The following is a 72,089-nucleotide window of genomic DNA, read 5'->3' as shown; positions in this document are numbered from 1 at the left end:
TGGGATGGCGTGCGACCATTAAAAGTTAGATTAGCAGAGCCAGCTGTCCCATCACTTCATTTAGGACGTATGGTATTGGCCTGAGTTTTGGAACAAACCTTTTTTCGCGGACATTGCGTGTTGCCTTGCAATTCTGACAATCGTCGGCTCTTTTCACAAGTATGAATATTTAATGAAGCAATAATTGCGTGTGGAGAAAGTGCCAAGTGCGAGTCGGAGTACAAATTAAATAGCGAGCATAAAAATACGAAACATAAGTTTTTTAAGCATCTAAAATTGTTTTTAGTCAACAAATGTTATTATAGTTTAACTGAGTACTTTAATGATGTCAGTAAGTAGAAACCTAAGTATGTAAAATAATTAGGTATTAAGCTACTATATATGTTTATCCTTTTTATTTTGTCTAGGTATTTAGTAAATAAGAATTTATATCAGATAATTGTAACCATAGATTTATTTTATGTAAAACAATTTATAAAATGAAATACTTAATTTGCCCTCTAATATTGCTATGTGCTAACAGGGCGTCACATGTATACCTGCCTATTTATAATTCCATCTATGTTTGTAATGTGCTATGCAATAAATGAATGCAATGAAATGAACTGTACTAAAATGGAATGAGATGGAAATACCAGAAACAAATTCATAGGTGCACATTGCACAATCCATATTTAATATTATAAATGTGAAAGTGTGTGTGTTTGTATGTTTGTCCGTCTTTCACGTCGAAAAGGAGCGACGGATCGACGTGATTTTTGGCATTGAGATAGTTTATGGGCCAGAGAGTGACATAAGCTACTTTTTATCCCGAAAAAATGCACTGTTCCCGAGGGAACAGCGCGCGATAACCGAAATAAAAGCTAGTAGTAATAAAACAAATTGATACGTACTAATTTCAACTTAATTCCTTCATGGCTTCCTAAAGAAAGGATTCTGTCAGACAGAGACAAACAATGATGTGATCTTATCTTATGTTGGTTTCTCTTTTCCGTAAGTATGGAACGTTAGAAACGTAAACGTTTTCAAATCTTTCCCTACATAATTTGGTTACCAAAAAAAAAATAAAAATTATTTTCGGATAACTGAGTAGATCCAAGTATTGTTAGTTTATACAATATTCTTATGAGACTATGGTAGTAAGCTGATAAGATATAGGTACTATTATTACATTACATTAAATCAAATTACCTACATTAATTTCCATGACATTCATGTACGCTGCCTAATTAATTAATTAACTTCTGTTTCATTTCAAATTAACACATCACATCCAATTAAATTAAACTGTCTATCTATGTCAAACCAAATAAATTCAAATGAATTAAATCAAAGTCACATTTCATTACATTATAAATTACACAATAATATTACTAACTGAACGTTTATTTCAGGATCTGGTCCCATGTATATCATGTCAGTTACATTCTTATAATAATATTACTCATCTAATAGAAATATTAAAATCGAATTGCATACATTTACATAACATAATAATACGATTTAACACATCATATTTCACCACCACCATGATGCTATAAACAGGCTAACATAAAACGAATACCATCCCCTTTTTGCGTCAAGGATTACCTCTATAAAACGTCTGTTCATTCTTTCATTTGTTCTCTATTTTATTAGGTAATAATACTCCTTTATTAAAGCCGATCGATACCTCACCCATTAACTAGATTTAAACTGAAGTCAGCCATTTTGTATTCGAGGACAAAGAATCTGTGACAAAGAGGTATAATGATATCCTGATTTTTAAGATATTTTTTTGCTCCTAAGCTCGACAATTTCTCTCTTTGAAGTCGTAGTTCTTGAAAGGAATGTTTATTTCCTCAATTTAATAAAAAGCGTATTATATTACAACTAAAGCTTTGTTTTTCATCTTGGAGAATAAAGCAATGTTTCAGGTTTGCCGTTTTATAGTTACACTAGAGTTACACTGACGACTCGCGGCGGCTTCGCACGGATGTAACTAAAATAACTAAGAAACTTTGAAAACCCTCCGAAATTGTCATTTAAAGTTCATTATTTTGAAAAACGGCTGAACCGATTTTATTAAAACATAGCTAAGAACTATTGCAAATAAAGTTGCTTTCACGTAAAAAAAACATCGAACTCGGTCCATCCGTTTGAGAGCTACGATGCCACAGACAGACAGACTGATATTATCATCAAAGTTATAGTAGTAGGTACACAGGATGGCCCATTTAGTTCGGTCAGTATGGGAAAGTCTGAAACTATAAGACATACAAAGATCTGTTCTTAGGAACCATGCCATCGATTTTAATAACAAGAAAAACTGTATTCATACTTTAAAAAAAACTGCACGCGCTCGGGAATCGAACCCGGACGTTTAGAAAAATAAAACTTACATTATTAAAGAATATGAAATACGATGCGTTTTATTCAATATACTTAAATATAATGGGTCCCAATTAATGGGTCCCACTGAAAAACAGCGTTGTGGCTTGCCGCAACATTATGCTGAGTGGGTCCCAATTTATAGGTACTATTCGATGTTTTTTTTTAATTATTATTTCATCCTAACGTGTTTTATCTGTGTATCGATTATGTGTAAATAAATGTCTCTCTCTCTCATATACCTTGTTTCATAGTACCTAACATTATGACCTACACTACCTACCGATATCCAAATAGAAATTATGTAAGTTTTATTTTTCAAAACGACCGGGTTCGATTCCCGAACTGGGTACAAGTGTTTTTTTAATGTATGAATGCAGTTTTCTCTCTAATGAAAATCGATGACATGATTCCTAAGAACAGATCATCTTGTGTCTTTTAGTTTCAGACTTTCCCATAGTGACCGATCTAAATGACCCAACCTGTATAGTTATTACAAAATGTCGTAAAACATCAAGTAGGGTATTTAAATTCAACCTATAACTAAATTCAAAATTATACATAGGTTTTCCTAGAACTAAAATCAGTAATACGACATCTAATAGTGTGGGGATCTGTGGTTCTCTCGGAGGAGTGCTTTTAAAATAGTTTCCTATTATTAAGGGCTCGCCGCTGCGGGTAGTTTCGCATTAAAAGTTAGATTACAGCGGTAAGCGACATCTATTGAACTGCGGGTGTAACTAATGACTTAGAGTTGATTTTTGGGCCACGCCTGTTGAAATAAATAATTTTCTATGTGAAAAAATGCATTTATTATTTAGATTAATATTTCATGTACACACTTTTGGAGCACCAAAGTTCGCATACTCTTCGCCAGTCATACCGTATTTTTTGTCCGAATCATCGTTTGTCATACTTTTTTTTCCGCTAAAAAATGAAAAATTAAATTTTTAAAATGGTCATCCTAAATAAAACTATAGGTTAGGTTAGGTTTGTTTTATAACAATTCTGAACAATTGTTGGATTCAGCGAAAAAAGAGTTATGACAAACGATCATTCTGACAAATATTACATTCGGACTTTTAATAAGGAAGCGAGCCGATATGGACCTCCAATTAATTAATTCTTTACTCCTTTATTCTATTCTATTCATAATTTTGGGAGTATACGTTAAGTGTTTGCGTAAATTTGGTACGTAAATAGTTACACGGCTGGATTTGGAATAACGTAATATTGACTACATTTTACCTCGATTTTCCCACGGGATCCGTACACAATCTTAACCTAAATAGGTTCAGAGGCTTTAAGCGGAAACTTTTTCCCACGCACAATAATAAAGAGCCAGCTTCCTGGGACAGCATTCCCTGGGCGATACAGCTTAAGGATCAGTCGTTTAAAGGGCTGGCATTGCACCTGTGATAGCCCTCGTGTTGCGAGTGTCCATGGGCGGCGCTGATAGCTACTCATCAGGATCTTATGTCAAAAAAAAAACTTGAGATAGTTAAACAAATAAATCCAGCAGTCGCAGGCCTCATAACACTGTAGGTTTCCATGGACGGTGGTGATCACTTACCATCACGACCCGCCTGCTCGTTTGCCAGCTGTTGGATAAAAAAACCGGCCAAGAGCGTGTCGGACACACCCGAAATAGGGTTCCGTAGCCATTACGAAAAAATCAAGTAATAATTTTTCTAAGGATTTAGTATTTTATACGGAATCTTAGGTATATTTTATACCATAGGCTGCTATTTACTCTTAAACTACTAATAATTCTCAAGCAAACTTAACCGCTATAGTTTTCCTTGAAAGTTTTATATACTTACTACCATCCTGAATATTTCAAATTTTTTCACCCACCGGTTTAGATTTTAGAAGGGGGGACGCTCGATGTTAATGAAAATTTGCACTTTAAAGTTGAATATTTCGCAAACGAATTACTAAATAGAAAAATCGTTTTAGTAGATCCCTAAGGATTTCAAAAGACCTATCCAATGATACCCCACACTATAAAGTTTGATGAGAAAAATAAAATCACCCCCACTTTACGTCTATGGGAGGAACCGTAAAAAAAAATATTTTTTATTTTTTATTATACCATTTTGTCAACATAGTTTACATATATATTCGTGCAAAATTACAGCTTTCTAGCATTGATAGTATCTGAGCAAAGCCGCGGACGGACGGACAGACAGACAGACAGACATGGCGAAACTATAAGGGCTCCGTTTTTGCCGTAGGAATTGAGACTTTTAAGAGCGCCGATATCTTCGATTGAACTGTACCTATTCGAATTCATTAAAAAGGGGAGCCGACGGCAAACTTTGCCCACAAACAGGCAGTTTCTTCCAATCACCGCCCTTTATTGCTGTTTTATTGTATTTTGTGCTAATAAAGACGCTTCGGCTGAAATAAATACGTACCGTACTCGTACATGCTTGCGCTTCATGTGGCGATAGAAACACATTGGAAACGATACTGCCTCAGCCTTGACTTATATGTTGTACAGTCAACGCCTTTTATATTCATCATCATCATCATCATGTCAGCCGAAAGACGTCCACTGCTGGACAGCCCCAAGGCCTCCCCCAAGGCTCTCCACTCAGATCGGTCTTGTGCTTTTCGCATCCACCGCGATCCCGCGATCTTAATCAGGTCGTCGCTCCATCTTGTTGTACGCCAACCGACAGCTCGTCTCCCGGTCCGCGGACGCCATTTCAGAACCTTTTGACCCCATCGACCATCAGTCCTGCGAGCAATGTGCCCCGCCCATTATATTCATAGTGGTGGTTGATAGAGAGATTTATTTAGTTCTCAATAAATCAATTTTTTGGTAAAAAAAAAAACATTTTGGATACAAGCTTCTTTTGCTGACTTGACTGTTTGACGACTTTACTTGCATTCTCACCCAAATTGAAGTCAATGCTATTAATCATTGAAGAGTTCCGTTTTGCGGAGACAATCTTTGTCAAACTACCAGGATGTCACTACCAGATTATTATTTTGTCATGCAATTTACATAAGTATGCTAAATTTCAAGCCAATCTGACTACTGGAAATTGGTCAAATTCGGCGGAAAGACGTCGTGTTTCGGTTCCGGGGCACCATGCCGCAGATGCACCGTGTGGTGTCGGTCAAGAATTGCACCACCCCCTCTCTTCCCGTGGGTGTCGTAAGAGGCGACTAAGGGATAAACCGGAGGATGGGCAGCAGCGTTCTCCGCGAACTATCGGATATAACTGCGGTCGCCAACCCGCCTGCCAAGCGTGGCGGGCGACTAAGGCATTTTCCCCCCAAGCTACAGATATATAACTAATGGACATACGGCTCTGAGACGTGGGCGCTGTCGATGGGCCTCATGAGAAAACTCAAAGTCACTCAGAGGGCTATGGAGAGGGCTATGCTCGGGGTTTCTCTGCGGGATAGAATTAGAAATGATGATATCCGCAGTAGAACTAAGGTTACCGACATAGCCCGAAGAATTGCGAAACTAAAGTGGCAGTGGGCGGGGCACATTGCTCGCAGGACTGATGGCCGATGGGGTCGGAAGGTTCTCGAATGGCGTCCGCGGACCGGGAGACGAGTTGTCGGTAGGCCTCCAACAAGATGGAGCGACGACCTGATTAAGAAAGATCGCGGGATCGCGGTGGATGCGAAAAGCACAAGACCGGTCTGAGTGGAGAGCCTTGGGGGAGGCCTATGTCCAGCAGTGGACGTCTTTCGGCTGACATGATGTTGCCGCAGATGAAAGCGACGTCGGGGACGGTGACTCAGTTATTCTATGGACCAAGTTGCCCGAAATAAATGGATGTATTATTATTAAGTACATATGGAAAATATAAGGGATTCACAAAAAGATCGTCAATATTAAAATGTATTACTCTTGCGGCTCATTGTTGTTGCACAAAATGCTAGATTTCTGCATTTTTACAAGACACAGACACACATTTAACAGATTAATAACAATAATAATAAGCCTTTTTATTTCCACATCAAACATTTTACAATTCAAGTATTATTAGTAGTCGTGTTATTACTTTTTACTTATTAATCTAATGTTAGTAGGGTTAGTTATCTTTCTGTGATGCGGATCCCGTTTGGGTGAAGGCCTCCTCTTTCTCTTTCCACAATTCTCTATTTCTGGCGAGGGTCATTTAACAGATTACAGACATGTAATCAAATCTTCCAAGGTCAATTCGACCAACTTAGTTCGATTAACTTGATATTTGCTATACGTATGTAAATTGCGTGACAATACAATATTCTGGTAGTGACATCCTGGTAATCCGGCCGGGATCGTCTCCACAGCACGGAACTCTTTGACAGTTAATGGCATCGACTTGAAATTTTGTATGCAAATGTAGTTTTGGGTGACAATACAATTACAGTGAACAAAAAGTACAGTCAGCAAAAAGTTTGTATTTTTTTTTTACTAAAAGCTTTTTGAGTATTTTTGTGTAAATGCTATTACAGCGCTCTGTTAAAAGATGCTGTCAAAATGAGCATTCTTATAATGAGTGTTCTAGTGAATGTCAGTAGCGTTTTAGCGATCATTCTAGCAAGATAGTGAGCATTTAAGTGAAGCGCCGGTTTTGCTTGGAGCTTTCATATTAAATGATATTGTACCGGTCCATTGTACTCACGTCTTAAATCGAGTTTTGCTGGACATGTTTCGGGCTAATTCGTAGCCTTTCTTCCCGGTAGCAACGCAACTCGGCGGCTGCTGCAACACGCGCACAATTGAGCTTTCTGAGAGAGTCCGATATCATCGTTACTTACATTTTTGTCGAGCATTTTATAGAGCGTTTCCCACAATGATCGTGCAATGTTTGTAGCAATGGGTTCCCTACCGTTTGCCCGAATTTCATATGCCATAATGTATCGTTTTCCCTAATTTTCATTTGCCATAAAGTAATTTATTTCTGAAATAGCATGTGGTAATTGCAGGTGGTAAGACCTTGTGCAAGGTCCGCCCGGATTGCTACCACCATCTTGCTCGCTAATCCTCCCGTGAAGCAGCAGTGCTTCCACTGTTGTGTTTCGGCGTGGAGAGTAAGACAGCCGGTGAAATTACTGGCACTTGAGGTATCCCATCTTAGGCCTCTAGGTTGGCAACGCATCTGCAATACCTTTGGTGTTGCAGATGTTTATGGGCGGTGGTGATCTCTTACCATCAGGAGACCCACTTGCTCGTTTGCCATCCAGTCAAATAAAAAAAAGCATTTTCTTCAGAGTTGATATTAAATTAGCCTAACCTAACCTACTGCACTCTATAAGATGGCTTTAAAAAATTCTGAAAACAGCAAGTTTCTATATATTTTATGGCAAACGTTGGTATGGCAAGTGAAATTCGGGCAAGTAAAGGTCTACGGTAGCAATGTCTTGGTCTATGAGTTGTTCATTTACACAAATTTAAAACGGCAAATGCTCGATGTTCTACAACCTCAAATTAATAAGCATCTTTAAGGTAGCAAAACTTAATACGGCACACCTAAAACACAAACGGCGACAGCTCCAACATTTTATCTATAGATAATCGATCTGTACGTACAACCACACATCTTCCAGCCCATGTAACCCGCCATTTCCTTTTATCCGCCATTACAACGTATAAACATCTGACTATTACCCCGCAAACTTGTTTTACCGTTGACAGGGGCGCTTTCTCTTGAAATCTGCAGAAAAAACGGGAGTTTCCAAATTGTCCACTGGTAAAGTTAAGTTGGTCGTGGCACGGGCATAAACATTTGCTGGCTGTGGCGTGACCTGCCTCCGAATGTCTCCTTCACCCGCCGTATAATATTCCTTTTTATTACTGCACGCTTTATCACTGGTCAGTTTAGGGTATATTGTTTTTTTTGGGATGCCAGCGGCATTGCGTAAGTTGAGAGAGAGAAAGAGAGAGAGAGAAACATTTATTTACACATATTCGATACACATAAAAATACATTAAAAATAAAATAAAATAAATAAACAAATATCACGGGACAATTCACACCAATTGACCTAGTCCCAAAGTAAGCTTAGCAAAGCTTGTGTTATGGGTACTAAGCAACGGAGCAACGGGTAAATATAATTATATAGATAGATACATACTTAAATACATATTAAACACCCGAGACCCGAGAACAAACATTCGTATTTTTCATACAAATATCTGCCCCGACACGGGAATCGAACCCGGGACCTCAAGCTTCGTAGTCAGGTTCTCTAACCACTAGGCCATCTGGTCGTCATTAGATGAAAAGAATAAAAATAACATCGAACAGCCCCACTCAGCATAATGTTACGGCAAGCCGCAACGCTGTTTTTCAGTGGGACCCATCAAAAGTTAATCAAAGTTATCGTGTCTATCGTGGTATCTGCCAAGCTTCCCTCATGCTTGCCTGTCTTAGCAATAAGGGTCTTTCTCACTCATCATAATACCTACTAATATTATAAATGCGAAAGTTTTGTGAGTTTCTGTAGTGATTTTAATTGAAATGAAGGGATGGAGTATGAGAAATCACATAGGCTACTTTTTATCCCGATATTCCCACCGGAACGAGATTACAATTTAGAAATCTCATCCGCTGGATACACGAGTAGTGTTGCATAGAGCCAGGATTTTTGTGGCAATGACGTCAGGGTAGTTTGGGGAGTAAATAGAACGGTGTTAATTAATACGGCTGTGTGATGATGATGATGATGATGATGATGTGTGTGTGAGAATGGTCCCAAAGACCATCTCACCGTCTCAAAATATCTACGAGCAGAAAACACAAAAAACAAGCGAGTGGACCCAAAAGCCAAAACGGGTTTAACTTAAACCTAATGAAATTTTTGATTTGTTGTAATTACTTGTAATATATTTTTTATATAAGTAGGTAATCAATTTTAATTAAAAGAAAAGTAAATCATTTATTTGTGACAACATGGGAGGATGGGTAAAAATGAAAATAAAAACAAAATACAATAAACATCCCATGATCCCAAATCAACAATCTGCCGGTCTTCGGAACGGAAACCCTACTTGTAATTTGTTTTCACACGCATCATCATCATCATTTACACATACATATTAATTAACACCGTTCCATTTACTCCCCAAACTACCCTATTGTGACGACATGCCACAAAAATCCGGGGTTTAATGATAACATATAATTTCGCGTTAGGGTTGTACTACAACAATGAAAATACCATATTTTAATATCGATGGTTGAAAGGCTAAATTATCTAAGCGACATTTTTTGAGAAATTGATGTACATGTTCGGAATCACTAATTTTTCTTTATCATATGAGCTATGATTTAATTTTCACAAAAATGACGCTTAGATCAATTAGCCTTCCAACCGTCTATACATTAGATCGAGTCGATACACATACCTGTGTAGACGTGTGGATCGTTATGCTAGATATATCGCAAAAACTATGACAAAAAAATATATTCTTACAACGCATAGGTGCCGTAAAAACATAATACCACCTAGAAAAATTCAAATACGGAACGTAAGTTTGGTTCGGTAAAAACGATGACGCCACATCAATCACTAGCGCTATCTATCACGCGGACAATGCGGTCATCTCGTGTTGGACGTACGTTGCCACAAAGAATACGGGAGTTTTGAAAGAAAAGAGAGATTTAGATGTTTCCGCGCAATCAGCTTTGGGCATGGTTTTTAGTAGTTTTGTGAGCGATGAATATGGGGAATGGTTACTGAGTTTTGCTAATAAATAATAATAGCCGTGTACCGTAATAGTACGGTAAGGTAGTTCGACTCAGGTAACTGAAGGATTCTTAATTTTAATTAGGGATGGCGATCTCAGATCGACTAATCGTAGAATCGAATATGTCAACGAAGAAAATCGATTCTTAACTTTGATTCAGAGTACTGAATCGATCTAGTGAATCGATATTTTGACATTGAAAATCGAGAATCCCGAATCGAGATTCGGTTTTAACTATTTTTTGTCGAAATTCGTAATTAGAACTTCCTATCGTGCCGCCCCGCTTACGCTATTAGTATTTGATAGGAAAGTAAGAGGTACGATACGAACTGCGAATTTCGATTACTAAGGTAATTTCTTCCATAATTGGAGTTATGTATTGAAAATATGAGCTAGAAAAGCAAATCAAAAAAAGAACGATCTTTTTGACTTCGATTTTTTTGTCAATCGATTTTTCAGACCTCGATTCGGATCGATTCGAGAATCGATCTTCTTTGGAAAGAATCGCCATCCCTAATTGGAATTACTTATCGCACATTATTACAACGTATATAATTTGAATTCCTAATAGTCATCCTGTAATTTAGCCAATTTTTTGTTACAAATGACTAGTTTCGTAATTATTGTTTTATTAGGACAAATGCATTGTGTTCTGAAACTGTGAAATATTCAGGACTTATTTGAAGGCAATTAAGTCAAAGCCAAGGATTACTAGGTTAGATAAAGTTAGTTAGGTTAGTTTAGGTAATTCTGAAACATTTACAGAGTCAGAATTAAATGCATTTCACCAATTACAATGTGAAACGAATCAATTGTAAAAATAATGTTTTGGTTGGACTTCAGGGAATGTAGAAAGGCGATGAAAATTAAGTTTAAAGGTTACATTCATAGATACGTATATAGGTAATTAGTAATCAGAAACTTTATTTGCTAGAACATAGGTAGGTACAATAGTGGATGGTGGTATTTTACATTTAGGTCGCTATGTCTTACCCGCAAATGCATGTGTACAAATATTATATCTATTTATCCTAAGTAATATTATCATCCCAATTAAATAAAAAACAATATTAAAATTATAGTTAGAATTATTATTAGGTGAAGGTAAAGAAAGGTTGTCGGTTGGAATAATTATTAGTATATACCTAATTCGTGTTGTACATATCAGAAAAACGCAACACAGTACATTTTTAAAAGTAGTATAAAATGTTTGTCAGACTTTACTCATATGAGTAGGTAAGGTAAGCATGAAGAGAATGCCCGCAGCCGCAAGTCCGCCGCATTCCTCACATACGCGGGTAACTTCAACGTTGCTACAAAATATGTTAAGAACAGAAGCTTAACACTATTTTATAAAACCAGCAGCTAAGTGCGAGTCGGCAAGCCTCTCCTGTCGCGGGAGGCTATAAGTTCTAGTGATCACTTACCATCTAAGTGACCCACTTCCTCGTTTGCCGTTCCTTTGAGCTCCGTACACAAAAGGAGACCGCGTGGAGACCGCGGATCGGCAAGCACAACGTAGGACGTCCACCAACGAGATGGATGGATGACCTGGTTAAAGTCGCGGGTTCACAGTGGCTGCAGGCCGCTTTGATCCGAGGCAACTGGAGGTCTATGGGTGAGGCCTATGTCCAACAGTGGACGTCCTATGGCTGATATGATGATGATGACACAAAAGGAGAAAACGGAACCGTTATAAGATCACTTTGTTATGCGTATATCCACATGTCTGTCTGGTCCGTCTGTCAAAACTCTTTCTCAAGAACACGTGAAGGCTTGAAGCTGAAATTAATATCAAATGGTCTGCTACATTTTAAAGCAGTAAAATAAAAAAAAATCTACGTGAACGCAATCAGTTATTAAAAATGTGTCTCCACACAAAATGCGTAACGGAAAACTTATAAGGCACTTCCAGGTAGCCTAGAAATTCGAAAGATGGCAGTGACTAAATAAATATCATAGCCCCCCACCAAAAGTCTGAAATCTTATTTTACTTCTGTCTGTGTTCATGTCAAGATGCCACACACTGCGTACATTTTGCTTAGAAGAAGTGTTGCCAGTTGCCAGTCCGACTCGCTATTGCCCGATTTTTTTTTCATAATAATGTCGAATCCAAAACACATTAAAAAACTCGAAAACTTTATAGGATCGAACCCATTTCCAGAAATAAATAAAAAATATCGGTATCCGTTTATCTCGCAACTAACTTTTGGAAAATTGTTTAATTTCGCAACTTTTTATTTGAAAGAAAGAAAAAAGGAAAAATGATTTATTAACGGTCCCAACAGTACCAACACCAACACAACAAACAATATATAATTACTATACAAGCAAAATTACAATACATTGTATGGTGATGACACCAATTGTTACCGAAAAAGGGTCTCCACTCAGCATGTGTTGCTACACAGTGGGTGCAGCAACGCTGATTTTCCCAATTGTTTATAATTTCTGAAATTGTAAATATTTCAGGATTTATTTCAGGGGCATCGTGTAGAACCCTTTAGGTTAGGTTAGTTTAGTTTTATAAAAATACTGAAAAATTTACAGTTTCAGAAATTTTTTAACAGTTGGGAAATAAAAAGTTGCGAAATGAAACAATTTGCCAAACGTTATTCGCCGAAACATATTAGTAAACCAAAAAAATCAGACAGTAAAATAACCAAATTGTAAACTAACCTTCTGCTTCATTTGTTTTTTTTTCTCATACTTGAAAGATGCTTTGACAACTTTTTTAATCAATGGCACGTTTTCTTCAAGTTTGTTATAATGTCATTTTTATATAATTGGACGATTACCTGACTACAATGCTTCAGATGCCGGTGCCATTTGGAGCAGATATTATCTAGGTATATAAAAATAGAAATGTTTACTGTCCAGTTTTTTGTGATTTATGAGTTTTTAAATATAACTAAAATTCAAACAATCCCTAAGTCCGAAACAAGAGACGTGTCATTTCAGTCATTTTTAAGGTTCCGTAGTCAACTAGGAACCCTTACAGTTTCACCATGTCTGTCCATCTGTCTGTCTGTCTGTCAGTCTGTCTGTGTGTTTGTCTGTCTGTCTGTCCGCGACTATGCACAGAGACCGTTAGTACTAGAAAGCTGTAATTTGACATGAATATACATATCAGTTACACCGACAACGTGGTAAAATAAAACACAATAAAAAAATTTTTAGGGTACCTCCCGTAAACGTAAAGTGGGGGTGTTTTATTCTTGACTACCCCTATAGTGTGGGGTATCATTATATAGTTATTTTAAAACCATTGAGGGGGTTGCCGTAACTATTTTTTGATTCAGTGATCTGTTTGCGAAATATTTTACTTTAAAGTGCAAATTTTTTATTAAAGTCGAGCGTCCTCCCGCTTCCTCTAAAATCTAAACTGTTGGGTGGAAAAATTAAAAAAAAAATCAGAATGGTAGTAAGTATATCAAATTAACCTACAAGGAAAATTATAACGGATAAGATTGCTTGAGAATTAGTAATAGTTTAAGAGTAAATAGCAGCCAAAGGTATAAAATATACGTAAACTTGGAAGATTCCGTACACAATCTGAAATCCTTAGAAAAATATTACTTGATTTTTTGTAATGGCTACGAAACCCTATCTTGGGCGTGTCTGATACGCTCTTGGCCAGTTTTTTCCTTGATCTTAATAAAAACTACAGATGGCTGTTGGTCCCGAAAAGTTCTCGAATGGAGACCGTGAATTGGCAAGCGTAGCGTAGTTAGGACGTCCACCAACGAGATGGACGGATGACCTGGTTAAAGCCGCGGCTAGCCGTGGTCTCACGACAGATGCAAGCCGTCTGAAACCAAAGCTCAGTGGACTTTTTACTGGTAGTGATAATGAATAAGGGACATATAATCGTTTTGAGTTTGACCGCGTTTTAAAATAATAAACACTTTTTACAAGATGTCCAAGCCACAAGTTGAATTTTTAAGCGTCATTACAGCCATTTTAGCTGCTTAAAGTCAATCACCTCGCGAGCAGTAGCCAGAGCCGGGGTTTTGCATAAGTGCCGTTTATTCCCGCCCGGGGCATCGGACGACGTAATTTCCCATTGAAAATGTAAATTCCCGGGAACTTTGCCGAGTACTTAAAGTTCTTCCTGAGTGGCTGTGGGCAGGGAGCCGATGTTGGAAAATTGAAATGATATTGCGTACGTATTTTATAGTGCCAACCTTTTCCGAGTACTGCCTTTTCGCAACGTAACGTTTGGCAATCTGTTTCATTTCGCAACTTTTCATTTCGGAAACTCTAAAACTGTAAATATTTCAGGATTTATTTCAGGGCCATCGCGTAGAACCCTTTAGGTTAGGTTAGGTTAGTTTTATAAAAATCCTGAAATATTTACAGTTTCAGAAATATTAAACAGTTGGGAAATGAAAAGTTGCGAAATGAAACAGGTTGCCAAACGTTATTCGCCGAAACATTAGTAAACCAAAGTTTTCATTACATAACCCTAATTAAGCATAACAAATATAAATTTCATAATATTCATGCCGATTAATGCCATTTTATGAATTGATCTGAATGTATAATAACATTTGATATAACGATCAGACTCGCGATATGTGTATTAGTTAGTTAAGTTAAAAACGCATCACGCTTCAGGTACTAGCATGATTATATGCATGCCTATATGCATGCTAGTACCTGAAGTACAAGTATATACTTATACTTACTTTGGCATATGCCACTAAACAAGCATGCTTAATAGTAGCACGTGTCCTATACAAACATGCTAGTAGGTAGCATTTGCTCAATAGTAGCATGCTTTCGCGCTAGTTACTATCATGTGTAAGCCACTTGTCCCACCGCCAACGATGAGCGAGAAGCGAGTAGAGCGAGTAACTAGAAACGAGTGGGTGAGCAGCGAGAAGCGAGCGTAGTTTTGTCGTAAGCGAGTATTCGAGTGCGACGGGCGATTACTCGCTCCACTCGACTCGCTCGTGTTGGGCGGCCGCCAAGCTGACATCTTCTCTGAGTTTTATAGCTCTTGTCGATGCAACAAAAGATGTAAGAGCGAGTTCTCGCCGACAGTGTGAACAGCCAGCGATCAACTATTAATGTATGTGTCTCTTTTACTCACACAGGATCTTATATCTTTTGTTCGCTTCTCGAACGAGAAAATAGTCGATAGCCAATCGTTTCCTCGCTGGCGGTGAGACAACTGCCTAACAGTAGCCTAAAGTCGATCAATCCCCTAACAAGGCAAACACGTCGTCGGGTCATTACTATTATTACCATTACGCCGTTGCTACCTGCAATACCGCGTAACTAGCTTTTTCCATCCACTTTGTGCCATAAGCATGGCCTACCAATCCCTACAAGCTATATTTAATACAAAAAAACAGCAATAGATGGCACTACTATTAACATTTGTGAATTATAAAATGTGAATAAGCCGAATTAAGTAGAAATATTGAGATTAAAATAAAGACTAGCATATTTTATACGCACAACTTTACATCAACCTTAATTCAACTCCTTAATTTGAAGATAAGAAACACCATAAAAATAATAAATTGAGAATACGAAAGTATAGGCTACATGTGGCTACATTTCAGCTATGAGGCTTTCGTAGTGTTTTGCAATTGTGACGCTAGATGGCGAATAACCAGAATGCGCTTGCTGGGCTTGCCCCGCGCTGGCATACATTCGTCGAAACTATTTGAGAGAAACATGCCATTCTCTTCTAACGACGTAAATAAGACAGAGACATCATGCATGCGTATCTCTAGTCGTCAAGGCTCAGTTGGTGAGCTTGTTGGTTGTTGTCAGTGTACCGTATCCTTAGTGTCTCACTAGATGGCAATACGTATCGTGTTATTTGTGTTCTCACTGGTGCCATCTATTGGAAAATCGAAGGAAAGAAAAATAGCCAGTATTAGGGTGATACCATTTGCTTGTACTAGGTGGTGTCTGTGTTATATTATCTACTTTGTGCCATAAGGTATAATTTTGACTGTCAGAACAGTACTAACATTGTACTTTTCTGACAATGAAAATTGAACCTTATGGAAAATGCTAGTTACGCGGTATTGCAGTAGCAACGACGATTACTATTTACTAGACATTTATTATGTAATAACAAATTATTACGTCAACCGTGTACAGTCACCAGCACCAATATCTGATACAACAAGCGTGCATAAATATCTGATACGACTATTTCTAGGGTCAGAAGGACGTGTCAGATATTTTTGTACGCTCCGCTGTGGCAGATATTAATGCTGGTGACTGTACTATGTTTTCAGTAATTATGCAGTTTGTTATTGCAGTGTGTTTGCATTTTGTTTATGCTTATGCATAAAGAAAATTATCAAAATTGTTGTTGTACAGATTATTACACACTTGTATAAATGAACAGGAAGCCGTGGTGACCTAGTGGTTTGACCTATCGCCTCTCAAGCAGAGGGTCGTGGGTTCGAACCCCGGCTCGCACCTCTGAGTTTTTCGAAATTCATGTGCGGAATTACATTTGAAATTTACCACGAGCTTTGCGTTGAAGGAAAAACATCGTGAGGAAACCTGCACAAACCTGCGAAGCGATTCAATGGTGCGTGCGAAGTTCCCAATCCGCACTGGGCCCGCATGGGAACTATGGCCCAAGCCCTCTTGATCTGAGAGGAGGCCTGTGCCCAGCAGTGGGACGTATATAGGCTGGGATGATGATGTAAATGAACATCATATGTTACTTTGTGGGTAAATCTCCCGCGCTAGAGCAAGAAAATATCGTTATTTGTTGAAAAGTTGTCGGCCATGTTTATAGTGTCACGCTTGGAGCTTTTGACGATTTATCTTGCCGTTTATGTAAGAATAAGAATAAGAATAAGAATAAGAATAAGAATAAGAATAAGAATAAGAATAAGAATAAGAATAAGAATAAGAATAAGAATAGTTTATTTGTCAAACATAGGTACAGATGTAGAGATGATAAAATAAAAAATATAGAACCCTGTATGTTTTGCCACATGGCGTACAAAATTTCAGTTTTTTTTTTCTTTTATAATTGCATACATATCAAAGAAAAAAAGAAAAAAAAAATTAAAAAAAAAAATATAAATATGTTATATAAAAAAATAATAATCAAAACACTATAAAAATAAATTAAAAACAGTCCATCAAAATTCAAAATCACAACATTAAAACAATATTAATAATTATAAATTGTCATCACTTAAAAATTCATTGACGCTGTAAGAAAATGTAAGAAAATATATTCATATCCTAATCACAGGAGATCACACAGTCACATAATAGTTTTTATCCCTGTAATCTTGAATTTCTAAGCTTTATAACTCTGTTAAATGTAGCTTAAAAATTGTTTTCCCGGGTTTACTTATGTTTCGGCGAAAATTATTTAGCAAATTATTAGTTCCCAACCTACTTTCCAAAGATGTGCAAGTTGCGAAAAGTTTCCAAAAAGCTGGAAATGTTCTCGCAAATTACTGAAAATTTTCACAAGAAATAAAGGAAAATCGAAGAAACTGAAATTTTCAACCCCCATACAAAATTGTGAGTTTTCGAAATTTTCGTACAAAACCAACAAAAACATAACCCTCCTTCGAGCAGCCGGGTAAAAAGTTGTAAAATCTCCGACTTTGTCACTTCAAAGTTCAATATCTCAAAAATGGCTAAACCGATTTTGATAAAACATATCTAAGAACCATCGCTAGAAAACCTGCTTTAAAATAAAATAAAACCACATTCAAATCGGTCCACTCGTTTAAGAGCTACGGTGCCACAGACAGACAGACAGACACACATAGTGTTCAAACTTATAACACCCCTCTTTTTGCGTCGGGGGTTAAAAATTCCGAAAGTTTCCTTTGGCATATCAGTAGTGCAAACAAAGTCACAGGCAAGAGTAAGTCGTGAACAAAGTCAAATAATATCGATGCCGGTCTCTCCGCTTAATAACTGAAAATGTTTCGAGAGGCTGAAAATCAATTTGGTTGGAAACCCAAGAGATAAAGAAGCCTCCGGTTTTTAAATTAAAATTAAGCGGGAATATTTCTTATTTTATAGCACAAGTAACTGTTATGAGGTCGGAGGTTTCGCTAAGGTTTCGTTTGATTGGCTACGGGTACTAGATATAGGTTTTACGGGTGGCTTTGGTCGCATCTATTATTATTTTAAACCTAGACGCAAAAAGAGGGGTGTTATAAGTTTGACTGCTGTGTGTCTGTTTGTCTGTGGTTCCGTAGCTCTTAAACAGGTGGGTTAGAATGCGGTTTTTTTTATTTGAAAGCGGTTTTTCTAGCAATGGTTTTGAGATATGTTTTATCAAAATCGGTTTAGCCGTTTTTGAGGTATTGTACTTTGAAGTGACGATTTCGGGGGTTTTCCAACTATTGGTTGCTTAGGTTATTTAATTGAATATATTTTTTTAATACTTTTTTTTACACAGAAATAGGCTGGCGTTTGGTGGTAAGCGAAGATGTAGACAATGATGGAGCACGCTAACCCAATAAATGTCTATTCACGCTAGATTTGAAGACGGCCAGAAGCAGAGAGTAGAGACGGCATAGGAGTAAGAACTAAAAAGTCGCAGACGTTGTGTCTCTGGCACCGGAATGTATTACGTCTGTGACACGTATACGTACTCGCGCAACAGCAGGGCTCCTACGGAACTCGAAACTCTAAGTTCGTGTCGTGCGATCTCTCTGACACTTATACTATAATACGAGAGCGAGAGGGACCGCACGACACGAACTTCGAGTTTCGTAATACCCCTTAGTGTGGTGGTTTCCCCTTTCCTTTCACAGCACAGTCCGGAGTCCAGATCCAGTGACGTCCAGAGTTCATAGTTGGCAGTAGAAGGAAGATCTTTGAAAGTTGTATTTACACCTCCAAGTTGAAAACTTCGATAGTGCGTTGCAAGATGCTACAGTTGTCCTCTGTGACGACTAGATGTCGCTAAGAGTCGGTACACTATAATTCCACTCTTTTGGATAATTCCTCTATACTTTAGAGGCACGGACTCTTGATGTACAACTTTGGAGCTTCAGAGTCTTGTCAACTGATTTGATTTACGACCTACTTAAGATAAGATTCGAAAACGCTTTCTGAATACTAAATTGGGATACAGTTTGAATTTGGTCTAGAGCAAATTTTTACTTTAGAAGTTAATAGGCCTCGACGGGCTTTTTCCAAATAGAATGTGTCGCAAGAAACTTGGCAGAAAGTATTTTTCGAAACAAAATATTATATAATTACAATACACTTGACTGAAAGCTAACGTAAATTAAAAAAATATGTCGATTAAAAATAAAAATTACATAAAAAATACAGGGATGTCATCATCATCGTGGTAGTTTTTTTTTAACATTTATAAGTGCTTGTTATAGCCTAAATTGAATAAAGATACTTTGACTTTGACTTTGACATCAGCTGGAAGACGTCACTTCTGAACAAAAGCCACCCCCCTACAACGCCACAATTGACGACAACTCGCCACTTGCACCCACCGGTTTCCCGCAACTCTCACGATGTCATGTGTTATGTTCAGTGGACTCTTCAACTGCTAATGGCGTTGACTGGAAACATAGTTTGAATGAAATGCAATTACAGATAACAAAACGTAAAGACCGCAATAAAAGCTTGAATTTTTTAAAACAAAATTTTTAATGACAATGTATTTAATACTATCTTCATTTCGACGCAGTCCGATGAAAAACCGCGAGCGCCAGTTTCCCAAAAAAATAAATTACAGAGCGAGCTCTACAGATAATTTAACGTTCTTATGTAACCGACGTGGGGGCCATTGGAACCCATGCATGTATCGAGATGATTTATTGTTTAATTTGCATAGCCACTGTTCTGGCGCTGAGATATATAGCTATGTGAGGTTTCGTGAAAATCTGGAGCGAAGAAGCAAGGGCGTTTGGAAAAAAGCGGCAAAGTGCGAGTCGGACTCGCCCATGAAGGGTTCCGTAGCAGCAAGTAACATAATATAAATGTTTCCTTTACTTTAAGATTTATGACGTATTAAAGAAATAAACTTCTTACTAGATCTCGTTCAACCAATTTTCGGTGGAAGTTTGCATGGTCATTACCATATTTTTTTTTTACATCATATATTTTTTTTAGTTTTATCATTCTCTTATTTTAGAAATTACAGGGGGGACATACATTTTACCACTTTGGAAGTGTCTCTCGCGCAAACTATTCATTTTAGAAGAAAATGATATTGGAAACCTCAATATTATTTTTGAAAACCTATTCATAGATACCCCCACACGTATGGGTTTGATGATAAAAAAAATCAGTTCTGAATATGGGGAACCCCCAAAATGTATTGATTTTTTTTTTCTATTTAGTGTGAAAATCTTAATGCGGTTCACAGAATACTTACCAAGTTTGAACAGTATAGTTCTTATAGTTTCGGAAAAGTGGCTGTGACATACGGACAGACAGACAGACATGACGAATCCATAAGGGTTCCGTTTTTTTCCATTTGGCTGCGGAACCCTAAAAACTGTTTCTAAAATAAAGGGAGATAATATGTAAATTCAATTCAGCTCATCACTGTCCCAAGGTTGCCATCTGTAATCTTATGTCATAGCAATATAGATAATAATAATAATAATAAATAATAAATATCATGGGACACTTGACACCAATTGACCTAGTCCCAAACTAAGCAAAGCTTGTACTATGGACACTAGGCAACATACTTATATAGATAAATACATACTTAAATACATATTAAACATCCAAGGCCCGAGAGCAAATATTCATATTATCCATACAAATATCTGCCCTGGCCGGGATTCGAACCCGGGACCTTAAGCTTCGTAGTCAGGTTCTCTAACCACTTGGCCATCCGGTCGTCCAGATGACAGCAGGGTGTCGTCTATTGGGCATTAGCGTGTCTAGCAATCGGACGTTAACCTATATTTCTATAGAGAAATATATTGCGGCGGCTGGAACGCCTATCCTGCCACCTGCGTACAATAACCCTCTGATTCGATCCACAACAATATTCGAGCTCGTCTAGACGCAGTCGCTCTCTGGGGCTACCAGTAATTTTGTTTCCTTCCTTTGACACAGCCTGCGAAAATTGACGACCACAAACATGCTGTGAGGTAAGTAGGTGTAAGACAAGTTTTTGGCAAAAAAAACATTTTTATTACAAGTTTTTCTTGCTGACTGTACTAGTATTGTCACCCAAACTAATTTGCATACCAAATTTCAAGTCGATGCCATTAACCATTGAACAGTTCCGTCCTGTGGAGACGATCTTGGCCGGACTATCAGTATGTGACAACCAGATTATTGTATTATTACGCAATTTACATAAGTTTACCAAATTTCAAGTCAACCCAACTACTGGAAGTGGGTCGAATTTAACTTGCAAGATTTGATTACACACACAGACAACGGGACAGGTGAAATTAAAAAAAAGCTTGTAATAATAGAACAAATCAGATGTAACGGTCGAGAATAAAATCAATGGGGATGGACTAAAAAACCCTAGCACCCCGCAGAGCCTAAAGACCTGGCCACATCAACACGGCGGAGTGTCGTAACGCGAAACGGCGCGGCACCGGATTGTGGCACGTTACCACACAGTGCAGATACACGATGCCCCGCCACTTGACAGACCCTATAATTTTGCTCTTGCAGCGCACCGTTACGGCAACGTACTGTACTCCGGCGCCGCGCCGTTTCACGTTACGACGCCGTGCCGTGGTGATGTGGCCGGCTGTCCACCATATGGCTGAAGCAATCTTGTCAATAGGATGTTAATGACATCAGGAGCACAAAGGTTCCACCCTGGTACGCAATTCAGTTTCTTTGACTGGACATTGGCAAAAATTACGAAAAAACAGAGGAACACGAACGAACACTTTGTTGTCCGTATCTATCAATTTCTCAGTTCGTCCATCCATTTCTTAAAAGTTCTATAGGTAGATAAGAAACTAATTACCCTCTCCTACCCATAGTGAGCTCCTAATAAGTATTCTAGAGAACACGTTAGTTAGAAAGAAATAATAATAAAAAAAATATCGAATAGTATAAATTGCTAGTGCATAAAGTTAAATCATCCTCTAAGAACAAGGTAATCAGGTGTCAACAGCTACGAAAGTACGAAACGTTGTAATTTTTTTTTTATCATTTTTAATTTACCTACGTTAAAATAAAAATAAATTAATAAAAACAATCAAAATTAATCAATAAAACTTAAATACTTATTTTAGAAATGCATAAAAAATAAAAGGTAGGTACATAGTTATTGAACAAGTATTTCCACTGTTGGTATTTCATTTCCTCGCAATCTAAGTGAAAAGCAGAGTCTATAACTCGAGCATTAAACCCATTTTCCGCTCGACGTGTCTATCCACCCTCGCCGTGTACAGCTCGGGTGGCTATATGAACGTCTTGGGTAAAATGGCTCGTTTTATGCTCTTGTTGTACAATCTACATTATACAATTTGCTTTTTCTATATTGCCAGAACTTTTACCAATAAGACAGTTACCTACAACATCCACACCGCGTGTCGTACCGGCACGTCCCTGCAAATTGTGAGTCGACGCGACACGACCACCCGACCACCCGACCACCCGACCAGAGCGCCCGACGCCCGACCGTACCCAAGGGCCCGGTGCGAATGCGAATTTTATATTTTGTTGCGAAATGTTTTAGCTGGATTTTACGGTACGCTATTCGGAGTAATGTTAGTTTTTTTAGGAATTGTTTTGGACTAGGGTTAGTTTAGGAGCCGTGGTGGCCTGGTTTGACCTATGGCCTCTCTAACAGAGGATCGTGGGTTCAAATCGCCCAGATTTCGGATGCAGGGAATTACATTTAAAATTTGCAACGAGCTGCCTTTACTTGAAGAAACTAGAATAACCTAACCAACAAAAAGTTGGAAAACCCCCGACCTTGTCACTTCAAAGTACAATAGCTCAAAAACAGCTGAACCGATTTTGATCAAACATGTCTAAGAACCATTGCTAAAAAACCTGCTTTCAAATTCAAATCGGTTTACTCGTTTAAGAGCTACGGTGCGACAGACAGACAGACCATAGCGGTCAAACTAATAACACCCCTTTTATTGCATCAGGGTTAAAAATGCAATGGTGTGTATGTGTGGAAAGCACCCAGTCCGCATTGGATCTGCGTGCCGAGCCCTCTAATTCTGAGAGGAGGCCCGTATTCAGTAATACATACATACATGCATATAATCACGCCTCTTTCCCGTAGGGGTAGGCAAATTCAAATTCAAATTCAAATCTATTTATTCACTTGAGAAGCGGTTACATCAGTTGTTTATACAGTAATAGAAGAATTCGTACAGCGCTCTCGCCGGCATCACCAGCATGCAAATGTTTATGTAAAATTTATATAATAATATAATAACACCTCAATTCAATTGTATAATTCAATTAACAAATGTCATGCCTAAAAAACTCAAAAAAAAAGTACAAAATCAAATTATCAAATGTCATACATTGAAAATTAAAAAAATAAAAAACAAACTATCAAATACAATTATAAAATGTCATGCCTTATTATTCTTAAAGAAAAAATACATCACTTAATTGTTCATTATCATATTTCACAGACAGAAATTCCTTAACACAATAAAAACGTTTTTGTAATAACCATTTATATAGCACACTCACAAATCTTTTATATGGCAATTTTTTTATATCTTTCGGAATGTTGTTAAAGATTTTTGTAGCCATACAATAGCAATTCCTGTTGCGCAACTCTGACATTATTTTAGGCTGTATCAGTTTTTTGGGATATCTAGTGTTGAATTTACACACACAGCACCAGAGAGCAGAGCCAGAGCAGAGAGCAGAGACAGAGAGCAGAGGCAGAGACCACTTCTTTCCACTTGCTACGATCCTTACAAACTTGTTTCGCTTCGTCCACTTTCATTATTCCCTTCATACATGCTCTTCGGTTTAGGGTACTCTTGACCTGGCCTTTTTTCAAGACGTCCCTGATTTGGTCTCGAAACGTCCGCCTAGGTCTACCCCGTCCAACACTTTCATTCACACTCGCCTCATACACTTTTTTCGTCAATCGTTCTTCATTCATTCTCTCGACATGGCCAAACCATCTCAGCATACCTTTCTCAATTTTTGTCACTACATCTTCTTTCAGACCACAACGTTTCCTTATCTCACTATTTATTATCCTGTCACTCAGTTTAACTCCTATCATACTTCTTAACGCTCTCATCTCAACTGCATTTATTCTGCTTTCATGTTTCTTCTGCCATACCCAACTTTCACTTCCGTACATGAGGTATTCAGTAATGGAACATGTATAGGCTGGGATGATTATTATTTATATATTTATCAATAAAAAATTACAGCATTACAGTTAGAAAACTAATGCACTGTAAAATTCAAATAATATACAATGATGAATGAGTTAAGTGAGTGATTTTGCTGTGTATGTGTGTCTTCTGTGTAAGTGAATAAATGTCTTCTTTCTTCTTTCTTTCTTTCTTTAAGTAGGTCTCCGGATCTCCCACTCACCGTACGAAACACAGTAGCAAAACTACTATTTCACGCCGGTATACGGTATTTGACAACTCCTGATTTTGCCATATCTTAATATTATTATGAAAACTAGCTGGCCCCGCAAACTTCGTTCTGCCTTAAAATCAATTTATATTGTGTTACCTTATTAGCCATGTACTTTTTTTTATAGTGAGGAATCAATGCGAGCACGCAAGCGAGGGAGCAAGCATGCATGCAAGCCAGTATGCAAGTAACCATGCACGCAAGCGAGCATGCAAGCAAGCATGCAACCAAGTATGCAAGCAAGTATGTATGCAAGTAACAATGCATGCAAGCGAGCACGCAAGGAAGCATGTATTCAAGCAAGCATGCAAGCAAGCATGCAAGCAAGCACGCAAGCAAGCATGCAAGCAAGCATGCAAGCAAGCATGCAAGCAAGCATGCACGCTAGCGAACATGTAGGCATGTTACCAAGCATGCATGCAAGCAAGCATGCAAGCAAGCATGTACGCTAGCGAACATGGAAGCATGTAACCAATCATGCAAGCAGGCATGCAAGAATGCAAGCAAGCATGCAAGCATGCACGCTAGCGAACATGGAGGCATGTTACCAAGCATGCATGCAAGCAAGCATGCAAGAAAGCATGCACGCTAGCAAACATGGAAGCATGTAACCAAGCATGCAAGCAGGCATGCAAGAATGCAAGCAAGCATGCAAGCAAGCTTGGAAGCAGGCATGCAAGCTTGGAAGCAGGCATGCAAGCATGCAAGCAAGCATGCAAGAAGCATGCACGCTAGCGAATATGGAAGCATGTAACCAAGCATGCATGCAAGCAAGCATGCAAGCAAGCATGCACGCTAGCGAACATGGAAGCATGTAACCAAGCATGCATGCAAGCAAGCATGCACGCTAGCGAACATGGAAGCATGTAACCAAGCATGCATGCAAGCAAGCATGCACGCTAGCGAACATGGAAGCATGTAACCAATCATGCAAGCAGGCATGCAAGAATGCAAGCAAGCATGCAAGCAAGCATGCACGCTAGCGAACATGGAGGCATGTTACCAAGCATGCATGCAAGCAAGCATGCAAGAAAGCATGCACGCTAGCGAACATGGAAGCATGTAACCAAGCATGCAAGCAGGCATGCAAGAATGCAAGCAAGCATGCACGCTAGCGAACATGGAAGCGTGTAACCAAGCTTGCATGCTAGCAAGCATGCAAGCTAGCATGCAAGAAAGCAAGCAAGCGAGTATGCAAGCAAGCAAGCAAGCATGCAAGCTGGCATGCAAGCAAGCATGCAAGAAAGCAAGCAAGCGAGTATGCAAGCAAGCAAGCAAGCATGCAAGCGAGCATGGAAGCAAGCAAGTCTACAGAAATCTAGGCTATCTACACTAAATATAATGATGTAGAAAACTTATCTGTTATAATTAAATTCTGGTGATGATGCCGCATATGATGAAATTATTAATTTTCACTACCTAATATATCAGAACAGATTTTTTGGGTACTTTAAATATATATAATATATATATTAATTTCACCAATGGTATTAATTTCACTTTGCCATTTGCGCAACACAATCCAGCGGCTTAATTTTTGTACTTCAATGCCTTACAATATGGGCAAACTGAGTTCATAGATCCAATAGCAACGCATTGGTAGGCACTGTAGTCAATTGTAACATTGTAATTGAAAGCAGCTCGATTAAAACTTATAACATTATTAGCTGCACTCAGCTCACGCACGCGCTCTGCACGGGTTTGTGCTATCCGAATCCTTTCAATTTCATTTCGCTCTTGACGTTGCTGGGCTGTTCGATTACTCTGATAATTAGCTTGGTTTGTAGCATTTCGAGTTCTTCGACCCAAATTGCTTCGCCTCGTCTTATAGGTGGCATGAGTATAAATAGATTAAATCAAAACACAAAATAAATCAATCAGTCAATGTAAATTGAGGAACGTAAACAAATTTGTTTTTAAATAATTTATTGAATCAGGCGTTACTTTGCGGAGGTCCATATCAATGAACTAAAATAATTTCCTTGCTCACCCGCGACCTTACGATAGCTAAGCTTATGCAAAATATGCGTGTTCATGCAGTTCCTCCACCTCCACACTGTAAGAACACACACAAATCACACAAACCCATCCATCACCACCACCACACTACACTCGTAAGGTCGCGGGTGAGCAAGGAAATTATTTTAGTTCATTTAAATTTGTTTTTGTTATTATTTAGTAGGTAGTATTAAGGTACCTACTCATGTCATAAAACTCATTTACTCGGCAATCTTCGTTCCACTTTAAACGAAAAAAGTAGTGTACGAAAAAAAAATGGAAGAAAACGTCCCTATTTCACACACTATAGGTCCAAACATCTTCCAGCCAAGCAAGCAAGCATGCAAATGCAAAATAAGGGGGATTAATAAAACAAAACGCCTAAATAAAATTGAGTAGCAAACATTCACATCACTCCGCATTTTACTAAAACCCACAGGTGATGCATTAATTACCGCACTTCCATACTCGCATTTTCTTTTTCCCAGCAATTTTTCCAGTTTTTCTCTTCATAAAAACCTTCCCTGGACTTTAGCGATGATATGAAAAAAAAAATAGCTGAATTGGTCCAGCCGTTCTCGAGTTTTGCGCTTAGCAACACATTTTACGATTCATTTTTATTTATATAGATATAGATAAACAGATAGTGTTTAGCGAAGAGAGAATTTAAATCGGTTGAAAATTAGATTTATAGTGATTTTTTGAAAAGTCTATATACCTGTCTCTTTCTCAAACGCTTTTCTCTATGCAGCAAGTATGGCGGTACTGGCGTGTGACGTCACATGCCAGTATGTCTTTCTCTGCCTGATCTTGAATTTCAAACCTTTATAACTTTGTTATTTGTAAAGGTAGCTTAAAAATTGATTTTCTATTCGAAAACAGGCATTGTGTAGTTTTAATTTATAAAACATATACAAAATAGTCAAATACCGTACAGTCGTAGGTACTAACCCGGTCGAGCCGGCCCATTCGTACTGCAGCCAGTAAGTGGTTACAGTGACTCTACCACATAAAAATCGTGTGTTTTAGCGTGACAAGTCTTGTTTGTGGTAATTTTGACTAAGAATTCAATGGTGTAATGTGAAGCGACAAAGAACGAAAGTCACTGACATTGCTCAGAGAATTAGTTCGTTGAAGTGGCGTTGGGCTGGCCACGTCTGTCGCAGGACCGATGAACGGTGGAGCAGACGAGTCCTCGAATGGAGACCACGGACGGGAAAACGTAGCGTAGGGCGTCCTGAGGCACGGTGGACGGATGATCTTAAGAGGATCGCTGGCGGCGGATGGATGCGAGGGGCTGAAGACAGAGTGTTGTGGTGCGCCATGGAAGAGGCCTACGTCCAGCAGTGGACTGCTGTAGGCTGATGATGATGATGATGATGATGTGAAGCTACCAACCAGTGCCCACTCATTGTGATATGAGGCCTGTGCTCTGATGGTGATTAATTGTAGCACCACATTCAAATTGTTCGCGAAGCAGACAACACAGATAAATGATTTATTCAACAAACAAAGTTTGAACAATATTTAGAAGTTTATATGCAATTTGTATGCACGCGTGATTTTGTTAAGTTAATTGGTTTGTGGTTGTGGGCTATGGTCTCGCTTCGGTCTGATTCAGACCCATTTCCGTATTGTCTAACGCTCTGACACTCGCAATTGTATTCACTAGGTATCTCTTTTTAACAAAAAGAGGGATGTTATAAGTCTGACCGCTATGTGTGTCTGTATGTCTGTCTGTGGCGATTCACTAATGTTTCGCAACTAACGTTTGGCAACTTGATTCATTTCCCAACTGTTTAATATTTCTGAAACTGTAAATATTTCAGAATTTTAATAAAACTAACCTAACCTAACCTAAAGGGTTGTACACGATATGGCCGTGAAATAAATCCTGAAATATTTTCAGTTTTAGAGTTTGCGAAATGAAAAGTTGCGAAATGAAGCAGGTTGCCAAACGTTAGTTCCGAAAAAAACGGATACCTATAGCACCGTAGCTCTTAAACGGGTTAATCGATTTGAATGCGGTTTTTTTTATTTTGAAAGCAGGCTTTCTACCTACGCCGCTAGGTGGCGCACTTGCGTTTCGCTTAGTGTCCATTCCATACTAATGAATAGCTACAACATGTGTACAGTCAATCAATTTGATTCCTAGGCCTCCACAGAACCTTATCTTTTGTAACATTTACATCATACAAAAAGCATTGCTTTAGAAATTATTTACTATGGCAAGGTTCTATAGTAGCCTAAAAATCACATTGGTTGACTGTATTATGTAGGTATAGTTAGAATCATCACTTTTTACCCGCAAAGACCCATATCTATTCAAAGCAAGCAAAGATAAGAATTTTTGGTTTAAATGTATACAAGTGACAAATAAAATTCCAAAATCGTTTAGGCAGGCAATCCGTAGTATATTCAAAAAAATTAAGAACATTCCTAATTGACAAAATATGTTATTACTTAAATTACGGATCATAGGTACAACTAACCACTGATAAACATTTCACTAAACTTGGTGACCTAAATGTAATGTAAATAATAATCAATACACCTCTTTATAATTTTATTAACTTTAAGCATATTGCGTGGCTTTGCAGAGCGTTTTAGACTCACACACAACTTCACAATACGAGTTATACATCGAAATAATAAAACATGATTCTGCAATAAAATAAAATATATTATACCCAACTGTGATCATTATTTAAAAAAGATGAGGTAGTTTTTTTAACCTACGGTCTCTCAAGCGGGAACGTTATCTTCTTTATCTTTACTCCAACTAATATTTTAAATGCGGAAGTTTGTATGTGTATATGTACGAGAATATGCGACAACAAATCTATTCTGTTATTGTTTACTAGCTTTTGCCCGCGGCTCCGCCCGCGTGGTAACTGTGCATTCTTCCGTTATAAAAAGTAGCCTGTGTCACTCTCGGGCCCATAAAACAAACTATGCCAAAACTCACGTTGATCCGTCGCTCCGTAGCGTGAAAGGCGGACAAACACACAAACATACAAACACACTTTCGCATTTATAATATTTGTATGGATTACTTTCGTATTCATCACATTTTCATGAATTCATAACAGTTTCATAGATGCTTTATCGAGCCCAATGTCAGTTTAGTTTCTGGGAACGAAATCGAGGCACAGTGGCGCCCCCGGTAAGAGGAAGAGCCCTTTGGTCTCAAATTCTACTTTGTCTGGAGTCGGGAAGCCAGGTTTCGGTTTTAGTTGAAGGTTTAACACGATTTCGGAGATGACTGTCCGCATGGTCATCTGTGCAAAACGCATACCTGAAACAATTTTTTTTAAATAAACTTCTCATCCTTCTTAGACTTAAAGTGAATATTGTAATAATTGTTGTGATGTGTTTATAAATAAATAAATCATTAGTTCAAATATTATCTACGGTTTAAACACACAGGAGTGTCCATTTAAGGGTAAGGCCGCGAATTTTGACCAATTTGGACGTTTCAAATTTGGAAGGCTGATAAAAAAAAACTGATAACACCTAGAGGTTTAATTTTTTTTTATTATATGACACGATATAAACTCTCAAGGTCGCAAATGAGATAATTGATTTAAACCCTTTTAAAAAAATAATAAAAATATATTACCGTCAAAAACGTAACGAAAATTGACTATTTTTTTTGACCACGAGTACTTAATACCTTATTATTTTCATGCTATTTAACTTCTCATGATCATGATTTTGTTTAAACGAAATTTTATGATATAACGATAGTCCTACCGATTGCGGAATCATGATAATCAAATAATTTTCATGTTTTATATTTATTTCTTTTCACGTGCCAAAAAACCACGTTTTCGTTACGAATACTTAGGTGACGCTTTTTTAAGCTACCTTTAACGCCAATTTCGGTAGAAATTAGTTTTTGTACACTGGCAACTAATACTCTAATAGGGCAACATCGATGAGATAAATAAATCTCATCAGTTTGTTGACAAACAGCCATCAAAAGTGACGCGGAGGTTTTTTTTCGAAAAAACGTCGAAAGTGCTTGTTCGATTTTAAGGGTAAGTAGTGATTATTTTTAACTGGTTGTTTTTTCATACGATAGGGTAATCTTTTCCATGTAAGTGGCATGTGTTATTATGTTCAAAATGTCGTTATTCACCATGATAAACGATTTTTTGTATAAAATACGTTACACTTTCGTTACGATTACGTTACATTTTTACAAAATGCTACGTATTTTGTACATAACGTAACGAAAAAATGTGGTAAAGGAAGTTCACACAGAAAAATTCTAACTTACACCAGTTTATTATTAGGTTTCCAATGACTGCACGCACAGTAAGTTAGTTAGATGGATATTTTGAAGTTAAATAAATTTTAATCTGTAGGTGCAGGGATCGGCACAAGAGAATTGTGGCGAGTTCTGTGTTCACGCCCTGCTACATGCATAGCGTATTTAAAGTGAGAGACAAACGGAGAGATTCACTTACCTACTTAGTTCATTTGTTACCTAAACTTAATAATCATAATAATTTATTTCCAAAAACATCTTTTTACATTGTCCACTTAACTAAGATACTACTTCCTAAATTGGTAAAACCTGTGATTTAGGGTTTTGGCCATTTCTTTGAGGTATTTAATAGCTTGTACAGTCGAAGTCACAAGCATGCTCACAACTAGGTGGTAGGACCTTGTGCAAGGTCCGCCCGGATTGCTACCACCATCTTCCTCGCTAATCCTGCCGTGAAGCAGCAATGCTTGCACTGTTGTGTTTCGGCGTGGTGAGTAAGACAGCCGGTGAAATTACTGGCACGAGGTATCCCATCATAGGCCTCTAGGTTGGCAACGCGTCTGCAATACCCCTGGTGTTGCAGATTTTTATGGGCGGTGGTGATCTCTTACTCATTTGATCGTTTGCCATCCAGTTGAATAAAAAAAAACCACATCCAAATTCGTTATGCTTATAAATGTGCACCTTATTGTCAGTGTTAGAGAGGCATGTAAAGATACACTTTTGGAAAGATGTTCGTCAACTAGAGGGTACTTCTACTTCCACATTCTCATGTTTAGCTCTATAGATCTCATATAGGACAGATTTAAGATCAGTATCGTCAGAAAGTTCTAGTAAAAATTAAAACTTCACTTTATTATATGAGATGTATTTTTTTTTCATACATACGTTATCTAATGGGAATTTTTACCAGTTTGATCTAGGCTTTATGAAAATTTGCGTTACGTTTTATGGTAACGTCACGTATTTTTTTTATGTTATTTCTATGTCACATTGGTCAAAATTCGCGGCCTTACCCTTAAATGGATAAAGTATGGGTAACCCTGAAACTAAAGCACAGAAAAATCTAATCTGAGAAACCATGTTCTCGACTTTAATCAATATAGAAACTGTTTAAATACAGGCGGATTTTCAAAAAAAATCACACTCGGTTCAGAAATCAAATAAGTACTTACATTCCAATCAACATACTTTCATAATGTCTTTTAGAAAGAATAAGATTTCAATAATACGGTAGTAATAGTGCCTAAGTTTATCAAACACTAGATGTCGATACAGACCACTTGGTCTATCAATGATTTAAACTTACCAATGCACATTCTAGGTCCATCTCCAAACGGCATGTATGAGAACGGAACGACGCTGCTTTCATTCTCTGGCAAGAATCTATCAGGGTTGAAGACATGTGGATCAGGGAAGTACTGAGGGTCATAGTGCATCCCGATGGCGTTGACGTAGACCGGAGTGCCGCGGGGGAGGGTGAGCTTGGCATTGATGGGATAGTCGGTAGCAGCGACGCGGTCCAGCCAGCCCATTGGAGGGTACTTCCTCAGGACCTCTGACAATTCAAATAAAAAACAATTAATATTCACCACGAAATAATTAAGAAACCAGACATTACAGAAAAAAATACTAGTAACCAAAAACGAAATGAAATAAGTAATTTGACTTGAATTGAAATTGAAAGCACTCTGCTCAATAATAGCGATCTGGGTGATATTTTTAAATTAAGGTTGCAAACCTAGTGCTGGAATTGAAGATTTAAGAATTGAAAGACTGAATTAGTTAAAAGTATTGCCAAAATTGTTTATAGATCAACAAAACATAATTAAATAATAATAATAATCATTTATTACGGAAAGATGTTTATGCAACGGGTATAAATTGCATGCATTTTATCTTATTTTATGGGTTAGGTTATTACAACATTATTTACCTTTTATGACACAATTGAGGTAAGTAAGTTTTTCTAAATCATTGAAGCCTAAATCTTCGTTGTTTTTCTGTTCTTTAGCTTCAACCAGCTCGTTGTAAAGCCTCTCCTGTAAAACGATAGACACAGACCTTGCAAGGTAATGTTTCATGGCCGGATAAAGTATCAAAACAAATAATTATTTGTCTGTAAAAAAAAATGTTTTGGTCAAGTATCGTTCAACGTGTTCTTCTTGGAACTTAACTAACATGGTATATCCGAAAACGATGGAAGAATCAAAAGAACTATCTAAAAGGGTCTCACATTGCCTATTTTTCTTCATTGCTAAAAACAGATATAAAAAGAGCAGTATCAGAAACAGCGAGCAAAATATTTACAAATTATAAATAAAATAAGTGCACAAAACACTTTTGAGGCAGTAGTTTCCAGTCTCATCAATGCTGGACAAGCAGTCCAGCGTTGGTTTTCAAATTTAGATTTTGGTATTTGATTACCTGAATATCAGGGTAGTGAGCAAGTTCATTCATGGTGAATGTTAGAGTGCCAGCTGTTGTATCGAACCCGCCCTGCAGCATAATGGTTGCCTGGGCAGCCAAAAGATTGTCATCGAATTCTGGAACCAATCATTTTATCATCATCACGTCTACTGTTTAATTATTTTAAATAGTTTGAGCAATTAAAATTTTATGTTCACTTTACACTACTTTCTTTTTTTTTGTTATTCACCGCTGCTCAATTTATTCCACTTGCTAAAGGTAAGTAATATTAAGGAAAAAAAATTTGAAAGTTTCTTCTTACGCTTCCACTACACTTATGTAAGCTCTCCGAATTTATCTATATAAGAAACGCTAGTTCATAAATTTAGTTGGAAAGAAATTAATCTGGATAGCGTCTTCCAACTACTATACTTCCTACTCAGTATATTTAAGTAGCTGTTGCCCGTGACACAGAATATATAATAGTACTGGCATACAGAATGGACACGCTCCGCCCCGCACCGGTTCGAGTTACCCCCACCCCTCAAGCGCAGATTGTAGGAAAACCGTAGGAAAGCAGTCGGGCGCGCAACGCGATGTATGTCGGCCGCACCGTCGCACGGCACTAAGTTCGGGAGCAATAACTTTGCGAAATGATGATAAACTGTTCATTGTATGGGTGTTTGTCAACAGCCAAAGATAAGAAAAGGAGTTTTTTTCGATTTCCAAAGGACGAAAAAAGGTAGGTAATGTACCTAACCAACTTTAATTAGCAACATGTACAATGTAGGTATTAGGTAACTGGGGGAAAAAGCCAATACCTAGGTTTAAAATTTTGTACCTATAATGTATAAATAGACGTCTTATATTAGTCGGTAGGTATTTGTAAAAATGATTTATTAATTCTTTCCTATCAATAGTTCAATATCTTATCTACAATCACTATACTAATTATATAACAAATTGTCTTTACAAAATAAACTAGGTATACACTCACTTGTTTTTAAACACTTAATTTAGACAAACGATACCTAAGTACTTTCCGCAGCTATCTCTTTCTATGCCGCCATACAGTCGTGCAGTCGCGAGTCGCCACTCACATGATCTTCCGAACGCTGTAACTTTGTTTTCGTCCGCGCGGTCGTAATAATTATTTTGATCACTTAGAGAGTATTTTACTATTTTAAAATAGCTCTTTTCTTACTACGCTATTTTCTTATTACGCTATTATAATACGCGATTAGGCTCTTCGAGTAGGTACCTACGGATTAAATTTTATTATCATTTACTTTTTTTTTTAATTTCAGGTGCAAACTATGGGTCGTAGCGTCCGTTCGTTCAGATTTAAACAATAAAACTGTGGAAAATTTAAACGTCAATTACTTTACTACATTTGTGATTTACACTTTAAAAATACAGATCGTCTGGAAAAAAAATTAAAACGTGATGCAGTTCCGACTCAAAATTTGCCACAAGATATTCGTCTAGATCGAACAAAATATACTCAAACTGAATATAGTATTTCTCAGCGCATATCAACAATAGAAGATGCTTCACAAACTTCAATTCCGAGTGTTTCAGATTGTTCAACACAGACTACGAAAGATTTGTCTGCCAACACACCACGTAAAAAAAAAATTGCTTAGGGAATGTAAAACTATTTCCGAAAATTATTTCCTAAAAACCCGAAAATTAGTCATATTCTAATAATTTGTCGCTCGTACAAAGTCACATAATTTTCCGTGAAATCCGCGCGCCGGCAGTGATAGATATTGTATATTTTAGGTAAAACAAGCTTTAAACTGAAGAAAATAAAATGTATTCAAAAATAACGTGCTACGCAACAAGCAAAAGAATAATGAGTGACTTTGTCACAACCAGAAGAAACAAAGCTTTATAACTAGGTTTACAAAACACCAAAAAGTTCCAACACTGGCCCTTAAACTAGTTATAAAACTATATTATAAATAAACAAATCCACTTGCATAAATAACTTAACACTTTACAAACCACTATCAAATAAACAAAACAATTAACTAAGTAATAAACAATTGACATGCAAACTTGTCATGTTTATCTTTGGTCAGTGGTTTAGTTAACAAGTCAGCCACCATCTGATCAGTAGACAGATAGCTTATGACTACTGTACCCTTATTTACGATTTCTCGTATAAAGTGATGTCGTACATCGATGTGTTTAGTTCTGCTGTGGAACATTGCATTTAAACACAACTTCTGTGCAGATTGACTATCATTATAAATAGAAATTTTAAATTGCTTACCAATCACTTCAAATAAGAATTGCCGTAGAAACAGGGCCTCCTTACACGTGTCAGACAGCGCCATGTATTCCGCCTCAGTGCTCGAAAGAGCAACAGTCTTCTGTTTTCTGCTTTCCCAAGAGACTACAGAGCTTCCTATTTTAAAAACAAAACCCGTGTAAGAACGACGATCAGTCTCGTTCGCCGCCCAATCAGCATCCGCATATGCGTTGATAGTCAACCCAGTCTTTTGAAAAGTTAAGCAAAAATCAATCGTGCCTTTAAGGTAACGAAGTATCCTTTTTGCTGCCTTCCAGTGTGACTCGTCGTAAGCCTCGTTGAACTGGCTCAGCGAGCTTACAGCGTGAGCGATGTCAGGCCGCGTACATACCGCAATGTACATCAAACAGCCTATTAAGCCACGATAGTCATTAGTACATTTTCCTTGCGTAGACCTCACAAGTTTTACACCAGTTTCCATCGGTGTTCGAGCAGGTTTGCAATCTGACATATTAAACCTGTCAAGAACCTTCTTGATGTAATTAGATTGGTCTAACTTGATTTTCGCATCTTGTCTCCGAAGTCTCATGCCAAGGATATGACTAGCTGGCCCTAAATCTTTTATTTCAAACTCTCTATTGAGTTTTTCTTTAATTTCCGACTTTTGACATCCAGCTGATGAGAACAAAATTATATCATCTACATACAGGGCGATGATCATCAATGAATTGTTACTCGATTTCACATACACACAAGGTTCAGAATGTACGTGCTTAAACTTCAGAACATTAATTAATACGCCATTTATCTTTTCATACCAAGATTTTGAAGCCTGTTTGAGACCGTATACTGCCTTGTTCAGTTTATATACTTTATCTTCTTTTCCTTTTATTTTAAAGCCTTCTGGCTGTTCCATGTAAACGGTTTCTCGTAGGTCTCCATTTAAAAAGGCTGTTTTAACATCTAAATGTTCGATGTCCATATCGAATTCCGCTGCTAGCGCCAATAATGTACGGATCGTAGAGTACCTGACTACCGGGGAAAACGTCTCTTGGTAATCTACACCATATTTTTGCGTATATCCCTTTGCGACTAAGCGAGCTTTGTATCTCAGTATTTCACCGTCAAGACCGAGTTTCTTCTTGAAAATCCACTTACATTTTACCGGTCTTTGCTCGTTTCTTCTGTCAGTCAAGGTCCAGCATTTATTGTCTATGAAAGATTTATACTCATCTTCCATCGCAGCTTTCCAGTTCTCAGCTTCAGCACCAGTCAATGCCTCCTGCACAGTTTCAGGATCCTTTGCTTCACTACGCAAATTGTGAACTAAACAGGACTCCTCTGCAGCTTCCTCATACTCGTCAGTCGAGATTCCAGAGTAGTTTTCTAACGTGGAATCACCTGGGGAGTAAGTTAAATCGGCAGGATCATCTGGAGTATCGCTACTCTCGCTTACAGAATCATCTACTGTGATGGTACTAATTCTCTGAGCGTTTGTAGGAATTTCACTAACTTCAGACGTATCAGAGCTCACATTAGAATTATTAAAATTCTCAACACGACGTTCAACATTGTTACACGTCAATTCATGTGTACAATGTAAACCAGGAACCTTATTTTCGCCGTCCCAAAAAACATTTTCTAAAAACGTCACGTTTCTTGCTTTGAAACATTTGGTTGGACATGCAGGATCCATCAATCTGTAACCTTTTGTTTGATCACAGTATCCCACAAATATGTACTTCTTAGCTTTCGGATCTAATTTATCCCGTTTTTGCTGAAGAGCATAAGCTTGACAACCAAAAATACGTAAATGAGAAACATTTGCCCGTGTACCTGACCAGCGTTCCTCAGGAGTACACCCCATCACTGCTTTAGTGGGCGAGCGGTTCTTGAGGTAGACAGCTGTATTAACAGCTTCTGCCCAAAACTCCTTCTTCAGACCAGCATCTCGAAGCATGCAGCGTGCTTTCTCCATGGCCGTGCGGTTTCCTCTCTCCGCGACGCCGTTCTGCTGTGCTGAATATGGAACCGTAGTCTGGTGTTGAATCCCATGTGTCTTCAGAAAGTTCTGAAAATTTGAATTAACATATTCACCACCATTGTCACTACGAAGTATTTTGATCTTTTTATCAGTCTGGTTTTCAACCAAGGCTTTAAATTCTTTAAAATAATCAAAAACTTCATCTTTACATCTAAGAAAATATACAAACGTCTTCCTAGAAAAATCATCAATAAATGTCAAAAAATATTTTGATCCACCAAACGATGCACACGGCATCGGACCACATAGATCACTATGCACCAAGCCTAGAAGTTCACTGGCCCTACTTTCAGATTTCTTTGGGAAAGGCAATCTAGTTTGTTTTCCCTCAATACAAGAAATACAATTACGAAAGTCACTACTATCATATGATATTCCAGTTGCCATACCTTTTTTCAACAGCTCCATACTCCTGCTGTTCAAATGGCCTAGGCGACGATGCCAAAGTTCTTGAGTCTGCGAAGCGGTAGACGGCGCACGCACAGCCTGCTCAACAGCAGCCACACCCTTCTCCTGCCGCAGCACCTCGCTGTCACCTGTATCTAAACATAAAGATACGGACGCAACCTTCGAGGCTGCCACACTACACAAAGCAGACCCTGCTTCTATGGCGTCGAGTTGATAAACACCATCTCTCAGTGTAGCGGAGGCTAGGACTTCCTCACCGTCACTTACAATGCACCCATCAGAACTAAACACAACATCGTAACCTTTCTTTACCATAGCGCTGACAGATAACAAGTTTACAGACAATTCAGGAACTAAATATACATTACTTATCGTCCTTACACAATTATCTTTCAACGTAACTTGCACCGATCCACGACCAGCTGTCATCAAGACATCTCCGTTGGCTATATTCACTTCTTTAGGCTTCTCCTTTTTAAAATCAAACATCTCACAGCGATCATTGCACATGTGACTTGTTGCTCCGCTATCTATGTACCAGACGTCTCGCTTGATTCCCACAGACAGAGCTGTTATCAATGCCTTTGACGGGGACTTGACACCGCTAGAACTCGAACCCGGACTACGTTGCTTACCGCCTTGTGTTTTGGTGCCGGACTTTTCTGGGCAATCCTTAAAATAATGTCCTGTTTTCTTACATTTAAAACACTTCGGCTTAAACGGTTTTCGCACAGCAAGCGCGGTCCCGCCGTCACATTTATTCCGTCGTTGGTCTTCTTGCAGAAGTTTTCCTTTTACGGTTTCTGTTGACAGCGTCACATTTGAGTTTTCTAACGCCATTATTAACGGTTCATACTCAATTGTCAATCCACTCAACATAATGACAGCGACAAAGTCATCATCTAATGCTGAACCAATATCACTCAGCAATTGCGATGTTTCCATGATTTTATTGATGTAGGAATCCATGCTGTCACATTCGCATAATTTTGTAGCGAATAGCGTTCGAAGTAACGCTAATCTTCGACATAGACCCTTATCCTCGTATGCCTTTTCTAGGTTTTGCCATGCTTGTCTCGCCGTCGTAGCGTTTCTTATGTTCGGGAACGCTACCGGTTGAACCGACAAAGCAATCTTCGCAAGCGCTTTTTGAACCTTTTTAGAATCTTCATCTTTCGCTTCTTTTTCTCCAACATAGTCCCACAATTCCTCATGAATCAGTATCATCTTCATCATATATTTCCAGGTATTATAATTACTTACGCCAGATAATTTTTCTATTGAAGAAACTGAAGAAATGTTTGACGCCATTTTTACGACGTATCTTGGACTACAAGAGATAATATTTTTCCGCGAAATGATTAAAACTTGCTATAAAACGTGCGTAGGTCCCATAACCTGATAGATATTGTATATTTTAGGTAAAACAAGCTTTAAACTGAAGAAAATAAAATGTATTCAAAAATAACGTGCTACGCGACAAGCAAAAGAATAACGAGTGACTTTGTCACAACCAGAAGAAACAAAGCTTTATAACTAGGTTTACAAAACACCAAAAAGTTCCAACAGGCAGTTCATTGCTCGGCTCGGTGGCCGTGACTCCGCGAGCAAGCGCCAACTTGTCAGTGGGCGCGCGAGAAATTGAGGTTCCTACCCTGCCTACTTCCTTTTCTTAATAATAATGCTTTCTAAAAGTATCGCGATTAATACGACATGAAATAACTAATTAGGTACCGAATAATTCGTTCAAGTTTGTAGTCATATATTTATTGTAATTTAAAATAATAATGCTTAAATACATAGACAGACACATTTTAAGTAGGTTTAAATAAAAATATATGATTAACGATTACATTTATTTACACATTTAAGTCATACCTACATACCCTATAGTACTAGGGTTTTGCGATAGTCAGCCCTGTGCAGCTTACGCACACATTGACGCGTGTACAGACATCGTCGTGCCTATGTAGATTCAAGAACGCGTATTTTGTATGGCGTGTCCGCCCTGTGCCCGTGAGTTCGTCTGCGATTAATTCATTTATCGCTTTCCTACAGGAACTAAGCAATTTTCCTGAATAAAACTACTATTATGTCTTTCCCCGAAACATGAGTTATTTACATACAAAATTCATTAAAATCGTTTAGAAGTCATTGCGCAATTGAGTAACAAACATATTGTTAAAGTTGTTGACAAAACAAATCGTCGAGTCAAAGTTCTACATCTAATTGCGCGGCGTTATCGACAGATCGAGCGCTTCGGGAGAGAATAATAATATATCAATAAATCCCAAAAATACGTTCGCGTTTATCAAGCAAGGCAAAAGGCAAACAATCTGACTGATTGAATATTTGATTGAACAGACAAGTGACATTGACAAGACAACAATAATATTAGTAGGATTATTCCACTAGCAAGGATGAATAAGCTTAATCTATTTAACAAACAAGTACCAGTTGTTGATGCTTAATGTTTGATGGTTTGCTATGGGAGAGACCTGTGTCGAACAGTGGGCCAACATAGTCTAATATAAATAATGCTGTTTTGATATGACTAGATCATTATTATTTAAACTCACCTTGTCCTTCATCAAGTCCTTCTTTTTTCATCTTTATTAAAGCATCCAGAAGATCTGACTTCTCGACTTTGTTTTTTATTCTGTATTCAATGATTTCGTTAACTGTTTTTTTGAAGAAATCCGTCGTTTTCTTCGGGAACAGTGAAAATCTGCGGGAAATATTATGTCAAAATGATTAATATTCGCAGAAAAAATATATTTATAAAACAAACCAGTTAGTGATGAGTAATTAGGAGAATATTGCAAAAAAATACCGTGGTTCTGCAAAGTCCAAAAATCAATGATAGGCAAAAAATAACTTTATTTTTCATATAACTTCTATGTAACTAAGGAACCCTTATTTTGAGAATCTGATTCACATTTCGCTGTTCACTTGAGCAACAAAAAGGTTACTATGATAGATACACAGATCACCGAGAGCAATAGCGTGAAGTACTTTTGACACGGGTACCTAAAACCAGAGTTCTCTAAAGATAAAGTACAAACAGATAAAGATAAAACAGATATACCTGAAGATATCAACAAGGCCAGGCCAGAAGAATATACTGAGCCAACACATCCCACGGTACACATCAAATTCCTGAAAGGTGCGAGTAACGGCGCGAAGCACGCTGTCCCCAGTCTTCACAGAATCCGTCTGGATGCCAAACGCAAATGTCCCAAATATATCCGTGGTAACGTCAGAGAAAAGAACCTGAAAAAAAATAACATTAAGTTAAAACCAACACTAAGGATCAGCACTAGGCTTTGACGATCGGTACTAAAATTATACAGTTGTGTGTACATAATACTGCAATAGAATTGGTGTTGTGTCGGTGACATGATTTTCGGCTCGGCTCAAGACCAAAAAGCGAAGAATTCTTTACGTAAACTCCATAAATAAAGAAGAAAGAAGATAAACTTAGAAACAGAATGCGTCATGTTTGTTGATGACATGTCACTAGTAGTCACTACTGTGAGAATGAACGCCTCTTGTTGTACCTTGTAAATGTACTTAAGTAAAAATTGAAGTACACCCTAAATACTTTGAAGGTTCTCTCGCGCAATACATACCCTCAGATCAACAGGCTTGTTTTCAGAGTTGTACTCTTTGATGCGGTTGACGACATCTTGTGATTTTCCTGTGGTGAACTCTTGCATGGCTTTCAGCTTGGCCGCAGTGAAGATATACGTCAAGCGACGTCTCACATTCGTCCATGTTGGATCCTGTTGGAAAAGCCTGGATAAATGACGTCTCTAGTTTATTTTGTTGTCTGCGACCACTGCTAATTCCAACTTAAAGAATACTTCGTTTCGGTTTTTTATAGAGTTTCATTGAGGATATTTTTTTTAAGTTAAGATTATTAAAGTCTCTGACATCGACATCAGAATAACAATATAGTTAAATACTACACGGGACTTCTCACGCTAGTAATATTTACCTCGACGTTTCGACCACATTGCAGTGGCCGTAGCCACGAGTGGTGTCTACTCTAAGTCCCGTGAGTGACAAGTTATAATGTGAATCGGCCAGTCACATAGCCAGCAAATATGGCTTTCTACTAGACTGGAGGCCACGGGCCATTAAAGGCGCCGGAAAAGACCACAACCAGCAACTAGCAACTCAACAGTGTGTGAAGTGGTGTAAAGTTTCCAATCCGCGCTGGGCCCGCGTGGGATCTAGGATTCAATCCTCTCAATTTGAGTTGTAAAATTTAGGTCAGTCAGTATGGGGAAGTCTGAAACTCATAGTCAAAATACCACCACCGGGACTTATCACGCTAACATACACGAGTAATGTTTACCTCGACGTTTCGGCAACATTGCAGTAGCCGTGGTCATGAGTTGACTGAAGTGTGGGGTGTCAAGTCTGCCTAGCAGCGCGAGTCTTTCGAACTACCCGCACTTGGTAATTTTTATTTGTCACCTTGTCACCCCATCGCACATTCATCCCGACGCCAACACTAATTAATAACAGTATTCCACGAAGATGAAAGCTTATATCCATCGTCCCGGTTGTCATTTTTCTGCTTTTTTATTTCAACTGCTTCACGTACCATTCTTGAGTAAAAATGACGTTCCGTGGACAGAATTTTGGGATTGTGAAGCTCAATCCAGTGGTTTGGCCCTGGCTCCAACAAATGGCTGACTTATTTACCTGGCGATTTTTAACAGCTGCAATATGTTCCTTGACCCTCTCCGCTATATAAGCTTGTCTCAGCTTTAAGTCTGAAACTATAACATAAACGAGGATCTGTTCTTAGGAACTATGTCACCGATTTTAGTAACAAAAAAAACTGCATCATACATTTAAAAAAAACTTGTACTCAGCTGGAGAATTGCACCCGGACGTTTTGTAAAATTAAAACTTACATTATTAAAGAATATGAAATACAATGCATTTTATTCATTCTAGATATCGTGTTTAACTGTAACATTTATTGGTCATGACCTAAACTATCGATATCCAAATAGAAATAATGTAAGTTTTATTTTTCAAAACGACCTGGTTCGATTTCCAAGCTGAGAACAAGTTTTTTTTATGTGTGAATGCAGTTTTTTTATCTTAGGTACTAAAATCGATGACATGGTTAATAAGAGCCAGATCTTCGTATGTCTTATAGTTTCAGATATTCCCATACGGACCTATTTAAATGTTACAACCTGTGCAGGCCGTGATGATGATGGAAATAATTCTACTCACGTTAACAGTAAAGAGGTTCTGAGATCCAATAGGGTCAGACTTCCCGGAACTGATATATCTGTTCCGGAACAGGTCGCTGTCCTGGATAAGGACGCGGCGCGCGATCTGAGGGTCGGCTACTACCAGCACAGGCTTCCAGAATACCCAGATGCCGACCAAAGGCGACGAGTGCTGCAAACGAAGGTCACGCATCCAAATGCCCTGCGGAGTACAAGGTTTTATTTTTAATTTAGCATTTTTTGATACACTGATTGTTGAGTGACCTATTTTGTCATCAAACAACTACATCTGTATCAAATTTCAAGTCGATGCCATTAGCCGTTTGAAGAGTTCCGTCTTGGAGAAACGGACCTGATTAGACTACCAGAATTTTACTACCAGATAATTTAGTTATTATAATATTATTATTATCTCTGCTTGGCACCATATTTACTTAAGTATGACAAATAAGATTTTATTTTAAATCTCATATTTGTATTTATTTATTACATTTGTACTTTTTTTATTTTGAAACATGGTTCAAACACTTTTACAGGCTTTTAATATTGTACTTTAAATTTGCATTATTATATGACCCACTTACGGTCTTTCATCAACTTACCACATTTTTTTTGAACAAGAAGGAGAAGCTGCCGACTATGGGATGCGGCGGAGTGTGCGGGATCCCTCGCCTGGCCCAGTACTGGTTGCGCTGATGGAAGAGAACCGCCAGCCAGCCCAACAGACCGGCCAGCACAGCCGCTAGTATCAACAGGAGCATTGTGCTGAAAGAAGATGCTTATTTGAGCTACAGCAGAGTTTTAACTACACACTAACACAGGTGGAGTAGACGGGTGCTAGAGAGGAGGCCAAGAACGGGACACAGAAATGTGGGCAGGCAACCGATGCGTTGGACTAACGATCTTGTTAGAGTGGCTGGGAAGAGCTGGATGCGAAGGGAACAAAACCGATATAATGGCGTGCTTTGGAACAGACCTACACTCAGCATTGGGTGGATAATGGTTGAAAAAGAAGAAGAGAGAGAAAGAGAGTTTTAAACTTAGTTTTAACTTAGTAGTTAAACTTTGAATGATCAAGTGCTGCTGTAAACAATAACTTCAACTATATGTATATCGTATTGTAAATTATAATTTTAACCGACTTCAATTTATATATATTTGCATGTATACTTATGTACATAATATGGCAAATAAATGATTATGATTATGATTATGAACTCACTGGAAGAACAGAGAAATCGATTGATTCGGTCATAGTTGGCGGTGTAAATTACCAGTGATAGATTTCAACTGTCGCTAACGGAAGGAGAGGAGGGGGCTACCCACTAAAAACCTACCTGTATTTTCTGTTGCCGTGTTGCAGGTTCCCTGGGAGAGCCAGTTGACACCAGATGGTTATATGATCCTAATCTAATCCAACTCAACTTGGTAATATTGAAGAATGACCACTAAGTCAAAATAATATAATTAAAAATGTGTTAACTCTAATAGCTTCAGGAGTACAACTGCAAATCATATGTTGTCCGCGTAAACAAACATTTATATCCCAAGAACGAGCGGTATTAATTCGACGGCAGCAAAGGGTAAATAGATAACTACAATTTTTACGATATTCATTTGTTTGTCATCTTAAGGTGACTTGTTTTGAAATATAAAACCAATTAGGTTTGTGTGTAGACATTTACGTAAAGACGCCTTCCAACATATGAAATTTATTAGATTTTGAGATTATTATTAGATTTATTAATAACCGTTAGAGGGTCAAAAAAATGGGCGAAAAAATATTGTGACAATACGGATGCCAAATGAAAGCTAACAATTTTATTAGTATATTCCAAATATAATACAACATGTTAGAACACATTTTTAAGTTACTATTTACACAGGGACATCACATTCAGAAATTTAAAAAAACTCAACTGCCTTAAAAAAACTGAAAATAAAAACAAAATAAGCGTTAGTTACTTCTGAACAAAACTGATCTATTAATCAAAAAAAATCAAAATGTTTAATTTATTTTCATAAAACAGGACCCTATTTCACCCCGCTGACAGGTCCGACTGCTACCCCTTCCCTGTCCCTTTGAAAATACGCGTCTGTTAATCACAAAACACTACAATTGTAACGTAAATCTGACACAGCTTTATTCTCATGTCAAGATTTACCGACAAATTTACAAATATACTAGTATGTCGACTAGGAAAAATAATCCTTGTTACACAACATTATCATTTCAAATTTATATACACATAATAGATCGTCACTCGACATATGTCACTGACAATTGTCACGTTGGTGAAATAGGGGCCAGCTGTACTATAAAATTGCGATTCCGTAGATAACTGTTTTCTTCGTGTTCCCAGAGGTCACTGCTACTTTGATTGTCCACAATCACACTACTCCAGTATAAAACGTAAATAAAATACTAACTAGTGCAATTTAACATAGTTAGTCTTTAAATTGATATACTAACAGTGTTTACATAGGAAATTACAATAGATATTTATAATTGTTCTTATTCTCTATCTATAATTACTATTTGAGAAATACTATATTCAACTTTGTTGTTACTATAAAACAAGCTTATTCTGTAACTTATGGCTGTTGATTCTCAGGCTTTTAATAAATAAACATTAAACACGTCGAATAAAGTTAACTTCTCTAAGACCCTAGTGGCCTAACTCTCATATCAAACGTTTGAATAGGAACTTTATGGATAGTCTAAAAAATAAACAAACGTAACTCACTTTTGCACTTCTAATGTAAGTAAGAATGAATAGGAGAGATTTGCAAAATCATGTCTTATTTTATAACTATCGATTTCGTATTACCTTCGTATGGTATCATGCGAGTAGTAAAACCCCAAATCCTAGAGAAATTTACATATTTACTACTTTACCTAACGCACTAACAATATCAAGACTTCCATTTGATTCTATCAAAAACTCGGCGTACATTACGCCGTCTCCAAGCCCCATTAAACCATTGTAATCATAAAGGCGCAATGGGAGTGGTGTCGGGGGGAATGCTCGATTGTTGAGTTTGAGTGTATATCGGGGAAATGCTCATTGAATTTCATAAGATGTGAGATTACAAGTAGGGCCGTGTTCGAACTTGCTGTTTGCACATAAACAAGTTTATGTATTCCGGCGTAATCATTGGCGTTATGTTTACTGTATATTATATCATCAATGGGTTAACCGAGTTTCTATTCATGCGAGAGGAACTGATAAACTATGAAAAGATGATAAAGATAGTATTCATCTGCAAAAAAATACTAGTGCTGCAATACGGGAACCCGATTCGCACCTGTATAGGATCAAATTAGTTCAATAAATAGTTCAATTACTTAAGTAACTGCTGTGAATTGTAAATTCTCTGGTCTCCGCGATACAGGCCCAGAGTCTAGTGCGGACGAATGATGAATCTAAATTGTAACCTTGTTATATTTCAAATAAATTCTTTCTTTCTTTCTTCTTCTTTTTTAAATAAAGCCGAATATGGGCAATCAGGAGAAAAAATCCGTGTAGTTTTGATAATTGGTATATTTATACCAAGGATGCAATCAGCATCCAGATGAACTTACTAAAATTCTTCAAGGGTGGGGGGTGTGCTAAGGGTATAAGGGGGGGTTGAAGGTACCTTTTTCAGGTTTTCCCTCATATCTCGAATATTTGTACGAGCATTATGATTACTTCGGACAAAAGTTTCTACATAAAATTTCCTACACAATTGGTCATTAATTTTTGCTCTACGATCAATACTTTAGGAAATAGAGGGTGTTTAAGTCAATAAGGAGTTGAAAAATAGACAATTTAAGAAACGATTAACGAAGTAGGTTTTCAAATCATCATCATCATCATCATCGGCCTCTCCAGTTGCACGCCACTGAGCACGATCCTCAGCCAGTCTCATCCAGTTCTTGTCAGCTACCCTGCGAATTCAAATATTGTTTAAAAATAGAAAAAGCAAATTAGTTCATCTTTATTATGTTACTCATCGTTTTCTACATCGACATTACCGTCTTCTCCTCCTATGACATCTACATGTACACCGTTTGTACATGAGCCCATACTAGACTGCATTTAATACAGACTTTTTCTCCTGATTTTATTAATTTTCTCACCCTACTCGATATTGAAGTTTTATACCTCATAGTTCAACAGTAGGTTGGTATACCGGGTGTGGCTTGTAATATGAGCAAATAATTAAAGCATAGATCATACTCGTGAAACTGAAAAACAGAGAGTTCAGCGATTTTTAAAAATAGTTAGTTTTTTAATTTTTATTACACTTTTAAGTTTATTCGAAGAAGCAATGTAAAGCAAAATGCTTTATGTTAGTAGCGTGACGTCTGTTGTGTTCTAGGATGGCTTACATTGATAGCAGTATTTAATTTGTATGAAAAAAGGAAGATGTGATTATGAGGTAGCATTTGCTCGATAGTAGCATGAAATGAAATGAAAATGAAATTATTTATTTTGCTGGAACATCACAGGTGGTACTTGTACATGTTAGGTGGGTGACATGAATGACTACTTACATGAATGCATGCTCCGCCATAATATGGCACGCAAAAGTCTTAATCTATCTAATGTCAATTAAGTCACACAAATTTCATTAAAATAATTACAAATTATATCAAAGAAGTAAACAAAATTACTTAAACTAAGTAATGTCAAAAGAAATAAAATTATTACGCAATTACAAATTAAATACAATTCTAGTCTATTCATACAATTTATCAAAATATTCTTTAAGACTGTAAAATAAATTGCTTTATGTCTTCATTCAAAAAATTATAGATGCTCTCTTGCTACTAACGAACATGTGTAACAGTGTCTTTAGGGGCTTGGAAGAGTCGAAATCACAGTAGTCGAGCAATATGTTTTACATTATAATCCAAATTATTATTATAAATGCGAAAGTTTGTAAGTCTGTTTGTTTGTTACCTTCTCACGTCTAAAGCACTCAACCAATTTAGATAAAACTCAGTATATAGATAGTTTGATTCCCGAGAAAGGGCATAGGATAGTTTTTAACCCGGAAAATTTCATATTTCCCGCGGGATAGCGTTAATGGAAATCTACGCGGCTGGAGGCGCGGGCAATGAACAGCTAGTTTGATATAAGAGCAACGAATTTCCTCTCGAGATTACACTGGTCCTACACTAGGCTAAGCCTGCCTCGTATGTAGGTAATTATAAAATTTTATTATATAGAGACCTAAAAAAATGTACGGTACCCACAGCGCGTTTCTGGCTCGTAATTGGCCAGTTTTCTTATGTTTTAGTTCCTCGCAGAAGCGGGAATTTATACCTCTATTCCTTTAACAAAATATTGGACTGTCGAAATATGAATTGTTTGAAACCATGGCAAACTTGACACTCGGGCAGGCCAATCAACCTGGCCCGGGCCTGGCCCAATTGGATTTGGTCTGCTTTCTGTGGAAATTGAATAATTCCGATTCCGTCTTCCTGTTTAGCCTCGCCATAGGGAGTAAGTCCATCAAAGACGAAGCAATAAATATAAAACAAAAAGTTTGTATATAAACCTATACAAAGTTAGGAAGGAATTTTATTTCATTTCATTTTAATATTAGTACCTGGGCGACAGAGCTTTGCTCTGGCTAAAACTCGGTAACAATTGTTTTCCCAGAGAAAAGACCAAGTTAGATCGACTTTTCATCCCCGAAAACCCCTACGTACCAAATTTCATCGAAATCGTTGGATCCCCGAAATATACGACCGGATGTCCAAGTGGTTAGAGAACCTGACTACGAAGCTTAAGGTCCCGGGTTCAAATCCCGGCCGGGGCAGATATTTGTATGAATAATACGAATGTTTGTTCTCGGGTCTTGGATGTTTAATATGTATTTAAGTATGTATTTATCCATATAAGTAATTATTGAATCAGGCGTTACTTTGCGGAGGTCCATATCAATGAACTAAAAGAATTTCCTTGCTCACCCGCGACCTTACGATAGCTAAGCTTATGCAAAATATGCGTGTTCATGCAGTTCCTCCACCTCCACACTTTAAGAACACATATATATATATCCGTATATCCGTGCTAAATTACAGCTTTCTAACATTGATAGTCCCTGAGCAAAGCCGCGGACGGACGGACGGACAGACAGACATGGCGAAACTATAAGGGTTCCGTTTTTGCCATTTTGGCTCCGGAACCCTAAAAAGTCGTAATAAGTGATCTGATCTATGACCTCTCAAGCAGAGGGTCATTGGTTCGAGCTCGGGCTTGGACCTCCGAGTTTTTCTAAATTTAAGTGGCAAATTATACTTGAAATTTACCATACTTAAGCTTAACGGTGCAGGAAAACTTCGCAAGGAAACCTAAGGTATGAGAATAAAGTATAGAATAAACTTACCAGTCAAGCCAGAGAAAGAGTTAGCCAATTTTCTCGACAGGGCAAAGCTATTGGGTAAGGCTAGTTGTATATAAATATGAATTGAATCGCTTCGTTTCAATGGACGATGGCCCTACTATTCGGTTAATTTAATTCCGTTCTATGATGTCAGGCGGCTCGATATTTCCTGCTTTCATCGACAAATTATATTAGACGCTTCCCAGACAATATGTCAGCAGAGATCGAAGGAAAAACAGAAACAAGGTAATCGTGGCATTTGCGCCGTTACGATTATTCGACTGTTCAAATTGCTGAATGATTAACGTGTTGTAATTTGAATTGAAATCTTTTGATTCAAGTAACAGGTTTGATGGTTTTTTTTCATTTTGTTAATTATTTTCGTGTTCAAAGGGCAATCGAAGCTGTGTTTGGGTCTCTGCGGGATTAAATAAGGAATGAGGAAAACCCTATAACTAAAGTTAAAGATGTACATAGCTCAGCAAGTAGCTAGCACTTTGAGTTTCTTTTTATTCGACTGTCAACGGGCAAGTGGGTCTCCTGATGGTAAAAGATCACCACCGCCCATAAACATCTGCAACATAGAGGCCTAAGATGGGATACCTCAAGTGCCAGTAATTTCACCGGCTGTCTTACTCTCCACGCCGAAACACAACAGTGCCAGCACAGCTGCTTCACGGCAGGATTAGTGAGCAAGATGGTGGCAGCAATCTGGGCGGACCTTGCACAAGGTCCTACCACCTGCAATTGAGTTATTCCTTAAGCCATAATGTGTCTTTCTTTTGCTCTTCTGGAATGATCGCAAAGTGCGCACGATTTGTTACAGATAGCAGCAACCAAGAAACCAGGAAGATTATGATAATGATGACAATTATGATGACAACGACGATGAAGAAGAAACTGAAGATGGTAATGATAATTAACTTTGAGTCGGACTAAAGTGATAACGTTAGAATTTTACTCTATCAAGAAAATAACGATAAGATGTTACATATTTAGCACAATGTAATATTGCTTGTAACAATGTATCTTCGAATTATCCCAGAATTTTTCACAAGATGGTTGTACTCATTTAAAAGAAAAATAGCGCACTGCATCTAAGCCATGACTACACTTTGAAGACCTGGTTAATGCTGCAGATCCACGATGCATGTAGGCCGCTTCCAACCAAAGCAATTTGTAGGTCTATGGGCAAGACAACAGTCCAACAGTGGACGTCCTAGATGACTGATACAATGATGATGATGACAATGCACCTTCTGAAACATTCTGGAAGAATTTGATGACAACCTGGATGGATAGAAAATCTGGTACGATACCTGTGAGTCGTAAGCATGCAGCTATAAAAACTTAGTCGATACCAAAACATCAAAGCCCAACTTTAAATAACTGGGGTCATTTTATGGGACGCTAAAACACAAAACACCCCGATATTCTTCAGTAAAAATCCAATTAAGTTTTTATGATGCAGATGTTTCCAGAATATTGTAATATCATGAATATTCAAAACTTTACCGTCGACTTGCGGCTGAATTATTTTAGCCGTCAATATCGCTTAATAGCATTACGCTACCTTTTCTTTCATCATTGCTTTAACTAACTCAAAAGCCTTTAACTTTACCCCTTTAGCTTTAAGATTTTTTCTTAAAAAAAAAACCGGCCAAAAGCGTGTTGGACACGCCCGAAATAATAGGGTTCCGTAGCCATTACGAAAAAATTAAGTAATATATTTCTAAGGAGTTCGTATTTTATACGGAATCTTCCATAGTTTAAGTATATTTTATACCTTAGGCTGCTATTTACTCTTAAACTACTAATAATTTTCAAGCAAACTTAACCGTTATAGTTTTCCTTGAAAGTTTGATATACTTACTACCTTCCTGAATTTTTAAATTTTTTTCCACCCGTTTAGATTTTAGAGGGAGGGGGGGGACGCTCGATTTTAATGAAAATTTGCACTTTAAAGTTGAATATTTCGCAAACATATCACTGAATCGAAAAATTAGTCTAGCAAACCCCTAATGCTTTTAAAAGACCTATCTAACGATACCCCACACTATAGGGTTGGATGAGAAAAAAAAATTTTACGTCTATGGGAGGTACCCTAAAAAAGTTATTTTTTTATTTGTTAGTGTACCATTTTGTCGGCATAGTTTACATATGCAAAACCGTGCAAAATTACAGCTTTCTTGCATTGATAGTCCCTGAGCAAAGCCGCGGACTGACGGAGAGACAGACAGACATGGCGAAACTATAAGGGTTCCGTTTTTGCCATTTGGCTCCGGAACCCTAACGAGAAAATTTCTTGTTCGCTCCACGGAATCAAACCTGCATCTTCCATACGCGCCAAGCGTTGTGCCAATATGCAATCCCAACGAATCCAGCCGAAATTTCGATCACTGCACATTGTAGTGTTATGGTCAAATTCAAATTTGAATATTTTGATGGGTCGTAAAAAAATAAAGTTATTCTTTTAACAATTTTTTGTTCTCGGGTGTACTGGACAGGATTCTCATACCTCATAGCTATACACTCCAAGTATGTTACCGTTAAAGTCTAAAATACAAATCTAAAATAAAAGCAATCGCAGGAAGCAAATAAAGTGAGGGAGTAGCAGATAAAGGCCAGAAACAAGTTGGAGAAATGCAATACAAAGGGTTCGGATCAATGGTAACGGAACATTAAAATAAAACCGGCCAAGAGCGTGTCGGACACGCCCAATATAGGGTTCCGTAGTCATAACGAAAAAAATCAAGTAATATTATGTGCTTTATAACACAATTAAAACACTTACTACAGTCTTAAAATCTATTACCAGAAAAAGAGCGTATCTTCACGGCACTTACGTTCTTTTGTTTAGAAGCGCAGTTTTTCGGCAATAACTCAAAAACGGTATATCCGATCATGTTAAAACCAATTTTTGTTGAAAGTATTTATTACGCGTTACCTTTTCATATTTTTTGCATATTTTTTGGACAAATGGTTTACAAGATAGAAGGGGGGGAAACAATTTTTGCTACTTTGGGAGCGATTATTTCCGGAAATCTTCACTTAATCAAAAAAGTTTTTAAGAAACTTTACTATATTTTCAAAAGAGCTATCGAAATATGTGCCACACGTTGATGCGAGTTTTTTTTTTTTTTTCAATTTCTGTTACGTGTATGGAGCCCCCCCCCCTATAAATATTTAGTTTGTAATTTAACAACAAAACTAATTATCGGCTTAGACAAGACATCTGTACTTCAAATTTCATTGATATAGGTAAATCATGTAGTTTTCGAGTAAAATGCCTGTGACATACGGACGGACGGACAGACAGACAGACAGATGGACTTGACGTTTTTGCCAGTTTGGCTCCGGAACCCTAAAAATAGGTTCAGCCAAACACGAGATACCTAATCGCGGACAAGCATACATACATACATACTACTTACAGATCAAATTGAGAACCTCTTTTTTTGAAATCGGTTAATTAAAATACACGCAATAGTAATTAAAGTTTAGAAATACAATAATAACAATCTTTATTTCTCTTACAAAATAACCAATCTAACTAACTTATAGGCTAGATATAATATACTAAGGGAAACATGACATGCTTAGAATTTTATTTTTTATAATTATTACTAATCATATTATTATTACCTTTGACGATTTCAATACAAATTCTTTTAACTGACATTTATGTAAATTATAATGTAATGATGTATTGAATGAATAAATTGACTAAACTAAACTAAACTATTTTTTTTACCTGAACTAGGAAATTCCTCTGTTTCAGGTGTAAAAAAGGTATTACATAACAAAGAAATTAAATATTTAATCACATGTAAATTATAATGGAAAGTTATAGGATATAATGAGATTATAAATTAACTAACTATTATCATAAACTAATTTAACTTATCTATATTTATCAGAAATAAGGAGCTTTAGTCAAATGAAGGAGACCAGGGAGTGGTATGCGCAGCATAGGACGTCCACCAACGATGACCGACGGATCCACCCGAAGCAATTGGAGGTCTATATGGGGGGGGGGGGTTACATCCTATATGGCTGATACGACTACGATGATGATGATGATGACTCAAATGATACAGAATCTCGCTAATAACAGCAATTTCTTCTTGATTCGGCAAAACTAATTCTGAAGGCTTATGCCTAAAATTTATAACGAAGTTTCAAAAAGAAACCCCTAACCGCGTAAGTTATTGTCCGAATTCTCCAAAATTTCCGAACGCTCTGATAATATTCATCAGGCAACTTCGGTCGCGCGAGCGAAATATGAAATTCATGTTCAACACATTAATATTTAATGGTTCCTTGAACTTCGGCAAACAATTTGGTGCTACGAGATGTTTTACAATTTTTTGTTTATGTTAAAACATGCAAACGGAAGAATTCTTGTGTACGCTTCGAATTATATATGTTTTAGAGCTCCTGTTGCAATATAACGGCTTTCACTAGGTGGATTGATGACATCGTGAAAGTTGCGGGCTACTGGTGGATGTAGTAGGCGAAATATCTTTCTAAAAGGAAAGATTCTTGAAGATGAAGGGTTTTTGCCTGTGCCGTGCCTGGTTTTAGAATAGGATGGACCCATCTTTTCCCGTGGGTGTAAAGCGACTGGGAAAGACCTGATGTGAGAGTTGGTCAGCAACACTTCCTACTACTAAATCGAGAGTTTCCTGGTCAAACCCAATAACTCGATCTAATAATTCTTCTAAACTTCTACATGTTCTTTTTTCTACAGTCAATTATTTCGACTTATCGGGTTCGACCAGGGAACTCTTGGAATACGAACTCCGGACACCAATGCCGTGCGCAAGGAGAAATCACCACACTGTATTTTTTCCAAGAAAGTCGTCGTGAGAGTGAGAAGCGTGGCAGATATGTTTTGTTCCGGAAGACGTTCACTCTTGAACAAAAGCCTGGTAATCATCTTCTTCTTTCAGTGCCTCTTCAATCCTGAAGGTTGGCCGTTAGCTTTTTGTACTCGTCTCTATCAGCAGCCAGCCAGAACAGCGGTTTGACTCTTGGATGTTCCGCAGCCACGATTGTTTCCTTCGCTCAGCGCGTCTTTTTCCGTCCACTTTGTCCATTATTATCAACTGCAGCAATGTATCTGTCGTTCCTGAGGACGTGTCTAAGATTTTCTATCTTGCATCTACTTAGTCTGGTAGCAGGAGATCTGATCAATAATTTTATCATGTCACTGAATGACAAACTACTCACTGATCTGTTTCTGGGATATTATCAAAGCACTAAACAACTCTGGCGAAATGAAAAACGAGTTGCCTTTTTTGACTGAATTATATTAGGTATGACATTAGAATAGTTCAATTCCGTTGAGTTTCCAAAACATCAACACTTAGCGCTAAGCTCGCAACGTCGCTGCAGAAATCTTTGTAAGCATTTCCCTAATTATCAACGCTTGAAAACTTAACTCTTATTAGGAAAACCCTTGAATATTCAAACTTCTGTTTAAAGGAAACTCCGGAATCAACTTGCAGCCGTCGCTTAATTTTCAACTCGCTAATACGTAATTTGAACTTATTTCTAAAGTAGTTCGCGAGTTAGAGATACACTTTGTACTAGATAAGTAAGGAAAGTAAATGGGGCTTTATCTCAGTTATTATTAGTCAAATGGCTTAAAAATATAGTGAACCAGCTTGCCTCTTCTAAGTCACTCTCGTATATTCATGTGAGGGTTTACCCTTGAAATTTCGACAAACTTTTAATCGAATATCAGTTAAAAATCAACGTTTCCTATTTTTTCATTTCATCGAATATTCATTATCTCGAATTATTAAAACGAGTATTTTTAAATCACCGATTTTTAATTTCTGGAAATATGATTTAATAGATAATACAAAATATCTATAATACTAAAACTACTATCAAATTAAAATAAATAAAACTAAAACTTTTAATTAAGAAATAGAGGTGGGCCTCTTGGCATGGTGCCCATCGCGCAGGCAACTTGAACTGCGATTGAGATTCTTTGTGCGAGAAAGCTGCCGGCGCGAGGGTTGCCTGTTGCCTCTTTTAACCTATTTAATAGATAGTTTATTTGGCAAGGAACCTTTTTGCTATTAATGTCATGATGCATACATTTTCCAAAGAAATCATAAGTTGAATATAAAATGGTGCCACCTTGGTACGTGTTTCAGTTTCTTCGAATGTACCTTCCTATTTGGATTTTTGTTGCATTTCGATTCCTAGAAGCATCGGTTGATATTTGCCATGCGTAGTTTGCTTAATTGACTTTCCTTTATACTTCTCTGTATTGCAATATTTGTAAATACGAGAAAAAAAAGTATTGTAAATCAATAGTGCGATCGCCATACTCAACAATACATCAAAACGCATGTACGGTCATTTTACACCTTTAATTTTATTATTGTGTATACATAATAGATTTTCCCATTGTATGAATTTGAGAATACAAAAACATCTTTTGAAAACTTAAACTCTATACTACATGAAGGGTCCACGGAAAGAACATGCCTAGTCACCTTTTTTTAAAATTGAGATTTAATCTCATAATGTAGAGCTCACAAAGGACTACCACTGAATCAAATAATCTGAAAACAATATAAAATCTATTTTTTTATGTTTTAAATAAATGGTAACCATACCTAATTGTTCAAACCTTCTCTTCTCTTCTTTCAAACAGCTATAACTCAAAAAGTTGCTTAGGTGACTAGACACGTTCTTTCCGTGGACCCTTCACATACATGCGCTTGACATTTGGTAATTTTAAGAGATAATACAAATATGTCTGGCATATAGCAATCCTGTACATACTTTTTTTGTGATCGACAAATGTTTCCATACATACATTGATCAAGTATCGTCAACGGCGTGAGTCGGCGTGACTACATTTTAAATCAAATCGAATATAGTTACTAACTCAATTATTTCCGGTGATAATTTGTGACACATCACATCACATGATGCCTGCCTTTTTTATTGCCACGTGAAAAACTTTTTGCTATGCAGCAGTACTCATACGAAAAATCGAAAACGAGTCACACAGAAAGAGAAATACCTAAAACATAATGTCATTTTTATTCTCTTGTATGTATATGACAAGTTAATAATGTTCCAATCGACACTTCAGAAGTGAATGAGAATCTTTTAACCTTATAATAAAAATATTGAACGAAATTGAAAAAGATTCTAATCAAATGTCATGTTGTTTACACATTCGTTTTGCTTGATATACGAAGAGAGTTTCACTCGGTCAAAATCAAAGAATAAAAAAGTATTATCTTCAATTTGACTTCAAACCTAGTAAAATCACCTTAATTTTTTAATATAAGCGGGATTCATTTATTTATATATAAAATAATATAATTAAGGCACGCTATCGCAGTTCCTGCCAGCTGGGCTGCTGCCAAAGTCGAATTCAATAATAAACGGTTCAGCAACATAACAGTTACTGATAACTAAGTGAATAAATCATCATCATCGTATTAGATAGCCGTAGGGCTCCCCCATAGCACAAAACGGAATTATAATTAAAAGAAAAATGAAATAAAGTAAGAAAGAAAAAAGAAAGAAAATACATTTACTTAACACCATAAAACAAACATAGAACAAATGAAGACAGAACAATAGTACAGAAGTCAATCTCATGTATGCACTTCACTTTTCATACCTACGCTCGGCGGTCGCTTTAGTGTTGTCAACTATGGGTTATGCACAAAAACTATCGTGGCAGTGGCACTCCTATCTAGTTGTTTGATTTATTGTTGAGAATGAAACGGGACGAATGGAAATATAAATGAATAATAACTAAAATATTTTAATGTTTGTTATTGTTATAATTACAGTTAGTTATTTCAGTCAGCCTCTGTACTCATCAAGACAGCGTAGGGGAAGGTCGCATCGAGAGATTAATAATGTGTGGTTAAAGTCTATGTTAATATTTATGTATTCTCTATGTAATTTTATCGGAGGTGCTTATAACATCTCGGTGTTTTATATTTTAAAACGAAGTGATCCTAAAATGATTCTATAGTTATTTCCTTTTTTCCGTATTCCGTGGTAAAAACAACACCTTATTTGAGCTTAAAGCATGATATTCTCGCGTTCAAAAGCTAGTCTATCTCTTTAACATAATTGCAAAAGACGATGTCTATTTCAAAACAGAATCAGTTGTTTCCAGTTACTGAGAATCCAGGCTTTTCAATAGAATTTTTCAACTTAGTTTCCGGGCGCTTGCTTAGAAATTGCTTTGTTAATTTTCTTTAACTTTGCCAAATATTCTAGAATTTACAAATATCTGACAAGAGAAACTTCGGCCATTATATCTGGAAGTAAAGGGTTATTGTTAAGCAAGCTTTTAATCTTAGATAAAATATTCATCTGGCGAAAAATATTGATTTTCAATGATAGGTTTAATCTGCCCTGAGACTGCTTGTCGAAAGAGTATACAGTATATTTTTCATTATTTTAATGATTCCGGAGATCAAAAGGCAGTGCGCAAACCCATGAACAAGTTGACAACCTAATTAATAATATACCCCATAAGGCTCAATCAAAAGAGAGAAAAGGGAAACGGACTTCTGGGGGGGAAGAGGGAACTCTGGAGTTGCTAGGAAATCTTTAAGCGCCACCTCCCCGCATGGAACATCCCATGCGAAAGTTGGAAAGATCACGCGAAACAGAGATGAGAATGGCACACATGTAAATAAAGCTGTTACAGATTTTGAAATGTATCTCTTAGAACGTCTGGAAAGTCTGGATGCCAAACGCATCATTGTAGATATCTGCCCGAAGCCTTTCTGCACTTACACATAATAATATGTATTAAATATATATTACAATTCAGCTCGTTTGTGGTGCGTGTGTCGGGAGCTAGTGGGGCCCATCGCGAGTGCTGCCAGATCTAGCTGAAAGACGTCGTGTTTCGGCGGTTCCGGAGTATCATAACGCAGACTAATACGACATCTGGGACCTAGATACCACCTTCCATCTCTCATTTTATTCTGGTTTTAAAAATTTTAACCTCCTCCCGTGTCAAATTTTTAACATGAGAATTTAAAAACTTAATGACAATCAAGATAAGTTGACATTTGGGCAGACTATGTTAAAAAAATTGTACGCGGGGTCTCAGGAGGGTATGCAAATATCATGTCAATCAGTTCAGCAGTTAACGGGTTAAAGCGGAGTAAACAAAGATGATTTCTCATTTATATTATTGTATTAGTAAGGATCATCATTATCATCATCATCCCAGCCTATATACGTCCCACTGCTGGGCACAGGCTTCCACTCAGAACAAGAGGGCTTGGGCCATAGTTCCCACGCGGGCCCAGTGCGGATTGGGAACTTCACACGCACCATTGAATTGCTTCGCAGTTTTGTGCAGGTTTCCTCACGATGATTTCCTTCACCGCAACGCTCGTGGTAAATTTCAAATGTAATTCCGCACGTGAATTTCGAAAAACTCAGAGGTGCAAGCCGGGGTTTGAACCCACGACCCTCTGTTTGAGAGGCGATAGGTCAAACCACTAGGCCACCACGGCTTCGGCACGGCATTAGTAAGGGTGTGTCAAACAAAAATGAAAATTTGTCCCGATAATATTATATCTATACGATATATGAACACGAAATTAGCTAATCCATTTCCCGCGATTAAAACCCAATATCACGGTAATAAACGATGAAAAAAGCATCAGGTAATTAACGAATATTCCTACCATAATTACTAATACGCGTGAAGCAAGTTACGCGTAAATTGATTAATTTAACGCAATAATCTTATATAAGAGATAGCGAGAGCACCCTCGATTATCGTGGAGTATCTCAACGTTCTCTAATTAAATAATTAAGATTTTTGAGCCGCCTACGTTGAAATATTTAACAACAAATTAATAGCCCCGAGCGTCACAGTAATAGGGTTCATGAAACCGGGAGAATAAATACGAGTTCGGATAATTAGGTAATAAAAAGCCGTGGTGGCCTAGTGGTTTGACCTATCGCCTCTCAAACAGAAGGTCGTGGGTTCAAACCCCGGCTCGCACCTCTGAGTTTTTCGAAATTCATGTGCGGAATTACATTTGAAATTTACCACGAGCTTTGCGGTGAAGGAAAACGTCGTGAGTAAACCTGCACTAACCTGCGAAGCAATTCAATGGTGCGTGTGAAGTTCCCAATCCGCACTGGGCCCCCGTGGGAACTATGGCCCAAGCCCTCTTGTTCTGAGAGGAGGCCTGTGCCCAGCAGTGGGACGTATATAGGCTGGGATGATGATGATGATAATTAGGTAACAACCCTTTAATTATTAACGCCAGTGTGATGTGAGTTTTTTGTTGTAGATTTTTTGCCACAATGGAGCGGAGAAGATTATGCTGAGGTAAGTATTGTGTCCAAGGTGTTGACATTTCTACCCGACAGCCTGAAGAAGGGTTATGTTTTTCGAGCTCTATGTATGTATATTTCTGTGGTCCGCTTTGTAGCCTAATTGGCTGGGCGGTTTTCAACATACGAGGTATAATAAAATTCGTCGAAACTGTCCAAGTGAATTAGGGTCTATACTTACCTTATATTTTAAAATTGTGTCCGCAAAAAAAAAGACAGGGAGTTTTTTTTTTACTGTAGAGAGAGAGAGAGAGAGAGTTAAGTTTGGATAAGTGCAATATTATATTTCAATACAAATACGTATTTCTATGCCCTTAAAACTTAGACCTAAGGTGACATGTACAAAGTGCAACATGATGAAATAAATAAATAATAGAGTGAAACATTTATTTACACATATTTGACACACACAACACACGGGTATCCAATGAAAGTTAATACATAATAACGTATATATACAAATTACAAATTTATTAAGTAACAACAAGGAACAATTGAATTGAGATCAAAAATATTACAATAAAAAAAAATTGCCCATTCCAGTTGTGTCAACCTATATTTTTTTATAACCACTGTACCAATTTCGATATCGAGAATAGTGTTATAATACTATGAAAAATTACAGTTTTTTAGCGGTAATAGTCTCTAAGCTAAGCGGTGGACAGACGGACAAACGAACAGACAGACATGGCAAAACTATAAGGGTTAGGGGTTAAAGATTAGGGTTATGGCAAATAATGAAACTGAACTGGTTCCATTTTTTGCTATTTTGGCTACAGTGTAACACCCGAAATCTGGTATTACGGTTTTTGGATGCGTTCTTCGGGCAAATGGGTGATTGGTACTGACCTGCCGTATGAAGACGTATCCCTGGCTCATGATTTGAGTACCTTTCTGATTCTATTTGTCTTCCAAAGGGCATGGTAAGCGGGATAAACATTGCAGCCACTGATACACTTCGTATATGTGATTTTTACACTGCAATTGACCAACTGCTGGCGGCTTATCATATCACGACGATCCTTTCTTTCTGTAGAACACTACGAAGTTCACATTTATCTCGTAAAACAATACAAAACCTTTTATTTCCCATCGTAAACAATCTCATAGTATGATATTTCGCCGGGAAGGTCGAACTGCCAAACTGACAGCTTCGCTGACGTTTGACAGGTCGATAAAGATGGTGCTACATGATATTGATTGCCGATTTTTGATCTTTAGTTTACAATTCTAGGTTTCCGGCTGCTGTTTAGTTGCTGATTCATTTTGTATTGACATCCTGCGATGCGCTGCCATTCTTTTGGGAGCAAATAAACACTTTTCTTTCTTCTTCTTTTTGTTACGACTCGATATTACGCGACCGAGTGAAATGTCTTTTTGAGGTTGGTAACACGGCGATGTCTTTTTGAGGCGGTCGGATTCTACCGGCCATTTTGGCAGGATGACCGGCAGATATTGCAACGGGAGCGGCGTCTACATGCTTTTGTGGTTCTAAAGTGGAATTCATGAGTGCTTTTCGACATCCACGTTATATTTGAGCCTAGTGGTAGCTCCATCCGCCGCCACCGTGCTGAATCGTGAGTACTAACAAGTGGATTCTCTAAACTTTGACCGGCGCGCTTGTCGATGAGACGCCAAGTTGATACGTAAATTATTTTGTTTCAGATTCCTCATGATGATTCCCTGACCCTCTTTTAAACTAATAAAACACAGCGGGCCCGTGTCTAAAGGTCGTCTATATTATATACTGCGTCGTAACGCAAATGGTAAGTGTTACATAAACGCGCTGTGAAGAGGGCGTCGGGTAACTGGTGTACTAAGACATGTACTTATTTCAGATCGTCCTGCGATCTACTCAAACACAGTGGACCCGTGTCTAAAGGCCGTCTATATTATATACTGCGTCGTAGCGCATATGATCGTTAGACGCACAACTCCAACACCGCGGCCTGTGTCTAAAGTCTAACCTCTTCTAGTAACCTACCCTTATGGTGAGTGTCTTGAACATTTTAGCTTGACGCTTCGGGTTCAAATAGTGTTGTTAAACATTTGCACTAAAGTGAGTTTTTTCTTCATTTTAGGGTGTCAAGTACGGGGCAAGGAGTGTTGTGTGTCTCGTGGTCATCGTCTAGCGAGGGGCGAGCAAGCGGCCGTCGATCTCCGAGGACGGGCTGTGCACGTGATGTTACTCATTGCTTAAACTTTCTTTATTTAAATTCTTGTTTGGGGAACCGATCCTTACACCCTATAATTTAAAACCAAGCGCCTCTTTTGATGAAACCACGTAGATAGGAGTTTAACTTGCAACTGCAAGCGTGTCCTCATGTTACTACTCTAATTTTAAATAACTATTCTCGACCTGTAACCAGACCATTTAGGTCTTACATTGTTAATAAATGTGTATAACCTGATTGGGTATATTTGAGTATCCAAATATAGGTAATTAATTTACTACTCTAATTTTAAATAAGTGAAATAAGCTTTACTTAAGGCTATAATTGTTAAGAAAGGTGCATAACCCTATTGGTTATCCAGGGATGAGTATTTGACTTGCTACTCTATTTTTAAACCCCTGATTAGACCTCATTTAGGTCTTAAACTTGTTTTCAACGGATGAATACACGACCATGAGACGAGAATTCCTAGTTTAATTTAACCAGTCCTGTTTGTGGTGCGGCCAATCTTTCTACGGCGCCCAAGGTTATTTCGGCCGTACCCTCAAGCCAGCCGATCGCACGACCCTACTTCATGCCGCGCTAGCCGGAGCGGCCCTGGGTTTTGGGGTATCCTCGTGACGGACCCCAGGGTGAAATCACAAATACAAATAAAATAAGACCGAAATATTCTCCGTTACAGTGGCGTTCCCAACGTTGGGCTTGAAGGATTTATGGTTTCATTCTCGTTCTCATTAGTGTATATAGGAGGGTGTAAGGATCTGGTACATGCATTAGCTAATAATGTTTGTGTTTCATCTAAGTACATGCTTATGTACTCTAGTATGCTATTACTTGTACTTCTAAACTAATAAATAAAATTGTCTACTTTGCTGCTCTGATACTAAAATACTATTGTTCTAGTTTTAAACAAATACCAGTTATAGGCACTTCTGCCTTTAGTTGTTTACTGCTATGGAGCTACTTTTGGTATTTGACTACTTCATAATAATTAAAGCTTGAGCTTTTAAAATATCATTCTGCTGACTTTACTGAGTACTTATCTGTGATCCTGCTCACTTTATTGAGCCCTGATTTAAGAACCTGCTCACTTCATTTAATGTTCATATGTGTGAACCTACTTACCTTATTAAGTGCTTATATATATTTTTAAGAATCTGCTCACTTTAATGAGCGCATGCTTGTGTACCTGCTCACGTTACTGAGCGCTTGCTTATAATCTTTTCCTTAAGAATATTTCGCTATTAGCGATAATCATACTGTTTATCATTTATAAGTCACTATTATAAAAATGGATCTGTCTACTAAGGTAGAGTGGTTGACAAAAGAGGAGCTTGCGCACGAGTTAACTAAATTGCAAATACCTTTCGCGGAATCTGACAGTTGTGACACCTTGCGTAAATTGTTTAGGCAAACGCGTTCTCTCATTCGACGCGGTAGTCTCAAACTTAGCATCGGCACTCTTTCAGCGGACTCACCAAGTGAAATGCCTACATGCCGAGTTGCGATTCAGGGTCTACAAAAGGAAGTAGCTGAGGGAACGGCGTTGTCTGATGCCAGGAGGCAACGTCTAGTAGGTCGAGTCGAGTATTATCTCGGACGTTTACAGCAAATCACAGGTCAAGGTGACGCTGACGAGGTTCAGACTCTCAAAGGCGTTCTGGTCGAATGCTTGTCCACTCTTAACCCGGATGAAGACTCCTCAGACTCCGAAGTGGAGGTGTTTCGCTCACCAAGGAAAACGCGAACTGAGGCGGTGTGCCGAGCTGAGCCCCGTTATAACTTAGCCAGTTTAAATCTTAAATTTAAGGGTGACACATGCGTGCGCGCTTTCGTCACGCGCTTGGATGAACTGAGGCAGGCTAGGGAGATACCTGAGCGGATTATTTTTAATGGTTTTCCTGATGTTCTGGATGGACCGGCTCTGTTCTGGTACCGATCCAATAGGGACAACTTTACTTGCTATACGATCTTTTAAAGGCTCTTAAAGCTGACTTTGACATACCGGATTTTGATTTTCGACTCCTGAGTGAAATCAGAGCTCGTACTCAAGCTAAACACGAATCAATCGTAGTGTACTTGTCCATTATGGGCGCACTGTTCTCTAGGTTAACGGTGCCGTTGGCAGAAGCTGAACGTCTTGACATCCTATTGCGTAATGTTAGGCCGAGTACAGTAGGGAGCTAGCTTTAATTGACGTGACGTCTATTGAGATGCTGAAGTCTCTGTGCAAGCGTCTCGAGCTTGCAGGGTCGCGAGCAGGTAATTTCACCGAACCCTCTTCGTCAGGATACACGGTGGCTCCGGACGTGCAAGTGCAGTCACGCAACAATACTGCTTGTCGCAAACAGGCAGTTGGCTCTGTTGACAAGACGGAAGGGACTTATTGTTTCAGGTGTAAACAAGCTGGTCACAAAACTAATCGTTGCCAGCGCTCCCGTGAACTGGTGTGTTTCGGATGCGGTCATCCAGGTGTACGGACACCGGAGTGCCCGCGTTGTACGAAGGGTTCTACTTCAAAAAACTAGGTAAACAGGTCCCGCGTAAAACCTGCCTCGCGCGACCTCAAAAAACATGTTTCTTACCTTCTGCTGACGACTATCGTCCATACTTAACTGTACGTGTTCTTAACGTTAACGTCTGCGGCCTTCTTGATTGTGGCGCGGCGTGCTCGATACTCGGTGCTAATGCACACACTAAATTCTTAAATTTAAACTTGGAAATGCTTCCATTCGACCGTCCGCGTGTCTTACGTGTCGCTGATGGTGTAGACTACATTTGCAAATTCTATATGAACCTACCTATACAATATAAGGGAGAGGTACAACTTGTACTATTTCACGTGCTGCCGGAGATTAAGCTGCCCATACATTTCGGCATTAATTTCTGGAAGGCCTTTAACTTGGCCCCTGACGTGCTTGCCTGTCTTCCTGCAGACGTATCTTCTGTAGCCACTATTATTGGTAGTGTGGAGGAGGATGGCTTACGCAATTATGAGGAACTTACTCCTGAACAAAAACGGGCTCTTGACTCTATTAAAACTTTATTCGATAACATTAATACCGATAAGGTCGGCTTAGGTTGTACGCCATTAATACAACACGTTATTAATACGGGTGATGCTAAACCTATTAAGCAAAAATATTACAGACTTAGTCCGGAAAAACTTAAATACTTGGATGCCGAGTTAGACCGCATGTTAGAAAGTAAAGTGGTTGAACGTTCTTTTGGTGAATGGAACTCACCCTTACTCTAGTTCCTAAGGCGAATGGGGAAGTGCGAATCTGCTTGGATAGCCGCCGACTTAACGCGGTGTCAAAAACTGACGCTTACCCCTTACCTTATATCAATTACATAATTGACAACCTGCGTGACGCGAAGTACCTTACCTCACTCGATCTGAGCGCGGCGTACCACCAGATTCCCCTTCATCCAGACTCGAAGGAAAAGACCGCTTTCACAGTGCCAGGCCGAGGCCTTTTTCACTACAATCGTATGTGCTTTGGCTTAGTGGGCGCGAGTGCCACGATGCAAAGATTGATGGACGGGTTGTTTGCTGCGGAATTCGACAATAAGGTCTTCGCTTACATTGACGATATAGTTATCTGCACTTCGACTTTCGAGGAACACTTGGATATCCTTCGACGGGTGTACATAAAACTAAAGGAGGCTAACTTGACGATCAACATGCAAAAATCTAAATTTTGTCGTAGCGAGCTTAAGTATTTGGGCTACATGGTGGACCGCTTCGGTTTACGTACTGATCCTTCCAAGGTTGAGGTTATCATGAACTTTCCTGTCCCTCGCGACGTCAAGGAGTTGAAGCGTTTTCTGGGAATGGCCGGTTGGTACCGCCGTTTCATTCACAATTTCTCACAAGTAGCTCGCCCTCTGACTCGGTTGACGAGCAAAAAGCTTAAATTTGAGTGGACGCCGGAGGCTAATGAGGCGTTTAACACTTTAAAGTCTGCATTGATCACAGCCCCTATTTTGAAGTGCCCGGACTTCAGTTCTCCTTTTTACATCCATACAGATGGTAGTTCTTTCGCCATTGGTGGCATGCTGGCCCAAAGAATAGATGGAGTGGATCATCCCGTTGCCTATTGCAGTCGTACTTTAAATGCGCAGGAGGTGAACTACACGGCCACCGAACGAGAGCTGTTGGCGGTCATCTACGCTTTGGAGCAATATAGGCCTTACGTCGAGGGTTCTAAATGCTATATTGTCACGGACCACGCATCTCTCAAGTGGTTCTACAAATTGAAGAACCCTACAGGTAGACTAAACAGGTGGGCCTGTCGTTTGAGCCAGTTTGACTTTGAAATTATTCATCGTAGAGGGAAGGAACACGTAATTCCTGATACTCTTTCTCGAATCAAGGTGGACTCCATCTCTTTTGACCCTGTAACCGTCCAGGACCCCTGGTATACTAAACTGCTTAAAGGGTGCAGTGACAATCCTCGAATTTTTCCTAATTTTACGGTCACTGACGGTAAACTCTTTCGACTCTCTAAAAATAAATACAGTCTCACTTCTCGCTTTGAGTGGAAACTTGTCGTGCCTAGTGAACATCGGGAGGAGATCTTGCGGCAGTACCACGATGAACCGACTTCCGGTCATTTCGGGGTAGCTAAGACCCACAAACGGATTAGTGCCGACTACTTCTGGCCAAATCTTTACCACGACGTGGAGAAATATGTCGCTGCCTGCGAAATCTGCAAGTGTTATAAATCTTCCAATACCGCTCGTGCTGGTCTCATGGGCAACCCTCGCATTGTCACCAAACCCTGGGAGGCCATCTCCTGCGACATCCTTGGACCTTTTCCTCCGTCTTATGCAAGGAACCAGTATCTTTTCGTCTGCGTGGATTATTTCAGTAAATTTTCACATATGTTTCCTTTGCGTAGCGTTACGGCCAAGGCTATTGTCAAGTGTTTGGAGAAGGGAGTGTTCTTACGCGATGGGGTCTGCAAATACATCTATGTCGATAACGGTCCCCAATTCGTTTCGCGGGATTTCAGAGATCTGATGAAGAAATATAACGTTCCTAATGTGTTTTACAACCCACGCTATCATCCGCAGACCAATCAGACCGAGCGCTTAAACCGCGATATTGTACGTGCCATTGCCTCGTACGTGCGTTCTGATCATCGTACATGGGATCAGAACATACCAGAGATACAATGTGCACTTAATACGGTGGTCCACGAAAGTACCAAGTTCACCCCTTTTTATCTGAACCATGGTAGGGAAATGGTGATAGACGGAGCTTTGCTCAATCTCGATGTTCCGGTCGACCCGGTGTCGGTGGTACTGGAGCGCGAGCCATTTTCAACTAACTTATCTAAGCTACGTGGCATTTACACTACGGTCCAAGGTCATCTTCGGAAAGCTTATGACCGAAACGTGAAGTATTACAACTTGCGGAAGCGCCCCATCCAATTTGAGGAGGGCCAGATCGTTTACAAGCGATGCTTTCCCTTGTCTAATGCCAATAAATATTTCAGCGCAAAACTCTCACCTAAATTTCAAAAGTGCGTGATTAGCGCGAAACACGGCCCTTTGGTTTATTCCTTAAAATCTTTAGAAGGAAAACCGTTGGGCAGATTCCATATCAAGGACTTACTCGAGCGAGGTGAAGATCGGCCGGATGCCGGTCCTCCCCAGTAGTTATTTGTTGTTAGGTAATAGTGTTATTTGTTTGGTCTGCTATCTGTTCGGTTCCTGGCAAGTGTAAAGCTAAGCGAACGACAGAAGCCCCATGTATTTAGGTAATGAATGTTAAGTGTTACGCTAGTTCATCTGTTTCTACTCATAAGCGAATAGCAATAGATACACGTTCGTAATTTAAGTATTCAATGACCGGACTTGTAGGAATTTATGGAATGGAGAAGATTCGTCCTGTCGGTTGGCTAATTTAGGGAAAGAGAAACGATAAGAAAGGCTAAAATATCTCAAAGAGATCACCCGGGAACTCTTTGAAGATTGTAAATACAATAGGTTAAAATAGTGATCACGCTAGGATAATTGTTTCGTACTGTGCCGTCAGAAGTTAATTTAAGAGTTCTGTAAATTAGGTATAGTATGTGATACGGAAGGGACTCTCTGCTAACAGAGCAAGTCTCTGTTCCTCTAAGGAAACCGGTAGGGTACCGGTGTCTCCTTTCTTTTTAAAATAAGGACGTCTGCAGATAAGTAGACATCAACTTCCTCCTTAAAAGGGTCTCAGGCTGTGTGTCACGCCCCCTTCTCATAGGTTAACACTCATTGGCTGAGTGACTCTCCTAACCTATCTATTTTTAAGTTCTTTGACTTACTACTCTCTCGATGGCTGAGTGTCTCGCCTATATTCTAGTAATTTTGGGTTTACTTTCCAAAATGTTTTCCGTCTCGTAGGACGCGTATTTAGGTTTTAGTTAAGCGTTATTTAGGTTCAACAACTGTGCTGTTATGATGCTTATATCAAATGTGCATGCTCTTTTAATAAGTTTTATTTCTAGGTTTTACGACGACAAGTCTGTCGACGGCGTTCCGTTGGATACCTCCCATCGAACGTGTGGACCTTGAGTCTTTGTTAGTTACAGTTGTAAGTCTGTAAAAAGCGTTTGAATAGGTTCTAACTATCAAACATGATTACTCTTAGTTTGTGGTTTTGCTTTTACAGATTCCTGGTGGCCGATTTGCTAGTAATGTTCTGATAGACCTTTTCTATCGAACCTGAACGCTCCCACTTTGGAAAATAGGTTCTTTAAATTTCAGGAATAAGACATGGTGAAGGGTATTACCTTAAGATAAAAAAAAAAGCTCTCATGGTTGTTGTCCAGTCCAAAGGAACTCTTGCCAGCTCATTTGTAAGTTTCCAATTCTCATGAGCGTCAACCTGTTTGGTACGTTTCATCTTTAGTTTAAGATATGAGACAGTATGTATTTGTCTTTATTGGATGGTTTTCTTTGACTTTCTGTAATCTACGGTGCCCTAGCCACCGCGTGGGAGTTAGTGTTAGTATAGTAGTAGATTAGGAGGCGACCAGTCACGTTTCACGCTAGTGGCCCGTCTCCTGTCTATGATTTAGTCGTCTTGCCCTATATGGCCGAGACGTAGGCTTATTTAGGAAGTCTTTTCCAATTATTTTCTTTTGTTGTTGATGTAGGCGGTATGAGGTAAGTTTAATACCTTTCTAAGCAGACCAGGAGTAGGTTCTGTATTCTGTAGTAGGTTGGAGGTGGATAAGTCGCGTTTTCCGTTAGTGGCCCCTTCTCCAACCTATGATTTAAAGCGTCTACCCTTTTTAGGCATAGGCGATTAATACTTTGCGTGTTGACGTTCGCTGAGAGCGAAGTAGCTCATTTGTAAGTCCTGCTAGGACTATTCTCTAGTTTATAAGTTGTAGTAGGTCTGGGAAGGACAAGTTACGTTCTCCGCTAGTAGCCCCATTCCGGGCCTATGATTTCATAATCTTTCCCAAATTGGCAAAGATTCCTCCAAAGTGACTTTAACCTTACACATTCTTATGTGTAAAATAATTTTATTTCAGAATTTCTTCAAATTCTGAAATAAAATTATTTCTCCCAACTGAAACCCTACTGTAACACCCGAAATCTGGTATTACGGTTTTTGGATGCGTTCTTCGGGCAAATGGGTGATTGGTACTGACCTGCCGTATGAAGACGTATCCCTGGCTCATGATTTGAGTACCTTTCTGATTCTATTTGTCTTCCAAAGGGCATGGTAAGCGGGATAAACATTGCAGCCACTGATACACTTCGTATATGTGATTTTTACACTGCAATTGACCAACTGCTGGCGGCTTATCATATCACGACGATCCTTTCTTTCTGTAGAACACTACGAAGTTCACATTTATCTCGTAAAACAATACAAAACCTTTTATTTTCCATCGTAAACAACCTCATAGGATGATCTTTCGCCGGGAATGTCGAACTGCCAAACTGACAACTTCGCTGACGTTTGACAGGTCGATAAAGATGGTGCTACACGATATTGATTGCCGATTTTTGATCTTTAGTTTACAATTCTAGGTTTCCGGCTGCTGTTTAGTTGCTGATTCATTTTGTATTGACATCCTGCGATGCGCTGCCATTCTTTTGGGAGCAAATAAACACTTTTCTTTCTTCTTCTTTTTGTTACGACTCGATATTACGCGACCGAGTGAAATGTCTTTTTGAGGTTGGTAACACGGCGATGTCTTTTTGAGGCGGTCGGATTCTACCGGCCATTTTGGCAGGATGACCGGCAGATATTGCAACGGGAGCGGCGTCTACATGCTTTTGTGGTTCTAAAGTGGAATTCATGAGTGCTTTTCGACATCCACGTTATATTTGAGCCTAGTGGTAGCTCCATCCGCCGCCACCGTGCTGAATCGTGAGTACTAACAAGTGGATTCTCTAAACTTTGACCGGCGCGCTTGTCGATGAGACGCCAAGTTGATACGTAAATTATTTTGTTTCAGATTCCTCATGATGATTCCCTGACCCTCTTTTAAACTAATAAAACACAGCGGACCCGTGTCTAAAGGCCGTCTATATTATATACTGCGTCGTAACGCAAATGGTAAGTGTTACATAAACGCGCTGTGAAGAGGGCGTCGGGTAACTGGTGTACTAAGACATGTACTTATTTCAGATCGTCCTGCGATCTACTCAAACACAGTGGACCCGTGTCTAAAGGCCGTCTATATTATATACTGCGTCGTAGCGCATATGTTCGTTAGACGCACAACTCCAACACCGCGGCCTGTGTCTAAAGTCTAACCTCTTCTAGTAACCTACCCTTATGGTGAGTGTCTTGAACATTTTAGCTTGACGCTTCGGGTTCAAATAGTGTTGTTAAACATTTGCACTAAAGTGAGTTTTTTCTTCATTTTAGGGTGTCAAGTACGGGGCAAGGAGTGTTGTGTGTCTCGTGGTCATCGTCTAGCAGGGGGCGAGCAAGCGGCCGTCGATCTCCGAGGACGGGCTGTGCACGTGATGTTACTCATTGCTTAAACTTTCTTTATTTAAATTCTTGTTTGGGGAACCGATCCTTACACCCTATAATTTAAAACCAAGCGCCTCTTTTGATGAAACCACGTAGATAGGAGTTTAACTTGCAACTGCAAGCGTGTCCTCATGTTACTACTCTAATTTTAAATAACTATTCTCGACCTGTAACCAGACCATTTAGGTCTTACATTGTTAATAAATGTGTATAACCTGATTGGGTATTTTTGAGTATCCAAATATAATAATTAATTTACTACTCTAATTTTAAATAAGTGAAATAAGCTTTACTTAAGGCTATAATTGTTAAGAAAGGTGCATAACCCTATTGGTTATCCAGGGATGAGTATTTGACTTGCTACTCTATTTTTAAACCCCTGATTAGACCTCATTTAGGTCTTAAACTTGTTTTCAACGGATGAATACACGACCATGAGACGAGAATTCCTAGTTTAATTTAACCAGTCCTGTTTGTGGTGCGGCCAATCTTTCTACGGCGCCCAAGGTTATTTCGGCCGTACCCTCAAGCCAGCCGATCGCACGACCCTACTTCATGCCGCGCTAGCCGGAGCGGCCCTGGGTTTTGGGGTATCCTCGTGACGGACCCCAGGGTGAAATCACAAATGCAAATTAAATAAGACCGAAATATTCTCCGTTACAACAGAATCTTAAAAACGGAGCTCTCCTGAAATCACTAAAAATCTTATTCACTGCTCATATAAACGTTCAAGTGTAGCTCAAAAAAATCCACCCAACTACCTACATGTAAGGTGATAATTAATAGGAGCGTATGGGTGCGAAAGAGACAGAATGCGTGAGTTTAATTGATGTAAGACAGAGAGGTATGTACAGTGAGCT

General features: G+C 38.4%; 1 protein-coding gene and 1 long non-coding RNA gene across 4 annotated transcripts; one reads left to right on the top strand and one right to left on the bottom strand.

The window, feature by feature from the left end:
• Positions 1-29,031: 29,031 nt before the first annotated feature.
• LOC141439914 (cytochrome P450 6k1-like) lies at positions 29,032-61,131 on the bottom strand. Of its 2 annotated transcripts, none has more exons than XM_074104371.1 (10): positions 60,907-61,131; positions 43,902-44,064; positions 43,301-43,501; positions 41,671-41,823; positions 41,127-41,311; positions 40,618-40,766; positions 33,345-33,463; positions 32,854-32,959; positions 32,227-32,475; positions 29,032-29,939 (listed from the first exon to the last, which is right to left on the bottom strand). In XM_074104371.1, exons 2-10 carry the CDS (start codon positions 44,058-44,060, stop codon positions 29,767-29,769), a joined length of 1,494 nt encoding a protein of 497 aa, XP_073960472.1. In that variant the 5' UTR covers positions 44,061-44,064; positions 60,907-61,131; the 3' UTR covers positions 29,032-29,766. The 2 variants fall into 2 exon arrangements, with proteins under 2 accessions (XP_073960472.1, XP_073960471.1); XM_074104370.1 differs by lacking the exon at positions 60,907-61,131 and adding an exon at positions 44,637-44,903.
• Positions 61,132-61,252: 121 nt separating this feature from the next.
• LOC141439532 (uncharacterized) lies at positions 61,253-62,696 on the top strand. Of its 2 annotated transcripts, XR_012452602.1 has the most exons (4): positions 61,253-61,634; positions 61,723-61,823; positions 61,896-62,048; positions 62,139-62,696. It is a non-coding gene; the product is annotated as an uncharacterized lncRNA (long non-coding RNA). The 2 variants fall into 2 exon arrangements; XR_012452601.1 differs by having other exon boundaries at positions 61,253-61,823.
• Positions 62,697-72,089: the final 9,393 nt, after the last annotated feature.

Source organism: Choristoneura fumiferana, chromosome 21, assembly GCF_025370935.1.
Source record: "Choristoneura fumiferana chromosome 21, NRCan_CFum_1, whole genome shotgun sequence".
Lineage (NCBI taxonomy): Eukaryota > Metazoa > Arthropoda > Insecta > Lepidoptera > Tortricidae > Choristoneura > Choristoneura fumiferana.
The sequence above is the reverse complement of the archived record's forward strand: the minus strand, read 5'-3'. Positions and strand labels throughout refer to the sequence as shown.

What these genes read in the sequence shown, in the direction of transcription:
- LOC141439914 (XM_074104371.1), bottom strand. Translation starts at nt 44,060, where the DNA reads ATGCTCCTGTTGATACTAGCGGCTGTGCTGGCCGGTCTGTTGGGCTGG. An exon ending in GGCCTTGTTGATATCTTCAG is followed by an intron (nt 40,767 to 41,126) that starts GTATATCTGTTT and finishes TATTTCCCGCAG; the next exon opens with ATTTTCACTGTTCCCGAAGA. An exon ending in AGGACTTGATGAAGGACAAG is followed by an intron (nt 33,464 to 40,617) that starts GTGAGTTTAAAT and finishes GATTGGTTCCAG; the next exon opens with AATTCGATGACAATCTTTTG.